Source organism: Somniosus microcephalus, unplaced genomic scaffold, assembly GCF_052327205.1.
Source record: "Somniosus microcephalus isolate GS21.2 unplaced genomic scaffold, FLI_Smic_1.0 unresolved_chr1, whole genome shotgun sequence".
NCBI lineage: Eukaryota > Metazoa > Chordata > Chondrichthyes > Squaliformes > Somniosidae > Somniosus > Somniosus microcephalus.
The window spans coordinates 3,445,096-3,517,184 of record NW_028225179.1 but is presented as its reverse complement, the minus strand read 5'-3'; the positions used below and the strand labels follow the sequence as shown (position 1 = coordinate 3,517,184).

The window sequence follows — 72,089 nt, the reverse complement described above, 5'->3', positions numbered from 1 at the left end:
ATAGCCGGGGCTGATGCTAGCCCAAATACCAGTCGGTTGTACTGGTAAAGACCTTTGTGAGTGTTTATCGTGAGGTATTTCCTAGATGCTTCTTCCACCTCCATTTGTAGATACGCTTGGGCCAGATCAATCTTCGTAAAGCATTTCCCTCCAGATAGTGAGGTGAAAATATCTTCTTTCCGTGGAAGTGGATATTGTACTGTGTGCAGGACTGGGTTCACAGTTACCTTGAAGTCCCCACAGATGCGAACCTTCTTCGGCTCCCCAGGCGCGCTGCTTAATGATTTCTTCATTACAGGAATGATGGGTGTGGCCCACTCGCTCCAGTCCACCTTGGACAGCACACCCGAACGCTCCAGACTCTCCAGCTCTGCTTCAACGGTTGGGCGGATCGCGTACGGTACCGGTCTGGCCTTAAAAAATTTTGGGTTTGCGTTATCTTCGATTTTTATCATTGCCGTTACTCCTTTTAGAGTCCCAAGTCCTTGTTGGAACACCTCTTTCGCGTCAGTTAGAATTTTTGACAGTCGTCCAGGTGTGACGTCATCATCCTTTTTGTCAGTCACGGTTAGCGCCTGAATGGAATGCCAATCCAATTGTATTTTTCGGATCCATTCACGTCCCAATAATGGTGGTCCTCCATCTTGTAGTATATATATATAGTTTCTGTGTTTCCTTGCCGTTGTATTTAACTGGCACCCTTATTTTTCCTCTGGGGTAGACTTTTTGCCCCGTGTATGTCTTCAATACAATGGACGTGTCCTTCAAGGGTATGTGTGAGAATAGCCGCTCATAGTCTCGTTGATTCATGACAGTTAGGGTTGATCCTGTGTCCAATTCCATCTTTACTTGGGACCCTGCTATCATGAGGGTGACCCAAATGGTTCGGTGATCCTCCTTTGCGATCACGTTGTGTAACTTTAGACAACTTAGTCTCCTGCTCCCGGAGTCATTATCACTCTCCTGACCTTCTGAACTACTGTCTGTCATTTTTTTTACTTTCTTGTACTTTTCCTTAGTAGTTCTTTTAGTGTTGGTTTTCTTTCCCGACCTGCAGACTCTTGCTATGTGTCCCATTTTCCCACATTGCCTGCATACTTTGTCCTTAAACCAGCAGTCCTTCTGATCATGGGTTGTTCTGCCGCAGCGATAGCACTTTTCTGCTCCATACACCATTTCGTTAGCGCTGTATTCTTGTTGTTTCTGTTGTATTTCCGCAGCTCCCCGTGCTGCTGCTTCGTAGGATACTGCCACGTTGAAAGCCTGTTCTAGCGTCAGGTCCTTTTCCGAAAGTAGTCATTTCTGGGTTCCTTCACTCTGGAGCCCGCAGACAAACTTATCCCTTAAGGTGTCTGCCAGTCCTGCTCCGAACTGGCAGTGCTTCGATAACTTGCGTAGTTCCATAAGATAGTCAGCATTGCTCTCATCTTTGTGCTGGTTTCTTTTATGGAACTTGAATCTTTCTGCTATCAGAAGTGGTGTAGGGTTTAGGTGTTCCTGTAAGATATTAACAATCTCTTCAAAACCTTTCTCCATTGGTTTAGCTGGGGTAATTAAATTCCGTAATAGGCCGTACGTTCTCGCGCCCATCAAATTTAATAATACCGACGCCTTCTTTCCATCGGCCACCTCATTTGCCTTGCAGTACACTTCAATTCTTTCCACATACGTGGTCCAGTCTTCTACCTCGTTGTCGAAAGCAGTGATACTGCCACGCTTTGGCATCTTGGGTGGTTTAAAATGGCACCTCCCGCGCTTTTTCTTCTTCCCCAATGGAATAAAATGGTGCCTCCCGCGCTTTTCCTTCTTCCCCTTGCTGCCACGCTACTCCTAGCATTCTACAGGGTAATGGCGGCGACCCGCGGCTTCGGCGCGTCTCACTTTTCCTTCCCCTCGTTTTATTTTCTCTACGCTGCCCGGTTCTTGTGCGCGCCACCCTCTCTCTCTTTTCCTCCCGACGACGCTGCACGGCCCCTTTGCAGAGCCGCTCGATCGAGCTCGAGCCCGCCGCAGTCCGGAAGGGTCAGCACACTACCTGCTACCAGCACGGTTTGCTGGATCACCTTGACTGGGGAGCCAAGCCCAGCTCTCCACAGCCTCCCCTGTAATTCTCCGAACTCCGATGGATCCCTGGGCGGTTGCCCGCGGTCGACGCCCGTTGCTCTGACTTCGACCTCCAAGAAGCTTCTTTTCAGGGAAAGATCCCCGTGAGGTGATGCAGTACTGCAGGTGAGTTCGAACCTGCTCGTCGCCAGTGTAGTGTCCGCATATCAATAATACACGACTGCAGGAGAACAATAATAACAGGTATTTACTGAACAGAGGGTAAGCTTAAACTGAAAGTACAGAAGCCTGCTATGGCTTTATATACAGGTGTGGTCACTGCCGGTACTACAGTATAAAAAGTCAGTTCTCTCTTAAAGGTACATACACAACTTCCTTAACAATGGATTGCAGCATTTTCCCGATGACTGATGTAGCTTTCAAAAGCTCTTATAATAATGTGTCCATGACTACACAAACCACTCTGGGTCCAGGTATAGTGTGTATCAGTAAAACAGGTTTATTAAGCATTAAACATCCGGTACAAAGAAGTAGTACTTAACAAGAAGATAGTCACAGTCTGTTCGTTCAAACCCCGGCATTCCTTCCGAGTGTCCGCGGCGCAAGTCTCCTGATGTATCTTGCTGTGTTCTGTTGACCGAAGCTCCTATCAATCTCTGGTTACACAGTGCGTGCTTTCGATGTTCAAAACCTGTATCTTTATACCCATTTCCCTCTCGTTTTGCCGACATGGCAGTAATTAACCCTCTAACATCTGGTAAAAAGTCTTGTTCCCCTCTTTACCCATCTTATGACCTTGTTTGATCCTTCTGACTTTTTCTCCATGCATAACAAAGTACCCTTATCTCAGATGTTCACTTTTCACAGAACACTCCCCAGAATGTTGACAAAACAGTCGGTCCATCCAATAGCTGGACCAATGAAGGACGTCTCCAACTCTTATCTACCTCTCTAGTTTTATCTCTTTAAGCATAATATTGCTGAATTCCTCGTCTCCGTAAAGTTAACACAACATTCCATTACTTCAGTAATTTTAAACAGAGCTTTTTAGTCAGGTTGGCATAATCCCATCCTGCTTTGCTCTCAGCCATTCTCCATTTTATACAGGCTTTTAGGCTCTTAACATACAATTTCACATATTATAGTTATATTAGAATGGTTATCGAATCTTAATAATGTTTACTAAATCCTACAGGTGCACCCTATCCTACACTGATGTCACGCTAACTGGCCTGTAGTTCCCTGTTTTTCCTCTCCCTCCTTTCTTGAATAGCGGTGTTACATTTGCGACCTTCCAATCCGCTGGAACCATTCTACCGCTATAGGGGGGGAGGAGCTAAACACGATCAAAATCACTAAGGAAGTGGTACTCTGTAAAATAATGGGACTCAAGGTGGATAAATCACCTGGACCTGATGGCTTACATCCTAGGGTCTTGAGGGAAGTGGTGGTAGGGATTGTGGATGAATTGGTAATAATTTTCCAAAACTCCCTGGACTCAGCAAAGGTCCCGGCAGACTGGAAAACTGCTAATGTAACACCCTTATTTAAAAAGGGCAGTAGACAGAAGGCTGGAAACTATAGACCGGTTAGCCTAACATCTGTGGTAGGTAAAATTTTGGAGTCCATTATTAAGGAGACAGTAACAGGACATTTGGATAACCATAATTTAATAGGACAAAGTCAGCATGGTTTTATGAACGGGAAGTCATGTTTGACAAATTTGCTGGAGTTCTTTGAGGAAGTAACATATAGGGTGGATAAAGGGGAACCAGTGGACGTAGTGTATTTAGACTTCCAAAAGGCATTTGACAAGGTGCCACACAAAAGATTATTGCTTAAGATAAAAAATCACGGGATTGGGGGTAATATTCTGGCATGGATAGAGGATTGGCTATCTAACAGAAGGCAGAGAGTTGGGATAAATGGTTCATTCTCAGACTGGCAATCAGTAACTAGTGGTGTTCCGCAGGGGTCAGTGCTGGGTCCCCAACTCTTTACAATCTATATTAACGATTTGGAGGAGGGGACCGAGTGTAACATATCAAAGTTTGCAGATGATACTAAGATGGCAGGGAAAGTACTGAGTGAGGAGGACATAAAAAACCTGCAAGGGGACATAGACAGTAAGTGGGCAGAGATTTGGCAGATGGAATACAATACTGGAAAGTGTGAGGTTATGCACTTTGGCAGGAAAAATCGTAGAGCAAGTTATTATCTTAATGGCAAGAAACTGGAAAGTACTGAAGTACAAAGGGATCTGGGGGTCCTGGTGCATGAAACTCAAAAGGTTAGTATGCAGGTGCAGCAAGTGATTAAGAAGGCCAATGGAATGTTGGCTTTCATTGCTAGGGGGATAGAATATAAACATAGGGAGGTATTGCTTCAGTTGTACAAGGTATTGGTGAGACCGCACCTGGAATACTGCGTACAGTTTTGGTGTCCATACTTAAGAAAGGACATACTTGCTCTCGAGTCAGTACAGAGAAGGTTCACTCGGTTAATCCCGGGGATGAGGGGATGGACATATGAGGAGAGGTTGAGTAGATTGGGACTCTACTCATTGGAGTTCAGAAGAATGAGAGGCGATCTTATTGAAACATATAGGATTGTGAAGGGGTTGGATCGGGTGGATGCGGGAGGATGTTCCCGATGATGGGTGAAACTAGAACTAGGGGGCATAGTCTTAGAATAAGGGGCTGCTCTTTCAAAACTGAGATGAGGAGGAACTACTTCACTCAGAGGGTGGGAGATACATGGAATATGCTGCCCCAAAAGCTGTAGAAGCTACATCATTACATAAATTTAAAACAGAAATAGACAGTTTCCTAGAAGTAAAGGGAATTAAGGGTTACGGGGAGCGGGCAGGAATTTGGACATGAGTCTAGGTTCGGATCGGTCATGGCCCTGTGGGTGGCGGAGCGGGCCCAGGGGCCGTGTAGCCTGATCCTGCTCCTATTTAGTGTGTCTAATTCTGTTCGATTCAGGAGATGGTTCTATGATAGTAGATTGGCGGTTAGGATCAGGTCAGCCATGATCTTATTGAATGGCGGGGCAGGCTCGAGGGGCCGATTGGCCTACTCCTGCTCCTATTTCTTATGTTCTTATGTTCTTACAATCTAGGGAATTTTGGAAGATCAAAACCAATGCATCCACTATCTCTTCAGCCACCTCTTTTACAACCCTAGGATGTAGGCCGCCAGGTCCAGGGGATTTGTCGGCTTTTAGTCCCATTAGTTTTCCGAGTACCTTTTCTCTACTTATATTAATGACGTTAAGTTCCTCACCCTCATTACACCCTTGGTTCCCCACCATTGTTGCTGTGCTTTTTGTGTCTTCTACTGTGAAGACATTTTTTTAATGTTTCTGCTATTTTCTTATTCCCCATAATAATTTCTGCTGCCTCAGCCTCTAACATAGAAACATAGAAGATAGGAGGAGGAGTAGGCCATTTGGCCCCTCGAGCCTGCTCCGCCATTCAATGAGATCATGGCTGATCATCCAAACTCAGTACCCTGTCCCTATAGAAACATAGGCTAAACCTATTACAACACAGTCCAAGCAGAATCTATTACCTGTGAACCAACAGCTTCAAATATCTGATTAATCATTCCAGTAAAATATTTGAATTCACAGCGGAAGATAAGCTGTTTTACCTCTACGATAAATGGGTTCATGTTCCGGAATATGCAGAGCCAGTATACACACGCCTGCCTTGTACTGAAGGGTCTGCAATGTTAAAAACAATGTTTGGCAGGTTTTCTCAATTACAAAAATGAATCTGACCAGCACAAGTCAAATGAGGAATATCCGGGGGCAGTAGATGACACACGGTCCAACCACCCAGTCCCCAGGTTTGACACATACCGTACACTACTCTGCCCATCTTACCTTCAGCCGCCTGTTCAGCCATTCATTACACACCACATTCAGTGTTCTCGCAGCTCTGTACATGTGTACGTATGTTGGAAAGTACAGGGGCTGCACTGTGGTACAAAGCAGTAACATAGTGAGGGATTGAGATGACAACACAAAAAAACAGGTTTTAGCTGTTTATTGATATCTTCTCAACCCTGAGATAAGACAGATCCTGACTACACACTCCAGCCTGTTGGTCTTACTATTACATACAGGACTTACATGGGCAGCTTTATTCCTTTTCATCAGCATCGTGACATACAACTCAAAGTACAGTGAGATAAGGTAGTGGCTGGTGTGAATGGGGGGCTAGAGGGAGGACAATGATGATGAGGAGGAGATAGGTTCTTGTGACCAATTCCCCACATGGTCAGCTCTCAATCATACAGAGGCCAGCTGCTTCCCTGCATTTATATAGTGCCTTTCACGACCACCGGACTTCTCAAAGCACTTTACAGCCAATTAAGTGCTTTTTTTTGAAGTGGAGTCACTGTTGCAATGTAGGAAAGGGACCAACGTTTACTTTTGCTACTCTTTTCCTTTTTACATACTTGTAGAAACTCTTACAATCTGCTTTTATATTTCTTACTAGTTTTCTCTCATTCTATTTTTTCCCTTTTTATCAATTTTTTGGTCAACCTTTACTGGTTTCTGAAACTCTCCCAATCCTCAGGCTTACTATTATTCTTTGCAACATTATAAGCTTCTTCTTTCAATCTAATGCTATCCTTAACTTCTTTAGTTCGCCACGGTTGGATCACTTTTCCTGTGGAGTTTTTGTTTCTCAATGGAATGTATTTTTGTTGAGAATTATGAAATATTTCTTTAAATGCTAGCCACTGCTTATCTACCGCCATATCTTTTAATCTATTTTTCCAATCTACCTTAGCCAACTCGCCCCTCATACCTGTGCAATAGGCCTTATTTAAGTTTAAGACTCTAGTTTTGGACTGAGGCAAGTGCCTCTCAAAATTAACGTAAAATTCTATCATATTATGATCACTCTGCCCCAGAGGATCCTTTACTATGAGATTGCTAATTAACCCTGTCTCATTACACAACACATGATCTAAAATAGCCTGTTCCCTGGTTGGTTCCATGACATATTGTTTTAGGAAACTGTCCCAAATGCATCCCATGAACTCATCCTCCAGACTACCTTTGCCAATTTGATTTGTCCATTCTATATGAAGATTAAAGTCCCCCAAGATTATTGCATTATTTTTGTTGCAAGCTCCTGCTATTTCTTGATTAATATTCTGTCCAACGGTTTAGCTATGGTTAGGGGGCCTATATACTCCTACCAGTGTTTTCTGCCCCTTGTTATTCCTTAGCTCCTTATTCTACTTCCTGATCTTCCGAGTCGAGGTCCTTTCTCCCGTTTTTCAAAATGACGGCCACGGGATCTTTTACGCCCCCGAGATGGCAGAGGGGGCCTTGGTTTAACGTCGTATCCGAAAGATGTCACCGCTGACAGAGCAGCTTTCCCTCAGTACTGCCCTGGAGTGTCTCAAGTCTCCAGAGTGGGACTCAAACCCATGACCTTCTGACTCTAGAGGTGAGAGTGTCACCCACTGAGCTGAGGCTGACCCCTCTTAAACTCCAGCCTAGTTACTGGGGTTATTATCAGCATCTTCAAACCGCCCCCCACCCCCCCAACCCCGTAATTGCCATTATTAACACAGAACAGTCCGTCATGTGATTAACAGCAGAATGGGACCAGTACGCTCAGGTGTGAACTCGCTGGTGTCTCACCAGGTCAGATGAACTGGTGAATTCCTTTTCACACACTGAGCAGGGGAACGGCCTCTCCCCGGTGTGCAGTCGCTGGTGTCTCACCAGGTGCGATGACTGACCAAACCTCTTCCCGCAGTGAGAGCAGCTGAATGGCCTCTCCCCAGTGTGGATGCGTCGATGCTTCTTCAGGCCCTTGGAGCATTTGAAACTCTTGTCGCAGTCGGAACATTTAAACGGCCTCTCGTCAGTGTGAACCCGCTGGTGTTCCCGCAGAGAGGTGAGACGAGTGTATCCTTTCCCGCACTCGGAGCAGATGAACGGCCTCTCGTCAGTGTGAACCAGCTGGTGCTCCCGCAGAGAGGCGAGACGAGTGAATCCTTTCCCGCACTCGGAGCAGGAGAACGGCCTCTCGTCAATGTGAACCAGTTGGTGTTTCCACAGAGTGGAGGGACGATTGAATCTTTTCCCGCACTCTGAGCAGATGAACGGCCTTTTGTCAGTGTGAACTCGCTGGTGCAGCCGCAGAGAGGAGGGACGAGTGTATCCTTTCCCGCACTCGGAGCAGGAGAACGGCCTCTCGTCAGTGTGAACTCGCTGGTGCAGCCGCAGAGAGGAGCGACAATTGAATCCTTTCCCGCACTCGGAGCAGGAGAACAGCCACTCGTCAGTGTGAACCAGCTGGTGTATCAGCAGGGTGGAGGAGAGAGTGAATCCCTTCCCACACACGGAACAGGTGAACGGCCTCTCCCCAGTGTGAACACGCTCGTGTATCAACAGTTGGTAAGACTGGTTAAACCTCTTCTCACAGTGAGAGCAGGCAAACGGCTTCTCCCCGGTGTGAACTCGCCGGTGTCTCAGCAGATCGGATTGTGTAGTGAATCCCTTCCCGCACACTGAGCAGGTGAACGGCCTCTCCCCGGTGTGAACTCGCCGGTGTCTCAGCAGAGGGGATTGTGCAGTGAATCCCTTCCCGCACACAGAGCAGGTGAAAGGCCATTTCACAGAGTGACTGCGTTGATGAGTCTCCAGCTTGGAAAGGCAACTGAATCCTATCCCGCATTCCCGACATTTGCAAGGATTCTCCTCGCTTTGGTTACACTTGTGCCTCCCCAGGCTGCACCTTCGGTTGAATCCACGTCCACACACAAGACACGTGTGCAGTTTGCCCGCATTCTGATTACTGCTTTCCGCTTCCATATGTCGATGATTTTCAGGTCCTGATGAATCAAGTGACTCCGTCAGATCTTCGTGTGAAGTTTGCGTTAAGCTGCCCGTCTGTAATTCCTCCCCTTGTAAGAGACAGTAAAAGAGGTTTATATAAGTAATTAATGTAAATACAGGAGAGAAAATAAAGAAAGACTGGCATTTATACAGCACCTCTCACGATCAACAGTTTTACAGTCAATGAAGTACTTTTTTAAGTGCAGTCGCTGTTGTAATGTGGGAAACACTGCAGCCAATTTGCATGATAAATAATGGCCAGGACACCGGGGATAACTTTCATGCCCTTCTTTGAAATAATAGAATCTTTTATGTCCACCTGAACGTGTCTTCCGAAAGACGGCCCTCTGACAGTGCGGCGCTCCCTCAGTGCTGCCCCTCCGACAGTGCAGCACTCCTTCAGTACAGCCCCTCCGACAGTACAGTGCTCCCTCAGTACTGCCCCTCCGACAGTGTGGCGCTCCCTCAGTACTGCCCCTCCGACAGTGCGTCGCTCCCTCAGCACTGCCCCTCCGACAGTGCGGCGCTCCCTTAGCACTGCCCCTCCGACAGTGCGGCGCTCCCTGAGTACCGCCCCTCCGACAGTGCAGCACTCCCTCAGCACTGCCCCTCCGACAGTGCGCCGCTCCCTCAGCACCGCACTGGAGTGTCAGCCTCGCTTTATATGCGCAAGTCCCTGGAGCGGGACTTGAACCCACAACCTTCTGACTCTGCTATCCACTGAGCCACAGCTGACTCCAGTCTTTTACACAGTTTCATCATAACTTCCTTGCTTTTGCACTCTACGCCTCTTCTAAAGCAGGGGAGTTATGATGAATTGTTAAACAGTTTTTCTTGCAGAGTGACCCAGGCTGTCTGTAGGAAACAATTTTGCATTTGAAAGAAGCTTGTGCCCCTTTGCCAGGCCCGCTGCCTGCGGCCCCTCTCCCAGATTCCAGCCCCAGCTCTGTGCTGCCTGCGGCCCCTCTCCCAGATTCCAGCCCCAGCTCTGTGCTGCCTGCGGCCCCTCTCCCAGATTCCAGCCCCAGCTCTGTGCTGCCTGCGGCCCCTCTCCCAGATTCCAGCCCCAGCTCTGTGCTGCCTGCGGCCCCTCTCCCAGATTCCAGCCCCAGCTCTGTGCTGACTGCGGCCCCTCTCCCAGATTCAAGCCCCAGCTCTGTGCTGACTGCGGCCCCTCTCCCAGATTCAAGCCCCAGCTCTGTGCTGCCTGCGGCCCCTCTCCCAGATTCCAGCCCCAGCTCTGTGCTGCCTGCGGCCCCGCTCCCAGATTCCAGCCCCAGCTCTGTGCTGCCTGCGGCCCCTCTCCCAGATTCCAGCCCCAGCTCTGTGCTGACTGAGCTGCTCTCACCTGGGGACCGCGCGTCACAATCGGACCCAACGCACCCGAGCTGGAGAGGAGGCCCCGCCCCCTTGCCGCGCCGTCATTGGTTGGCGGACCCGGGCCCGCCCTCGTCCTATTGGTGAAATCTCCCGTCAGTCACAGGCCCGAGCGGGACTCCATCAACCTGAATGGTCTCTTCCTGTGATGACGTCACAATCGAGCCCCAGCCTCAGCGCCAAGGGAGGGAAGGTCCCGCCCCCTAGCCGCGCCGCCATTGGTTGGAGGACCAGGCCGCCCAGTTCAGTCCTCCCCGCTCAGCCCTCTTCCTATTGGTCCGAGCTTCCGTGTGCTCGCCGGAGGACCCGCGCAGGCGCACTGGCAGCCTGGTTTTGTGATGGGGCCGAATGAGCATGCGCGGCCCCGCCTCTCCACATTTAAAGGGACACCCACCCCCTCCACATTTAAAGGGACACCCACCCCCTCCACATTTAAAGGGACTCCCTCCCGCCCTCTCATGTCCTCTACTGTGGAGGAGGAATTCCTGTAGTGTTTACGGGATGGTTTCCTGGACCAATATGTCGAGGAACCACCAGAGATCAGGCCATCTAAGACTGGGTATTATGTAACGAGAAAGGATTCATTAGCAATCTTGTTGTAAGAGGCCCCTCGGGTCGGAGTGATCATAATATGATCGAATTCTTCATTAAGATCGAGAATGAAGTTGTTGACTCAGAGACTAGGGTCCTAAATTTAAATAAAGGAAACTACGATGGTCTGAGGAGCGAGTTGGGTAGGATTGATTGGGGAATGTCACTCAAAGGGTTGACGGTGGATAGGCAATGGCAAACATTCAAAGACCGCATGGATGAACTACAGAATTTGTTCATCCCAGTTTGGCATAAAAATAAAACAAAAAAGGTGACTCAACCGTGGCTAACAAGGGAAATTAGGGATAGCATAAGATCCAAGGAGAGGACATATAAATTGGCCAGAAAAAGCAGTAAACCTGAGGATTGGGAGCAGTTTAGGATTCAACAAAGGAGGACAAAGGGATTAATTAAGAAGGGGAAAATAGAATATGAGAGTAAGCTTTCAGGGAACATAAAAACTGACTGCAAAAGCTTTTATAGATATGTGAAGAGAAAAAGAACATAAGAACGTAAGAAGTAGGAGCAGGAGCAGGCCATATGGCATCTCGGGCCTGCTCCGCCATTCAATAGGATCATGGCTGATCCGAACCTAGACTCACGTCCACTTCCCCGCCCGCTCCCCATAACCCCTAATTCCCTTATCAGTTAGGAAACTGTCTATCTCCGTTTTAAATGTATTTAATGTCGCAGCTTCCACAGCTCTCTGGGGTAGCAAATTCCATAGATTTACCACCCACTGAGTGAAGAAGTTTCTCCTCATCTCAGTTTTGAAACAGCAGCCCCTTATTCTAAGATTATGCCCCCTAGTTCTAGTCTCACCCATCAGTGGAAACATCCTCCCCGCATCCACCCGATCAAGCCCCCTCATAATCTTATATGTTTCGATAAGATCGCCTCTCATTCTTCTGAACTCCAATGAGTAGAGGCCCAACCTACTCAACCTTTCCTCATAAGTTAACCCACTCATCTCCAGAATCAACCGAGTGAACCTTCTCTGAACTGCCTCGAGAGCAAGTATATCTTTTCTTAAATATGGAAACCAAAACTGTACGCAGTATTCCAGGTGTGGCCTCACCAGTACCCTGTATAACTGAAGCAAGATTTCCCTGCTTTTATACTCCATCCCCCTTGCAATAAAAGCCAAGATTCCATTGGCCTTCCTGATCACCTGCTGTACCTGCATACTAACCTTCTACGTTTTATGCACCAGGACACCCAGATCCCTTTGTACTGTAGCACTTTGCAGTTTCTCTCCATTTAGATAATAAGTTGCTCTTTGATTTTTTCTGCCAAAGTGCATAACCTCACACTTTCCAACATTATATTCCATCTGCCAAATTTCTGCCCACTCACTTAGCCTGTCTATGTCCTTTTACAGGTTTTTTATGTCCTCCTCACTCACTGCTTTCCCTCCCATCTTTGTATCGTCAGCAAACTTGGATATGTTGCACTCGGTCCCCTCCTCCAAATCGTTAATATAGATTGTAAAGAGTTGGGGTCCCAGCACTGACCCCTGCGGAAAACCACTAGTTACTGATTGCCAACCCGAGAATGAACCATTTATCCCAACTCTCTGTTTTCTGTTAGATAGCCAATCTTCCACCCATGCCAGTATATTACCCCCAATCCCGTGATTTTTTATCTTGTGCAGTAATCTTTTGTGTGGCACCTTGTCAAATGCCTTTTGGAAGTCCAAATACACCACATCCACTGGTTCCCCTTTATCCACCCTGTTTGTTACAACCTCAAAGAATTCGAACAAATTTGTCAAACATGACTTCCCCTTTATAAAACCATGCTGACTGTCCGATTAAATTATGCTTATCCAAATGTCCTGTTACTGCTTCCTTAATAATGGACTCCAACATTTTACCAACCACAGATGTTAGGCTAACTGGTCTATAGTTTCCAGCCTTTTGTCTACCTCCCTTTTTAAATAAGGGCATTACAATAGCAGTTTTCCAATCTACTGGGACCTTGCCTGAATCCAGGGAGTTTTGGAAAATTACCACTAATGCATCCGCAATCCCCACCGCTACCTCTCTCAAGACCCTAGGATGTAAGCCATCAGGTCCAGGATATTTATCCGCCTTAAGTCCCATTATCTTACCGAGTACCATCTCCTTAGTGATTTTAATTGTGTTTTGCTCCTCCCCCCTTATAGCCCCCTGTTTGTCCAGTGTTGGGATATTTTTAGTGTCCTCTACTGTAAAGACTGATACAAAATATTTGTTCAGCGTTTTTGCCATCTCCATGTTCCCCACTACTAATTTCCCGGTCTCGTCCTCTAAGGGACCAACATTCACTTTAGCCACCCTTTTTCTTTTTATATAACTGTAGAAACTCTTGCTATCTGTTTTTATATTTTTTGCTAGTTTACTTTCATAATCTATCTTCCCTTTCTTAATTAATCTTTTAGTTATTCTTTGCTGGCTTTTAAATGCTTCCCAATCTTCTATCCTCCCACTAGATTTGGCTACTTTATATGCCCTTGTTTTCAGTCGGATACTATCCTTTATTACTTTACTTAGCCACGGATGGCTGTCTTTTCTTTTACGCCCCTTTTTCCTCAGTGGAATATATTTTTCTTGAAAGTTGTGAAATATCTCCTTGAATGTACACCACTGCTCATGTACCGTCTTACACCTTAATCTATTTTCCCAGTCCACTTTAGTCAACTCCGCTCTCATACCTTCATAGTCTCCTTTATTTAAACTTAGTACGCTGGTTTGAGATCCAACTCTCTCATCCTCCAACTGAATTTGGAATTCAACCATGTTATGGTCACTCATTCCAAGGGGATCCTTTACTAGGACATTTTTTATTAATCCTGTCTCATTACACAGGACCAGATCTAAGATTGCCTGCCCCCTGGTTGGTTCAGTAACCTACTGCTCAAGGAACCTGTCCCTAATGCACTCTATGAACTCTTCCTCAAGGCTGCCCTGCCCAATTTGATTTGTCCAGTCAATGTGAAAGTTAAAATCTCCCATGATTATAGCTGTTCCCTTATTACAAGCCCCAACTATTTCCTGATTTATACTCCGACCAATAGAGTTGCAACTGTTAGGAGGCCTATAGACTACGCCCACTAGTGACTTTTTCCCCTTATTATTCCTTATTTCCACCCAAACCGTTTCAATATCCTGATCCTTTGACCCAATATCATTTTTCACTATTGCAGTGATTCCATCCTTTTTAAAACAGCCACCCCACCTCCTTTTCCTTCCTGTCTGTCCTTCCTAATAGTCAAATACCCTTGTATGTTTAGTTCCCAGTCATGATTATCTTGCAGCCATGTTTCCGTAATGGCCACCAGATCATACCCATGTGTAGTTATTTGTACCGTCAACTCGTCAATTTTGTTACGAATGCTGCGTGCATTCAGATAAAGAACTTTCAAATATGTTTTCTGACAATTTATTCCTGCTTTTACCCCATTTACTACTTTACCTTTATCTTTATATATTCTGTCCCTTCCTGACACACTCTGGTTTTTAATTCCCCCACTGCTACCTTGCTCTATTGCCTTCTCTGCTGACATTTTTATTTTTCGCTCTCTTGAAACCTCCCCCCAGTAATTAGTTTAAAGCCCTCTCTACAGCCTAGTTATTCGATTCGCCAGGATTCTAGTCCCAGCACTGGCCAAGTGAAGTCCGTCCCAACGGAACAGCTCTCTCCTGTCCCAGTACTGGTGCCAGTGTCCCAGGAAGCAAAACCTATTTCTCCCACTCCAGTCTTTGAGCCACGCATTTAACTCTCTGATTTTATTTACCCTACCCAAATTTGCTCTTGAGGGCAAGTACAGCACGGGTTAGATACAGAGTAAAGCTCCCTCTACACTGTCCCATCAAACACCCCCAGGGCAGGTACAGCACGAGTTAGATACAGAGTAAAGCTCCCTCTACACTGTCCCATCAAACACTCCCAGGGCAGGGACAGCATGGGTTAGATACAGAGTAAAGCTCCCTCTACACTGTCCCGTCAAACACTCCCAGGGCAGGTACAGCAAGGGGTGAGATACAGAGTAAAGCTCCCTCTACACTGTCCCATCAAACACTCCCAGGGCACGTACAGCACGGGTTAGATACAGAGTAAATCTCCCCCTACACTGTCCCATCAAACACTCCCAGGGCAGGTACAGCACGGGTTAGATACAGAGTAAAGCTCCCTCTACACTGTCCCATCAAACACTCCCAGGGCAGGTACAGCACGGGTTAGATACAGAGTAACGCTCCCTCTACACTGTCCCATCAAACACTCCCAGGGCAGGTACAGCACAGGTTAGATACAGAGTAAAGCTCACTCTACACTGTCCCATCAAACACTCCCAGGGCAGGTACAGCACGGGTTAGATACAGAGTAAAGCTCCCTCTACATTGTCCCATCAAACACTCCCAGGGCAGGTACAGCACGGGTTAGATACAGAGTAAAGCACCCTCTACACTGTCCCATCAAACACTCCCAGGGCAGGTACAGCACAGGGTTAGATACAGAGTAAAGTTCCCTCTACACTGTCCCATCAAACACTCCCAAGGCTGGTACAGCACGGGTTAGATACAGAGTAAAGCTCCCTCTACACTGTCCCATCAAACACACCCAGGGCAGGTACAGCACGGGTTAGATACAGAGTAAAGCACCCTCTACACTGTCCCATCAAACACTCCCAGGGCAGGTACAGCACGGGTTAGATACAGAGTAAAGCTCCCTCTACACTGTCCCATCAAACACTCCCAGGGCAGGTACAGCACAGGTTAGATACAGAGTAAAGCTCCCTCTACACTGTCCCATCAAACACTCCCAGGGCAGGTACAGCATGGGTTAGATACAGAGTAAAGCTCCCTCTACACTGTCCCATCAAACACTCCCAGGGCAGGTACAGCATGGGTTAGATACAGAGTAAAGCTCCCTCTACACTGTCCCATCAAACACTCCCAGGGCAGGTATAGCACGGGTTAGATACAGAGTAATGCTCCCTCTACACTGTCCCATCAAACACTCCCAGGGCAGGTACAGCACGGGTTAGATATAGAGTAAAGCTTCCTGTACACTGTCCCATCAAACACTCCCAGGGCAGGTACAGCACGGGTTAGATACAGAGTAAAGCTCCCTCTGCACTGTCCCATCAAACACTCCCAGGGCAGGTACAGCACGGGTTAGATACAGAGTAAAGCTCCCTCTACACTGTCCCATCAAACACTCCCAGGGGAGGTAGAGCACGGGTTAGGTACAGAGTAAAGCTCCCTCTACACTGTCCCATCAAACACTCCCAGGGCAGGTACAGCACGGGTTAGATACAGAGTAAAGCTCCCTCTACACTGTCCCATCAAACACTCCCAGGGCAGGTACAGCACGGGTTAGATACAGAGTAAAGCTCTCTCTACACTGTCCCATCAAACACTCCCAGGGCAGGTACAGCACGGGTTAGATACAGAGTAAAGCTCCCTCTACACTGTCCCATCAAACACTCCCAGGGCAGGTACAGCACGGGTTAGATACAGAGTAAAGCTCCCTCTACACTGCCCCATCAAACACTCCCAGGGCAGGTACAGCACGGGTTAGATACAAAGTAACGCTCCCTCTACAGTGTCCCATCAAACACTCCCAGGGTAGGTACAGCACGGGTTAGATACAGAGTAACGCTCCCTCGACACTGTCCCATCAAACACTCCCAGGGCAGGTTCAGCATGGGTTAGATACAGAGTAAAGCTCCCTCTGCACTGTCCCATCAAACATTCCCAGGGCAGGTACAGCACGGGTTAGATACAGAGTAAAGCTCCCTCTACACTGTCCCATCAACCACTCCCAGGGCAGGTACAGCACGGGTTAGATACAGAGTAAAGCTCCCTCTACACTGTCCCATCAAACACTTCCAGGGCAGGTATAGCACGGGTTAGATACAGAGTAAAGCTCACTCTACACTGTCCCATCAAACACTCCCAGGGCAGGTACAGCACGGGTTAGATACAGAGTAATTCTCCCTCTACACTGTCCCATCAAACACTCCAAGGGCAGGTACAGCCCGGGTTAGATACAGAGTAAAGCTCCCTCTACACTGTCCATCAAACACTCCCAGGGCAGGTACAGCACGGGTTAGATACAGAGTAAAGCTCCCTCTACACTGTCCCATCAAATACTCCCAGGGCAGGTAGAGCACGGGTTAGATACAGAGTAAAGCTCCCTCTACACTGTCCCATCAAACACTCCCAGGGTAGGTACAGCACGGGTTAGATACAGAGTAAATGCTGGAAATACTCAGCTGGTCCGGCAGCCTTTCTGTGGAGAGAGAAACAGAGTTAACGGTTCAGGTCTGGGACCCTTGGTCAGAACTGGAAAAAGCTGGAGATGGAACAGGTTTTTAAGCAGGGGCTGGGCAATAAATGCTGGCCTTTGCCAACGACACCCAGATCCCATAAACCAATAAAGTGCTGGGGCAGGGAAAGCGGGGAGGGGAGGAAAGGACAAAAGGGAAGGTCTGTGATCGGATGGAAGGCAGGAGAGATTAGGAGATGGTGCGAGGCTAAAGGAGATGGTAATGGGACAAGTTAAACAAAAGATGGCTCTCGATGAAGTGTAAATGGCTCTCCCATTACCATCAATCAATTCTCTCTCTCTATTATTTTTTTAGTCATCCTTTGCCAGTCTCTGAAAAATGTCCTAATTTTCTGGCCTACCACTAATCTTCACAACATTGTATGCCTTTTCTTTCAATTTGATACCCTCCTTAACTTCCTCAGTTCATCCTTCTCAGAGTCTTTCTCACTGTAGTATATATTTGCTGAGAGTTATGAAATATCTCCTTAAATGTCTGCCACTGCTTATCTACCGTCTTACCTTTTAATCTATTTTCCCAGTCCACTTTCGCCAACTCTGTCTTCATACCCTTGTAATTGCCTTTATTTAAGTTTAAGACACTAGTTTCAGACCCAAGTTTCTCACAATCAAACTGAATGTGAAATTCGATCATGTTATGAGCAGGTTCCCTAGAGGCGGTTAAGAAGGCAAATGGTATGTTGGCCTTTGTAGCGAGAGGGTTCGAGTACAGGAACAAGGATGTCTTGCTGCAGTTGTACAGGGCCTTGGTGAGACCACACCTTGAGTATTGTGTGCAGTTTTGGTCGCCTTATCTGAGGAAGGATGTTCTTGCCATGGAGGGAGTGCAGCGAAGATTCACCAGGCTGATACCTGGGATGGCAGGAATGACGTATGAGGAGAGATTGGGTCGATTGGGCTTATACTCGCTGGAGTTTTGAAGAATGAGAGGGGATCTCATTGAAACTTATAAAATTCTAACAGGACTAGACAGACTAGATGCTGGAAGGATGTTCCCGATGGCGGGGGAGTCCAGAACCAGGGGTCACAGTCTAAGGATAAGGGGTAAGCCATTTAGGACTGAGATGAGGAGGAATTTCTTCACCCAGAGAGTGGTGAACCTGTGGAATTCTCTACCACAGAAGGCGGTGGAGGCCAGTTCATTAAATATATTCAAGAAGGAGTTGGATATATTTCTTAAGGCTAAAGGGATCAAGGGATATGGGGAGAAGGCAGGGACAGGGTACTGAATTTGGATGATCAGCCATGATCTCATTGAATGGCGGAGCAGGCTCGAGGGGCCGAATGGCCTACTCCTGCTCCTATCTTCTATGTTTCTAAGTTTCTATGTAATTTTACATTAATTTTGAGAGTGATGTAGTCCAATCTGAAACTAAGGTCTTCAATCTAAACAGAGGAAACTACAAGTGTATGAGGGACAAGTTGGTCATGGTAGATTGGGAAACTACACTAAAAAGGTATGAAGGTGGACATACAATGGCTAACATGCAAGGAAATAATGCATAAATTGCAAGAAACATATATTCCTCTAGGGCATAAAAACCCAAAAGGAAAAGTGATCCAACCATGGCTAAAAGAAATTAAAGTGAGTATTAAGTCAAAGGAGGAAGCTTATAAAGTTGCCAGAAAAAGCGGTCAGCCTGAGGATTGGGATCTTTTTAGAAATCAGCAAAAGGGCAACCAAGAAATTGATAAAAAGGGAAAATGGAATAGGAGCACAAACTAGCGAAAATATAAAAACGGATTGTAAAAGCTTCTATGGGTATGTGAAAAGGTAAAGACTGGCGAAGGTAAATGTGGGTCCTTTACAGTCAGAGACGGGAGAATTTATAATGGGGAATGAGGAAATGGCAGAGAAGTTAAATAAATACTTTGTTTCTGTCTTTATGGAGGAAGACACAAAAAACCTCCCAGAAATACGAGAAAACCAAGGGTGTGGCGAGAATGAGGAACTTAAAGAAATTATTATTTGTAATAAAACAGTACTAGCAAAATTAACGGGACTAAAAGTCAATAAATCCCAAGGACCAGATGACCTACATCCTAGGGATTTGAAAGAGGTGGCCATTGGAATAGTGGACGCATTGGCTGTCATCTTCCAAAATTCTGTAGCTTCTGGAACGGTTCCTGCAGATTGGAGGATAACAAATGTAACCCCGCTATTTAAGAAAGGAGGGAGAGGGGGAACTTCAGACCTGTCAGCCTCACATCAGTAGTTGGGAAAATGCTGGAATCTATTATAAAGGATGCAATAACTGGGCACTTAGAAACTAATAGTAAGATTGGGCAGAGTCAACCTGGATTTATGAAAGGGAAATCCTGTTTGACAAACCTATTGGAGTTCTTTGAGGATGTAACTAGTGGAATAGACAAAGGGGAACCGGTAGATGTGGTGTATTTGGATTTTCAGAAGGCCTTCGATAAGGTCCCACATAAGAGGTTGGTGAACAAAATTAGGGCACATGGAATTGGGGGTAATATACTAGCATGGATTGAGAATTGGTTAACAGACAGAAAACAAAGAGTAGGGATAAACGGGCCTTTTTCAGGATGGCAGGCTGTGACTAGTGGGGTACCGTAAGGATCGGTGCTTGGGCCCCAGCTATTCACAATCTAGATCAATGATTTGGATGAGGGGACTAAATGTAACATTTCCAAATTTGCTGATGACACAAAGCTAGGTGGCAGTGTCAGTTGTGAAAAGGATGTGAAGAGGCTTCAAGGGAATCTCGACAGGCTCAGTGAGTGGGCGAGACCATGGCAGATGGAATATAATGCGGATAAATGTGAAGTTATCCACTTTGGTAGAAAAAACAGAAAGGCAGAGTATTTCCTAAATGGTGAAAGATTGGGGAATGCAGATGCTTAATAGGGACTTGGGTGTCCTTGTACATGAGTCACTGAAAGTGAATGTGCAGGTGCAGCAAGCCATTAGGAAGGGAAATGGTATGCTGGCCTTCATTACAAGAGGATTTGAGTACAGGAGTAAAGAAGTCTTACTCCAATTATATAGGGCCTTGGTGAGACCACACCTGGAGTACTGTGTACAATTTTGGTCTCCTTACCTAAGGAAGGATATACTTGCCATAGAGGGAGTGCAACGAAGGTTCACGAGATCGATTCCTGGGATGGCGGGACTGTCGCATGAGAAGAGATTGAGTAAACTAGGCCTGTATTCTCTTGAATTCAGAAGAATGAGAGGGGATCTCATTGAAGCATACAAAATTATTACAGGGCTTGATAGGATGGATGCTGGGAGAATGTTTCCCTTGGCTGGGGAGTCGAGAACCAGGGGCCACAGCCTCAGGGTAAAATTCTCTACCCCAGAGGGCTGTGGAGGCTCAGTCATTGGGTATATTCAAAACAGAAGTCGATAGGTTTCTGACCAGTAAGGGCATCAAGGGATATGGCGATAGGGCCAGTGAATGGAGTTGAGGCAGAAGCTCAGCCATGATCTCATTGAATGGCGGCGCAGGCTCGAAGGGCCAAATGGCCGACTCCTGCTCCTGTTTCTTATGTTCTTAAACCTTTATAAATCACTGGTTAGGCACCAGCTGGAGTATTGTGTCCAATTCTGGGAACCACACTTTAGGAAGGATGTCAAGGCCTTGGAGAGGGTGCAGAGGAGATTTACCAGGATGGTTCCAGGGATGAGGGACTTCAGTTATGTGGTGAGACTGGAGAAGCTGGGGTTGTTATCCTTAGAGCAGAAGGTTAAGGAGAGATTTAATAGAGGCGTTCAAAATCATGAAGGGTTTGGATAGAGTAAATAAAGAGAAACTGTTTCCAGCGGCAGGAGGGTCGGTAACCAGAGGACACAGATTGAAGATAATCGGTAAAAGAACCAGAGGTGACATGAGGAAACATTGTTTTACACAGCGAGTTGTTGTGATCTGGAATGCGCTGCCTGAAAGGGCGGTGGAAGCAGATTCAATAGTAACTTTCAAAAGAGAATTGGATCGATACTTTAAGGGGAAAAATTTGCAGGGATATGAGGGGAGTGGGATTAATTGGAGAGCTCCTTCAAAGACTTCAAGGGTTAAGTTATGAGGAGAGATTACACAAACTAGGGTTGTATTCCCTAGACTTTAGAAGGTTAAGGGGTGATCTGATGGAGGTTTTCAAGATATTGAGGGGAAATAGAGAGGGCGATAGAGAGAAACTATTTCCGCTGGTTAGGGATTCTAGGACTGGGGGCATAGTCTAAAAATTAGAGCCAGACCTTTCAGGAGTGAAATTAGGAAACACTTCTACACACAAAGGGTGGTAGAGGTTTCGAACTCTCTTCCGCAAACGGCAATTGATGCTGGATCAATCGTTCATTTTAAAATCGGAGACTGATAGATTTTTGTTAACCAAAGGTATTAAGGGATATGGGCCAAAGGCAGGTATATGGAGTGAGGCTGCAGACCAGCCACGATCTCATTGAATGGTGGAGCAGGCTCGAGGGACTGAATGGCCTCCTCCTGCACTGTATAGAAACATAGAATATAGGAGCAGGAGTAGGCCATTCGGCCCCTCGAGCCTGCTCCACCATTCAATGAGATCATGGCTGATCATCCAAACTCAGTACCCGGTCCCTGCCTTCTCCTCATATCCCTTGATCCCTTTAGCCTTAAGAAATATATCTAACTCCTTCTTGAATATATTTAATGAATTGGCCTCCACTGCCTTCTGTGGTAGAGAATTCCACAGGTTCACCACTCTCTGGGTGAAGAAATTCCTCCTCATCTTTGTCCTAAATGGCTTACCCCTTATCCTTAGACTGTGACCCCTGGTTCTGGACTCTCCCACCATCGGGAACATCCTTCCTGCATCTAGTCTGTCTAGTCCTGTTAGAATTTTATAAGTTTCAATGAGATTCCCTCTCATTCTTCTAAACTCCAGCAAGTATAAGCCCAATCGACCCAATCTCTCCTCATACGTCATTCCTGCCATCCCAGGTATCAGCCTGGTGAATCTTTGCTGCACTCCCTCCATGGCAAGAACATCCTTCCTCAGATAAGGCGACCAAAACTGCACACAATACTCAAGGTGTGGTCTCACCAAGGCCCTGTACAACTGCAGCAAGACATCCTTGTTGTTGTACTCGAACCCTCTCGCTACGAAGGCCAACATACCATTTGCCTTCTTAACCACCTGCATGCTTACCTTCAGCGACTGGTGCACAAGGACACCCAGGTCTCGTTGCACTTCCCCTTCTCCCAATCTATTGCCATTCAGATAATAATCCGCCTTCCTGTTTTTGCCACCAAAGTGGATAACCTCGCATTTATCCACGTTATATTGCATCTGCCATGCTTCTGCCCAATCGCCCAACCTGTCCAAATCACACTGGAGTTTCTCGGCATCCTCCTCACAGCACACACGCCCACCCAGCTTTGTGTCGTTTGCAAACTTGGAGATATTACATCTGGTTCCCTCGTCCAGATCATTAATATATATTGTGAATAGCTGGGGTCCAAGGACCGATCCTCCCGGTATCGCTCTATAATTCTTTAAAATAGGCTTTGCTGACTCGGCAAACCTTATTTGCTTTGCTGTTTTTCGGCTGACTAAATAAAAGTTTTTTTTTGGCTGCATGCAGGTATTTAATTGCGTTAGTTCCTGCTTGCTGTCAGTCCTGGCCCTGGTCCCGCCCCTTCCTGCACCTCATTGGCTGACACCGCTGTCAATCGACACCACGAGGGGGAAGGGAGGGTGATTGACAGGTGACGATTGATAGAAGCGCCTTCCCGCGCTGTGATTGGTGCAGGGGAAGGCAAGTGGGCGTGTCCGGGCGCGGCACACGTGGGAGTCAAAGGCTGTCTGGAGCGCATGCGCAGTCCGCCTCGCACCGTTGGGAAGCTTTTTAAATTTTATTTATTTCCGAAACAAATTCAAAACACACATTAATTGCCCCAATCTCCTCCGCTCTAAAGCCTCATTTGTGTGGGGTGTCTTTTTTTTTTACCTTGCGGTGGCGTGTGCCGATCCAACCAACCCCTGGGCGTTGCGTGCTGGCGTCAGCGGGTAAGCGGAGGGAGGGGGGGGTGATTGACGCGAAGCGCCCGCCAATCAGTAGCGCGGAAAACGCTGGAAGGACCTGGCGGGCTGACGGTCCTCCAACCAATGGCGGCGCGGGAGGGAGGGAGGGGGGCGGGACCTCGGTGGGCTGCGTGCGCCGCTTTCCTGCTTTCATTGTCTGCAGGAGCTGTTAAAGGGAAGGGGAGGAGAAGGAGGTGGAAAAAAAACAAGCGTGTGAGTGTTTATTCCTTTGCATTACCTTTATTGCAAGGCTGTTCATCAACTGTATTCATTTAAAAATAAGTGAACCTTTTCTCTTGACTTTTATCCAGAACAAAGCCCTGGTGCTGTGAACATTTTGGTGGGCAGCCACTTTTAAAGGGACAAAGACCAGCATTCTTCCTCCCCTCTCTCTCTCTCTCTCTCTTGTGAGTATTTGTGGGTGGGTGGGTGGGTGGGTCAAAGGGGACTGCGGCCCCTTTTCAACACAAAAAATTGCTTGGCCATTTAAAGGGGAATGGGTGCCCCCCAGGTATTTAAAGGGGCAGTGCCTCTTTCTTTCTGTATCATGTAAGAGCAGGGAGGTTCTGCTTGAACTGTACAAAAACACTAGTTAGGCCACCGGCTAGTGTGCTGCATGCAGTTCTGCTCGCCCCATTGCAGGAAAGATGTGACTGTGCTCGAGACGGGAGATTTACGAGGATGTTGCCAGGACTACAGAATTTCAGCTGCAAGGAAAGATTGAATACATAAGAACATAAGAAATAGGAGCAGGAGTAGGCCAATCGGCCCCTCGAGCCTGCTCCACCATTCAATAAGATCATGGCTGATCTGATCCTAACTGCCAATCCACTATCACAGAACCATCTCCTGCATCTTAACAGAATTAGACACACGAAATAGGAGCAGGATCAGGCTATACGGCCCCTGGGCCCGCTCCGCTACCCACAGGGCCATGACCGATCCGAACCTAGACTCATGTTCAAATTCCTGCCCGCTCCCCGTAACCCTTAATTCCCTTTACTTCTAGGAAACTGTCTATTTCTGTTTTAAATTTATGTAATGATGGAGCTTCTACAGCTTTTTGGGGCAGCATATTCCATGGACCTACCACCCTCTGAGTGAAGTAGTTCCTCCTCATCTCAGTTTTGAAAGAGCAGCCCCTTATTCTAAGACTATGCCCCCTAGTTCTAGTTTCACCCACCATCAGGAACATCTTCCCTGCATCCACCCGATCCAACCCCTTCACAATCTTGTATGTTTCAATAAGATCGCCTCTCATTCTTCTGAACTCCAATGAGTAGAGTCCCAATCTACTCAACCTCTCCTCATATGTCCATCCCCTCATCCCCGGGATTAACCGAGTGAACCTTCTTTGTACTGACTCGAGAGCAAGTATGTCCTTTCTTAAGTATGGACACCAAAACTGTACGCAGTATTACATAGAAACATAGAAGATAATCTACATCCTAGGGTACTTAAGGAAGTGGCCCTAGAAATAGTAGATGCATTGCTGGTCATCTTCCAAAATTCGATAGACTCTGGAACAGTTCCCATGGATTGGAGGGTAGCTAATGTTACCCCACTGTTCAAAAAAGGTGGTAGAGAGAAAATGGGGAATTACAGACCGGTAGGCTTGACATCGCTAGTGGGGAAAATGCTAGAGTCCATTATAAAAGATGTAATAGCAGAGCACTTGGAAAACAGTGACAGGATCGGACAAAGTCAACATGGATTTACAAAGGGTAAATTGTGCTTGACTAATCCAATGTAATTTTTTGAGGATGTAACTGTTAAAATAGATAAGGGAGAACCAGTGGATGTGGTGTATTTGGACTTTCAGAAGGCTTTCGATAAGGTCCCACGTAAGAGATTAGCGTGTAAAGTTAAGGCACATGGGATTGGGGGCAAGGTATTGACTTGGATAGAGAACTGGTTGGCAGACAGGAAGCAAAGAGTTGGAATAAACGGCTCTTTTTCTGAGTGGCAAGCAGTGACTAGTGGGGTACCGCAGGGATCGGTCCTTGGACCCCAGCTATTCACAATATATATTAATGATCTGGACGAGGGAACTAGATGTAATATCTCCAAGTTTGCAGACGACACAAAGCTGGGTGGGCGTGTGTGCTGTGAGGAGGATGCCGAGAAATTCAACCACGCGCTCCGCCAAACTGAAGAAGCTCCGCTCGGGGTCCGGATCCACGGACTCTCAGGTTTGGATTCCCCTTTATTCTCTCCCCTCCTCTGATGTCAATCGGATCTGGGGGAAAACTCACTTTCCCTCACTGATTGCGGCTCTTCACCAACACCGACTTTACAAAGAAAGCCCCGCGTGGCAGCCTGTAGCTCAGGGGCCCAGCGCGCAGGCACGGGGGAGGATGATTGACAGGGGCCCAGGGTGTGTGCTGAGCATGCGCGGTGCGGGCCGGGTGCCTGTGGAGCAGGAGAGGGCGGGGCCATGGGGCACATGCGCGGGGTCAGCCACAACTCAGCCCGGCGGCCGGAGCTGATGAGAGACATAAGAACATAAGACGTAGGAGCAGGAGTAGGTCATTTGGCCCCTCGAGCCTGCTCCGCCATTCATTAAGATCATGGCTGATCTGATCTTGGCCTCAACTCCATTTCCCTGCCCGCTCCCCATAACCCTTGACTCCCTTATCATTCAAAAATCTGTCTATCTCCACCTTAAACACACTCAATGACCCAGCCTCCACAGCTCTCTGGGGAAGAGAATTCCAAAGGTCAGAGGCTGGGTATTCTGCGGTAAGTGTCTCACCTCCTGACTCCCCAAAGTCTTTCCACCATTTACAAGGCACAAGTAAAGAGTGTAATGGAATACTCTCCACTTGCCTGGATGAGTGCAGCTCCAACAACACTCAAGAAGCTCGACACCATCCAGGACAAAGCAGCCCACTTGATTGGCACCCCATCCACCACCTTAAATATTCACTCGCTGCACCACCGGCGCACCGTGGCTGCAGTGTGTACCACCTACAAGATGCACTGCAACAACTCGCCAACACTTCTTCAGCAGCACCTCCCAAACCCACGACCTCTTCCACTTAGAAGGACAAGGGCAGCAGGTGCATGGGAACACCACCACCTGCAAGTTCCCCTCCAAGTCACACACCATCCTGACTTGGAAATATATCGCCGATCCTTCATCGTCACTGGATCAAAATCCTGGAACTTCTTCCCTAACAGCACTGTGGGAGTACCTTCACCACAGCATATCAATTTAATCTCATCTTCTAACGCTTTCTAAAATTATGCTAGTTGCCCATTGTCTCAGCCAGCGGAGACAATGGCGGTGGTTGTTACCCAGAATGCTCAGCGAGGAAGAATAGGCCCTATCAATGCTGCAGGGGCCTGGTGCGCAGGCGCGGGGTGGGGGAGGGGCGGGTCCCGCGCATGCGCAGTCTGTGCCGCCAGTTGGGTGATGAAGGCGGAGAGAAGATTCCGGAGCGGGGGGGCGCAGGGGAGCAATGGAACTGGCGGGGAGGCTTTATAAACACCCGGTGTAGGCCTCAAGCCCCCGAATAAGAACCTACGGGTCCTGCGTTTGCCCCAAGCGGGTCAGCGGCGGCGGGGCTTTCTCCCGGTGACAGGCCCGGCCTAATGGCCGCCATCTTGAGAGGCTGAGTGTGCAGCGGCCCCCTTGGGCCAGGGAGCAGGAGGAGAGAATGTTGTCAATTTCTGTCCTGGACTCTCAGTGATGGCTTTTGGAAACTCCTTTCACAGGCTGTGAGAAGGGCAGGATTGACAGACGGGGAAACTCAAACCAAACTTCACATCAAGATCTCAGAGAGTCACTCCATTCATCAGGACCTGAAATTCATCGGCCTTCTGAGTGCGGAAGGAGAAATGTTTGGGCGGTAAGTAGCACCGAGTCCAGTTCTACGGAGTACAGCTTCTACAGAGTACGTAACTCGGGAATTGGGTGAGTGAGGGAATTCGATGAGGTGGGGGTAAGAGGTGCTGCTTGATATGTAAAAAATATAAACAACTGGGGTTAAATTAGGACTGTGGGCTAAGTTACAGTAAAGACCTAAAGCATATAACTAAATTGAATAAATTAAACAAAGGTTATTACCTAGATTAAAAACTATTAATAGAGAATTGGGTATTTCAAAACTTGAAAACCTAATTAGTTAAATAAAATACAATAGAGATGGCCGGGCAGGTGATGTGTTGCAGCTGTAGCATGTGGGAGCTGGTGGACCCCAGTGTGATCCACAGCAACCACACAGAGTCATAGAGGCACAGAAGGAGGCCATTCGGCCCATCGAGTCCGTGCCAGCTCTCCTGTAGAGCAATCCAGTCAGTCCCATTCCCCCGCTCTATCCCCGTAGTCCTGCAAGTTTATTTCCCTCAAGTGCCTATCCAGTCTCCCCTTGAAAACATTGAGTGTCTCCGCTTCCACCACTTCCGTCGGCAGCGAGTTCCAGGTCATCACCACTCGCTGTGTAAAAAAGGTTTTCCTCACATCCCCCCTGTATCTCTTGCCCAAAACCTTAAATCTGTGTCCCCTAGTCCTTGTACCGTCAACTAGTGGGAACAGCCTTTCCCCGTCCAGCCTATCCAAACCCGTCATAATCTTGTACACTTCTATCAAATCATCCCTCAACCTCCTTTGCCCTAATGAAAACAAATCCAGCTTCTCCAACCTGGCCTTGTAGCTAAGATTCCCCATTCCCAGAACCATTCTGGTAAATCTCCTCTGCACCCTCTCAAGGGCCTTCACATCCTTCCTAAAGCATGGCGACCAGAAGTGTCTGCAACTCGAGGAACTTGGGCTCAGAGTTGATGAGCTGGAGTCCGAGCTTCGGACACTGCGATACATCAGGGAGGGAGAAAGTTACCTGGACTCTTTGATCCAGGAGGCAGTCACACCCCTTCGGTTAAATCCTTCAGATTTGGTCCGTGGTCAGGGCCAGGAGGGTGTGACTACGAGTGAGGCAGGTATGGGGATCCAGAAGGTAGCATTGGAGGAGCCTCTGCCCTTGCACTTGTCCAACAGGTACGAGGTTCTTGCAGCCTGGGTGGGCGAGAGCAGGGACCGCAGGGAGGAGGAGCAAACTGACCACAGCACCGTGGTACAGGGGGCCATTCAAGTTGGGGGAGTAAAAAGGAATGTAATAGTAGTAGGGGACAGTATAGTTAGGATGATAGATACTGTTCTCTGTAGCCGAGAGCTATGTTGCCTGCCCAGTGCCAGGGTTAAGGACATCTCCTCTGGGCTGGAGAGGAACTTGGAGTGGGAGGGAAAGGATCCAGTTGTCGTGGTCCACACAGGTACCAAGGACATAGGTAGGACTAATAAAGAGGTTCTACTGAGGGAGTATGAGCAGCTAGGGGCTAAATTAAAAAGCAGAACCACAAAGGTAATAATTTCTGGATTACTACCTGAGCCACGAGCAAATTGACATCGGGTCAATAAGGTCAGGGAGTTGAATGTGTGGCTCAGGGATTGGTGTGGGAGAAATGGGCTTCAATTCATGGGGTACTGGCACCAGTACTGGGGAAAGAGGGAGCTGTTCCGTTGGGACGGGCTTCACTTGAAGTGTGCAGGGACCAGTGTCCTGGCGAATCGAATAACTAGGGCTGTAGATAGGGCTTTAAACTAAATAGTGGGGGGGGGGGGAGGGTTCAGGTGAGGGGAAACCTAGAAAGCTAAAGAGAAAGGACAAGGCAATAGTTGATATACCTATCAATTCGTCCAATAAAAAGCGACGAGTTAGGAACGTAACTAAAGGTTTTTATTAACTAAATAACAGAGCCCACCCTCGTGGGTGATCGGGTCCAACAAGGAGGAATACCAGCCAGTCGACTACCTTTATACCTGGGCAGGTAGGTGGAGCCATGGGCGGAGTCGGAGGTGGTCAGCCCAGGTATAACAGCGCGACAAGAGGCGACCTCGTATCGTGATACAACAGTGATAACGGTGATAACAATACAACAGTGATAACTATAGTGTAACGACAAAAGTGGTTTACCACATTCACCCCTTGTTTAGATTTGAGTCCGGCGGGGTGAAGTGTACTACCAGTTCTGGTATGTCAGTCTGTCCGGAGGCCTCGTAAGCCTCTCCGATCATCGCAGCGGCGGTGCTGCATTATCCGGTGTTACTGCTGGTGTCTGCGTGGTCGGCGAAGGCTCGTGGGGTTCCGGCATGCCGTCTACCTGGGCTGGAATTGGGGGGGTGGTGGGGGGGGGTAAAGGTGGTGTCTCCGGAGTGCCCGAGGGTGCGAGGTCTCGTAAGGAGACAGTGTCCTCCCGCCCGTCTGGGTAAGCCACGTAGGCGTACTGGGGGTTGGCGTGCAGGAGGTTCACCCTCTCGACCAGGGGGTCTGTTTTATGGGCCCTCCCGTGCTTTCGCAGCAAGACGGGCCCCGGAGAGGTCAGCCAGGTTGGTAGAGTGGTTCCCGTAGTCGACTTCCTGGGGAAAACAAACATTCGTTCATGGGGGGTGGCGTTAACGGCAGTGCAAAGTAGTGACCGGATGGAGTGCAGCGCTGTCGGGAGGACTTCCTGCCAGCGGGAGGTTGGGAGGCCCTTAGACTTTAAGGCTAAGAGGACGGCCTTCCATACCGTTGCGTTCTCTCTTTCCACCTGGCCGTTCCCTCGGGGGTTGTAGCTGGTGGTCCTACTTGCTGCAATACCTGTCGCTAGTAGGAACTGACGGAGTTCCTCGCTCATGAAAGAGGAGCCCCGGTCACTATGTATATAGTTTGGGAACCCGAACAAGGCGAAGAGGTCGTTCAGGCATTTAATGACCGTGGTACTGGTCATGTCTGGGCAGGGGAAGGCAAAGGGGAAACAGGAGTACTCATCAACAATGTTGAGGAAGTACACATTACGGTCAGAGGACGGGAGGGGCCCCTTAAAGTCGATGCTCAGGCGCTCGAAGGGGCGGGTGGCCTTGATCAGGCTTGCTCTGTCCGGCCTAAAGAAGTGCGGTTTGCACTCGGCACAGGTCTGGCAGTTCCTGGTCATGGTCCTGACCTCCTCGATGGAGTAGGGCAGGTTGCGGGCCTTAATGAAGTGGTAAAGTCTGGTGACCCCGGGGTGGCAGAGGTCGTTGTGGAGGGTCTGAAGTCTATCACTTTGCGCGCTGGCGCATGTAATTCGTGACAGAGCATCGGGGGGTTCGTTCAGCTTACCTGGCCGGTACAAGATATCATAATCGTAGGTGGAGAGCTCGATTCTCCACCTCAAGATCTTGTCATTCTTGATTTTGCCCCTCAGCTTGTTATTAAACATAAAAGCGACCGAACGTTGGTCGGTAAGGAGGGTAAATCGTTTGCCTGCCAGGTAGTGCCTCCAGCGTCGTACCGCCTCCACAATCGCCTGGGCCTCCTTCTCGACCGACGAGTGTCGGATCTCAGGGCCCTGTAGGGTCCTTGAGAAGAAGGCCACCGGTCTCCCCTCCTGGTTAAGGGTGGCGGCTAGGGCGAAGTCGGATGCATCGCTCTCGACTTGGAAGGGGATGGACTCATCCACTGCGTGCATAGTGGCCTTGGCAATGTCTCCCTTAATGAGGGAGAAGGCTGCGCACGCTTCCTCCGTAAGGGGGAAGGATGTGGACTTCATGAGGGGTCTGGCTTTGTCCGCATCATTGGGCACCCATTGGGCATAGTAGGCGAAGAGCCCCAGGGTTCTCTTAAGTGCCTTAGGGCAGTGGGGGAGGGGTAGCTCCATGAGGGGGCGCATTCTTTCGGGGTCGGGGCCGATGAGTCCGTTCTCTACTACACAGCCAAGGATGGCAAGGCGCGAGGTGTTAAACACACATTTCTCCTTATTGTAGGTGAGGTTCAGCCGTTGGGCTGTACGGAGGAATTTCTCCAGGTTCACGTCGTGGTCCTGCCGGTCGCGGCCGCAGATGGTGACGTTATCTAGGTAGGGGAATGTGGCCTGCAGTCCGTTCTGGTCAACCATCCGGTCCATCTCCCTTTGGAAGACCGAGACCCCGTTGGTGACACCGAAGGGGACCCTAAGGAAGTGGTATAGGCGCCCATTCGCCTCGAAGGCGGTGTACTGGCGGTCCTCGGGGTGGATAGGGAGTTGGTGGTAGGCCGACTTAAGGTCGATGGTCGAGAATACGCGGTATTGTGCAATCTGATTGACCATGTCAGATATGCGGGGAAGGGGGTATGCGTCCAGCTGGGTGTATCTGTTTATGGTCTGGCTGTAGTCGATGACCAGGCGATTTTTATCGCCGGTCTTAACGACCACGACCTGGGCACGCCAGGGGCTGTTGCTCCCCTCGATGATGCCCTCCTTCAGGAGACGCTGCACCTCAGAGCTAATGAAAGCTCTGTCCCCAGCGCTGTACCGCCTGCTCTTGGTAGCGACGGGTTTGCAGTCGGGGGTGAGGTTAGCGAACAGGGAAGGTGGCGGCACCTTGAGGGTGGATAGGCTGCAGGTGTTACGCGGTGGGCGGTTTAACCTTCGCTGGTTGTCGACTGTGAGTGGGGGGAGGGGTCCACCGTATGCTAGGGTTACACTTTGGAGGTGGGATTGGAAGTCCAGCCCTAGTAGGACGGCAGCGCAGAGCTGGGGGAGGACGAGGAGTTTAAAGTTTTTATACTCTGTACCCTTAACCGACAAGGTCACAGCACAGTAGCCGCTAATGTCCGTGGCGTGGGACCTCGATGCCATCGAGATTCGGTTGCGCGTTGGCAGGACAGGGAGGGAGTAGTGGCTCACCGTGTCTGGGTGGATGAAGCTCTCCGTGCTTCCGCTGTCGAACAGGCAGGTCGTGGCGTGGCCGTTTACTTTGATGTCCATCATCGCTCTGTTATTTAGTTAATAAAATTGATATACCTATCAATTCGTCCAATAAAAAGCGACGAGTTAGGAACGTAACTAAAGGTTTTTATTAACTAAATAACAGAGCCCACCCTCGTGGGTGATCGGGTCCAACAAGGAGGAATACCAGCCAGTCGACTACCTTTATACCTGGGCAGGTAGGTGGAGCCATGGGCGGAGTCGGAGGTGGTCAGCCCAGGTATAACAGCGCGACAAGAGGCGACCTCGTATCGTGATACAACAGTGATAACGGTGATAACAATACAACAGTGATAACTATAGTGTAACGACAAAAGTGGTTTACCACAATAGTGCAGGGTAGCGATAGGGGTAATGATAACCAGAGTGTGACAGGAAGGGACAGAGCGTACAAGCATAAGAGTGTACCAGCAAATAAGGCCAGAGTAGGGAAAAATGGTAAAAAGACAAAATTAAAGGCTCTTTATCTGAATGCACGCAGCATTCATAACAAGATAGATGAGTTGATGGCACAAATAGAAATAAATGGTTATGATCTGATCGCCATTACAAAGACGTGGTTACAGGGTGACCAAGGCTGGGAACTGAATATTCAGGAGTATTTGACATTTTGGAAGGATAGGCAGGAAGTAAAAGGAGGTGGGGTAGCTCTGTTAATAAAGGATGAGATCAGTACAGTGGTGAGAAATGATCTTGGCTCGGAAGATCAAGATGTAGAATCAGCTTGGGTGGAGATAAGAAATAATAAGGGAAAGAAGTCACTGGTGGGAGTGGTCTGTAGACCCCCTAGCAGTAGCTGCACTGTGGGACAGAGTATAAATCAAGAAATAATGGGGGCTTGTAAGAAAGGTCCTGCAATAATCGTGGGCGATTTTAATCTTCATATAGATTGGACAAATCAAATTGTCAAAGGTAGCCTTGAGGACGAGTTCATAGAGTGTATTCAGGACAGATTCTTGGAACAATATGTTGTGGAACCCACCAGGGAACAGGCTATTTTAGATCTGGTGATGTGTAATGAGACAGGATTAATTAATGATCTCATAGTAAAGGATCCTCTCGGGAACCTGCTCATAACATGATAGAATTTCACATTCATTCAGTTTGAGGGTGAGAAACTTGGGTCTGAAACTAGTGTCTTAAACTTAAATAAAGGCAATTACAAGGGTATGAAGACAGAGTTGGCGAAAGTGGACTGGGAAAATAGATTTAAAGGTAAGACGGTCGATAAGCAGTGGCAGACATTTAAGGAGATATTTCATAACTCTCAACAGAGATATATTCCAGCGAGAAAGACTCTGAGAAGGATGAACTAAGGAAGTTAAGGAGGGTATCAAATTGAAAGAAAAGGCGTACAATGTTGTGAAGATTAGTGGTAGGGCAGAAGATTGGGAGATTTTTAGAAACTTGCAAAGGATGACTAAAAAAATAATAGAGAGAGAATAATAGAGGGAGAAAATTGATTGAGAGTAAACTAGCAAGAAACATTAAAACAGGCAGTAAGAGCTTCTACAAGTATATAAAAAGGAAGAGAGTAGCTAAAGTAAACGTTGGTCCCTTAGAGCATGAGACTGGGGAATTAATAATGGGAAACAAGGAAATGGCAGAGACTTTGAACAAATATTTTGTATCTGTCTTCATGGGAGAAGAAACTAAAAGCATCCCAATAATAGCGGAAAATCAAGGGGCAAAAGGGAGGGAGGAACTTAAAACAGTCACTATCACTGGAGAAAAAGTACTAGGCAAACTAATGGGACTACAGGCTGACAAGTCCCCTGGACCTGATGGCCTGCATCCTGGGGTCTTAAAAGAAGTGGCTGCAGAGATAGTGGATACATTGGTTGCAATCTTCCAAAATTCCCTAGACACTGGAAAGGTTCCAGCAGATTGGAAAACTGCAAATGTAATGCCCATATTCAAGAAAGGAGGGAGACAGATAGCAGGAAACTATAGGCCAGTTAGCCTAACATCTGTCATTGGGAAGATGCTGGAATCCATTATTCAGGAAGTAGTAGCAGGACATTTAGAATATCATAATACAATCAAGCAGAGTCAACATGGTTTTATGAAAGGGAAATCGTGTTTGACAAATTTATTAGAGTTCTTTGAGGATGTAACGAGCAGGGTGGATAAAGGGGAACCAGTAGATGTCGTGCAGTCCGTTCTATTTCCCTCACTTCTGCTCTCACCTCTTCCCCTCCCTCCCAGAACCTCGACAGGGTTCCCCTTGTGCTCACCTTTCACCCCACCAGCCTCCACATTCAACGGATCATCCTCCGCCATTTCCACCACCTCCAGCGTGATCCCACCACCAAACACATCTTCCCCTCGCCTCCCCTTTCAGCATTCCAAAGGGACTGCTCCCTCCGCGACACCCTGAACAACTCCTCTATCAGCCCCAACACCCCTTCCCCTTCGCCCGGCGCCTTCACGTGCAAGCGCAGGAGATGCAACACCTGCCCTTTCACCACCTCCCTTCCCACTGTCCAGGGCCCCAAACACTCCTTCCAGGTGAAACAGCGATTTACTTGTACTTCTTGCAATTTAGTAAACTGTATTCACTGCTCACGATGCAGTCTCATAGAGTCATAACGGCACAGAAGGAGGCCATTCGGCCCATCGAGTCCGTGCCGGCTCTCTGTAGAGCAATCCAGTCAGTCCCATTCCCCGCTCTATCCCTGTAGCCCTGCAAGTTTATTTCCCTCAGGTGCCTATCCAGTCTCCCCTTGAAAACATTGAGTGTCTCCGTTTCCACCACTTCCGTCGGCAGCGAGCTCCAGGTCCTCACCACTCGCTGCGTAAAAAAGTTTTTCCTCGCATCCCCCCTGTATCTCTTGCTCAAAACCTTAAATCTGTGTCCCCTAGTCCTTGTACCATCAACTAGTGGGAACAGCCTTTCCCCGTCCAGCCTATCCAAACCCGCCATAATCTTGTACACCTCTGTCAAATCACCCCTCAACCTCCTTTGCTGTAATAAAAACAAATCCAGCTTCTCCAACCTGTTCTTGTAGCTAAGATCCCCCATCCCTGGAACCATTCTGGTAAATCTCCTCTGCACCCTCTCAAGGGCCTTCACATCCTTCCTAAAGTGTGGTGACCAGAACTGGACGCAATACTCCAGTTGTGGCCTAACCAGTGCTTTATAAAGGTTCAGCATAACTTCTCTACTTTTGTACTCAATACCTCTATTTATGAAGCCCAAGATCCCATATGCTTTGTTAACCACTCTCTCAATATGTCCCACCACCTTCAGGGACCTATGCACATTAACTCCCAGGTCCCTCTGTCCCTGCAGACTCTTTAAAACTGTGCCATTAAGTGTATATTGCCTCTCCTTGTTCCTTCTGCTAAAATGCATCAGCTCACACTTCACTGCATTAAATTCCATCTGCCACTTGTCTGCCCATTCTGCTCGCCTTTCTATGTCCTGTTGGTCGATTGGTATCATCCTCACTGTTTGCCACACCCCCAAGTTTGGTGTCATCGGCAAATTTAGAAATTCTACTCTGTATTCCAATATCCAGGTCATTTTTATATATATACCAAAAAAAGCATTGGCCCCAGCACTGACCCTTGGGGAACACCACTGTCTACAATCCTCCAGTTTGAAAAACAGCCATTTACCACAACTCGCTGTTTTCTGTCCTTAAGCCAATTCCTTATCCAAGCTGCCACTGACCCACCTATTCCATGAGCCTCAATTTTGTTAACCAGCCTTCGATGTGGTACTTTGTCAAACGCCTTCCAAAAATCCATGTGGACAACATCCATTGCATTCCCTTCATCAATCCTCCCTGTTACTTCATCAAAAAATTCAATTAGATTAGTCTGTCACTTTAATTCTCCTCGACATTGGGGAGACCAAACGCAGATTGGGTGACCGCTTTGTGGAACACCTCCATTCAGTCTGTAAGGGTGACCCCGAGCTTCCGGTCGCCTGTCAGTTTAATTCACCGCTCCACTCCCACTCTGACCTCACTGTCCTCGGCCTCTTACATTGTTCCAATGGAGCTCAACGTAAGCTCGAGGAACAGCACCTCATCTTTCGATTAGGCACTCTACAGCCTTCCGGACTCAACATCGTGTTCAACAATTTCAGACTATAACCTCTGTCCCGATCTCTCTCTTTCATTTTTGTCTCTCTCTCACATGGCAGCTGCCATTTCCGTTTACACTTCATTTAGTGTCATCTTTTGTTTCTGAACTTGTCCCATTAAGGAAGTGATAGCAGGGCATTTAGAAAATCATAATATAGTCAAGCAGAGTCAGCATGGTTTTAGGAAAGGGAAATCATGTTTGACAAATTTGCTGGAGTTCATTGAGGATGTAACGAGCAGGGTGGATAAAGGGGAACCAGTAGATGTGGTGTATTTGGATTTCCAGAAGGCATTCGATAAGGTGCCACATAAAAGGTTACTGCACAAGATAAGAGCTCATGGGGTTGGGGGTAATATATTAGCATGGATAGAGGATTGGCTAACGAACCGAAAACAGAGAGTCGGGATAAATGGGTCATTTTCAGGTTGGCAAACTGTAACTAGTGGGGTGCCACAGGGATCAACTATTTACAATCTATATTAATGACTTGAATGAAGGGACCGAGTGTACTGTTGCCAAATTTGCTGACGATACAAAGATAGGATGATCAGCCATCATTCTGCCTAATCCTCTCCGCCTCGCTACCTCTCTTTCCTCCTTTAAGACGCTCTTTAAAACCTGCCTCTTTGACCAGGTTTTTGGTCACCTGCCCTCATTTCTTGTTATGTGACTCGGTGTCATTTTTTTTGCCTTATAATACCCCTGTGAAACACCTTGGGACATTTTACTACATTAAAGGCGCTATATAAATACAAGTTGTTGTTGTTGTTTCATTTTTAAACATTTAACCGTTCTTGCAGTGACTGATGGCGGCTTTGCCTGGCTGAAGTTCGGGAGAGTCCAGAACCAGGGGTCACAGTCTCAGAATAAGGGGTGGGCCATTTAAGACTGAGGTGAGGAGGAGTTTCTTCACTCAGAGGGCGGTGAATCTTTGGAATTCTCTGCCCGAGGGCTGTGGAGGCTCAGTCGATGAGTATAATCAAGGCGGAGATCGAAAGGTGTTTGGGCTCTCGGGGAATCGAGGGATATGGGGATCGGGCGGGAAAGTGGAGTTGGGGTCGATGATCTTATTCAATGGTGGAGCAGGCTCGAGGGGCCGAATGGCCCACTCCTGCTCCTATAGAATCAGAATGGTTACAGCACAGAAGGAGGCCATTCAGCCTGTCGAGCCCGTGCTGACTCTCAGCTAGTCCCACTCCCCCGCCCTTTCCCTGTAGCCCTGCACATTTTTTTACTTCAGGCACTTATCCAATTCCCTTTTGAAAGCGGTGATTGAATCTGCCTCCACCACCCTTTCAGGCAGTGCATTCCAGATCCTAACCACTCGCTGCGTAAAAAAGTTTTTCCTCATGTCGTCTTTGGTTCTTCTGCCAATCACCTTAAATCTGTGTCCTCTGGTTCTCGACCCCTCTGTCAATGGGATCAGTTTCTCTCTATCTACTCTGTCCAGACCCCTCATGATTTTGAACACCTCAATCAAATCTCCTCTCAACCTTCTCTGTTCTAAGGAGAACAACCCCAGCTTCTCCAGTCTCTCCACATCACTGAAGTCCCTCATCCCTGGTACCATTCTGGTCATTCTCCCCTTAACCTTTTCTGTTCTAAGGAGAACAAATCCAGCTTCTCCAGTCTCTCCACGTAACTGAAGTCCCTCATCCCTGGAACCATTCTGGTCAATCTTTTCTGCACCCTCTCTAAAGCCGTCACATCCTTCCTGAAGTGCGGTGCCCAGAATTGGACACAATACTGCAGTTGAAGCCGAACCAGTGTTTCATAAACGTTCATCATAACCTCCTTGCTTTTGGACTCTCTGCCTCTATTCATGAAGCCCAGGATCCCGTATGCTTTTTTAACCGCTTTCTCAACCTGCCCTGCCACCTTCACCGATTTGTGCACACATACCCCCAGGTCTCTCTGTTCATGCACCCACTTTAGAATTGTACCATTTAGTTTATATTGCCTCTCCTTGTTCTTCCCACCAAAATGTATCACTTTGCACTTTTCTGCGTTAAATTTCATCTGTCACGTGTCCGCCCATTCCATTAAACATAGAAGATAGGAGCAGGAGTCGGCCATTCGGCCCCTCGAGCCTGCTCCGCCATTCAATGAGATCATGGCTGATCATCCAAACTCAGTACCCTGTCCCTGCCTTCTCCCCAGATCCCTTGATCCCTTTAGCCTTAAGAAATATATCTAACTCCTTCTTGAATATATTTAATGAACTGGCCTCCACTGCCTTCTGTGGTAGAGAATTCCACAGGTTCATCACTCTCTGGGTGAAGAAATTCCTCCTCATCTCTGTCCTAAATGGCTTACCCCTTATCCTTAGACTGTGACCCCTGGTTCTGGACTCCCCGGCCATCGGGAACATCCTTCCTGCATCTAGTCTGTCTAGTCCTGTTAGAAATTTATAAGTTTCAATGAGATCCCCTCTCATTCTTCTAAACTCCAGCGAGTACAAGCCCAATCGACCCAATCTCTCCTCATACGTCATTCCTGCCATCCCAGGTATATCCTGGTGAATATTCGCTGCACTCCCTCCATGGCAAGAACATCCTTCCTCTGATAAGACGACCAAAACTGCACACAATACTCAAGGTGTGGTCTCACCAAGGCCCTGTACAACTGCAGCAAGACATCCTTGTTCCTCTACTCAAACCCTCTCGCTACGAAGGCCAACATACCATTTACCTTCTTAACCGCCTGCTGCACCTGCATGCTTACCTTCAGCGACTGGTGCACAAGGACACCCAGGTCTCATTGCACTTCCCCTTCTCCCAATCTACAGGAAACTTTGTGCTATTCGGAGGTTGTATGTCCGGAAACTTCGAGCTAACGGCAGAAATCAGCAGCCATTTCTGTTAGGTTTTTTTTCTTCCCCTAACATCTTTTTTAACAGCCAGGCTCTGGAAAGCGTCTCTGTAGCTTAGCAACAGCTTCAGAGAGGCTTCCAAGGCACGGGCCAAGTGTTGACAAGCTGTTGCTAAGCAACAGTCTTTGTTGTCAGATACGGAGATGAAACCTCCGTATCTGATAACATTAACGCTGGTCTATCCGGATGTTTTGAGGGAACGGCAGCTGCTTGGTCCTGTCGGTGCCGGATAGCACAAAGTTTCCTGTATTGCCATTCAGATAATAATCTGCCTTCCTGTTTTCGCCACCAAAGTGGATAACCTCGCATTTACCCACATTATACTGCATCTGCCATGCTTCTGCCCAATCACCCAATCTGTCCAAATCATCCTGGAGTTTCTCGGCATCCTCCTCACAGCACACACGCCCACCCAGCTTTGTGTTGTCTGCAAACTTGGAGATATTACATCTAGTTCCCTCGTCTAGATCGTTAATATATATTGTGAATAGCTGGGGTCCAAGGACCGATCCCTGAGGTATCCCACTAGTCACTGCCTGCCGCTCGGAAAAAGACCCATTTATTCCAACTCTTTGCTTCTTGTCTGCCAATCAGTTCTTTATCCAAGTCAGTACATTGCCCCCAGTCCCATGTGCCTTAACTTTACATGCTAATCTCTTATGCGGGACCTTATCGAAAGCCTTCTGAAAGTCCAAATACACCACATCCACTGGTTCTCCCTTATCTATTCTACCAGTTACATCCTCAAAAATTCCAGTAGATTAGTCAAGCACGATTTACCTTTTGTAAATTCATGTTGACTTTGTCCGATCCTGTCACTGTTTTCCAAGTGCTCTGCTATTACATCTTTTATAATGGACTCTAGCATTTTCCCCACTACCGATGTCAGGCTTACCGGTCTCTAATTGCCCGTTTTCTCTCTACCACCTTTTTTGAATAGTGGGGTAACATTAGCTACCCTCCAATCCATGGGAACTGTTCCAGAGTCTATCGAATTTTGGAAGATGACCAGCAATTCTGTCCCTCTAGTGCTACTTGTCTCTCCCAGTCCTCTCTGCACCTTGTTTCTCCTCTCTAATGTTTCATCCTGGTGCCCATCCCCCTGTCAAATTAATTTAAACACTCCCCCACAGCACTAGTTAACCGTCCCATGAGGACATTGGTCCCAGCTCTGTTGAGGTGCAACCTGTCCACCTTGGACAGGTCCCTCCTGCCCCAGAACTGGTCCCTCCTGCCCCAGGAATCTGAAGTCCTGCAATATTTCTCTTTCAGGTACTTATCCAATTCCCTTTTGAAAGCGGTGATTGAATCTGCCTCCACCACCCTTTCAGGCAGTGCATTCCAGATCCTAACCACTCGCTGCGTAAAAAAGTTTTTCCTCATATCGCCTTTGGATCTTCTGCCAATCACCTTAAATCTGTGTCCTCTGGTTCTCGACCCCTCTGCCAATTGGAAGAGTTTCTCTCTATCTACTCTGTCCAGACCCCTCTTGATTTTGAACACCTCTATCAAATCTCCTCTCAATCTTCTCTGCTCTAAGGAGAACAACCCCAGCTTCTCCAGTCTATCAATGTAACTGAAGCCCCTCATCCCTGGAATCATTCCCGTAAATCTTTTCTGCACCCTCTCTAAGGCCTTCACGTCCTTCCTAAAGTGCGGTGCCCAGAATTGGACACAATACTCCAGTTGAGGCTAAAGCAGTGTTTTATACAGTTTCTTCATAATTTCCACACTTTTGTACTCTATGCCTCTATTCATGAAGCCCAGGTTTCCATCAGCTTTTTTAACTGCTTTCTCAACCTGCCCTGCCACCTTCAATGATTTGTGCACATATACCCCCAGGTCTCTCTGTTCGTGCACCCACTTTAGGATTGTACCCTTTAGTTTAGATTTCCTCTCCTCATTCTTTCTACCAAAATGTATCACTTCACATTTTTCTGCATTAAATTTCATCTGCCACGTGTCCGTCCATTCCACCAGCCTGTCTATGTCCTCTTGAAGTCTATCACTATCTTCCTCACTGTTCACTATACTTCCAAGTTTTGTGTCATCTGCAAATTTTGAAATTGTGCCTTGTACACCCACATCCAAGTCATTAATATATATCAAGAAAAGCAGTGGCCCTAGTACCGACCCCTGGGAATCACCAGTGTACCTTCCTCCAGTCCGAAAAACAACCGTTCACCACTACTCTCTGTTTCCTGTCACTTAGCCAATTCCTTATCCATGCAGCCACTGTCCCTTTTATTCCATGGGCTTCAACTTTGCTGGTAAGCCTATTATGTGGCACTTTGTCCAACGCCTTTTGGAAATCCATGCACACCACGTCAACCGCATTGCCCTCATCAACCCTCTCTGTTACCTCATCAAAAAACTCCATCAAGTTGGTTAAACACTATTTACATTTAACAAATCTGTGCTGGCTTTCCTTAATTAATCCACACTTGTCCGAGTGATGTTTCTAAAAGTTTCCCCACTACCGAGGTTAAACTGACTGGCCTGTAGTTGCTGGGTTTTGTATCTGTCTTCACAGTAGAAGACACACAAACGTACCAAAAATGGTGGGGATCCAAGGGCCTAATGAGGGTGAGGAACATAAGAAGTAGGAGCAGGAGTAGGTCATACGGCCCCTCGGGCCTGCTCCGCCATTCAATAGGATCATGGCTGATCCGAACCGAGACTCACGTCCACTTCCCTGCCCGCTCCCCGTAACCCCTAATTCCCTTATCAGCTAGGAAACTGTCTATCTCTGTTTTAAATGTATTTAATGTCGCAGCTTCCACAGCTCTCTGAGGTAGCAAATTCCATAGATTTACTATCCTCTGAGTGAAGAAGTTTCTCCTCATCTCAGTTTTGAAAGGGCAGCCCCTTATTCTAAGATTATGTCCCCTAGTTCTAGTCTCACCCATCAGTGGAAACATCCTCCCCGCATCCACCCGATCATCCACCCGATCAAGCCCCCTCACAATCTTATATGTTTCGATAAGATCGCCTCTCATTCTTCTGAATTCCAATTCCAACCTACTCAATTTTTCCTCCTATGTCAACCCCCTCATCTCCGGAATCAACCGAGTGAACCTTCTCTGAACTGCCTCGAGAGCAAGTATATCTTTTCTTAAATATGGAAACCAAAACTGTACGCAGTATTCCAGGTGTGGCCTCACCAGTACCCTATATAACTGAAGTAAGACTTCCCTGTTTTTATACTCCATCCCCCTTGCAATAAAAGCCAAGATTCCATTGGCCTTCCTGATCACCAGCTGTACCTGCATACTAACCTTCTGTGTTTCATGCACCAGGACCCCCAGATCCCTTTGTACTGTAGCACTTTGCAGTTTCTCTCCATTTAGATAATAACTTGCTCTTTGATTTTTTCTGCCAAAGTGCATAACCTCACACTTTCCAACATTATATTGCATCTGCCAAATTTCTGCCCACTCACTTAGCCTGTCTATGTCCTTTTGCAGGTTTTTTATGTCCTCCTCACTCACTGCTTTCCCTCCCATCTTTGTATCGTCGGCAAACTTGGATATGTTGCACTTGGTCCCCTCCTCCAAATCGTTAATATAGATTGTAAAGAGTTGGGGTCCCAGCACTGACCCCTGCGGAACACCACTAGTTACTGATTGCCAACCCGAAAATGAACCATTTATCCCAACTCTCTGTTTTCTGTTAGATAGCCAATCTTCCACCCATGCCAGTGAATTACCCCCAATCCCGTGATTTTTTATCTTGTGCAGTAATCTTTTGTGTGGCGCCTTGTCAAATGCCTTTTGGAAGTCCAAATACACCACATCCACTGGTTCCCCTTTATCCACCCTGTTTGTTACATCCTCAAAGAATTCGAGCAAATTTATCAAACATGACTTCCCCTTTATCAAACCATGCTGACTCTGTCCGATTAAATTATGTTTATCCAAATGTCCTGTTACTGCTTCCTTAATAATGGACTCCAACATTTTACCAACCACAGATGTTAGGCTAACTGGTCTATAGTTTCCAGCCTTTTGTCTACCTCCCTTTTTAAGTAACGGCATTACATTAGCAGTTTTCCAATCTGCTGGGACCTTTCCTGAATCCAGGGAGTTTTGGAAAATTACCACCAATGCATCCGCAATCCCTACCGCTGCTTCTCTCAAGACCCGAGAATGTAAGCCATCAGGTCATGGGGATTTGTCCGCCTTAAGTCTCATTATCTTACCGAGTACCATTTCCTTAGTGATTTTAATCGTGTTTAGCCCCTCCCCCCCCATAGCCCCGTTTGTCCAGTGTTGGGATATTTTTAGTGTCCTCTACTGTAAAGACTGTAAGGCACTCTGCAGCCTTCCGGACTCAATATCGAGTTCAACAATTTCAGATCATAACCTCGGCCCCTATTACACATTTTTTCTTGTAATTTTTCCACTCCTTTCCCCCCCCCCCCACTTTCCTTTTGTTTCTCTCTCACACCTGGCAGCTATCTCTTGCCCTGCCAGTACACTTCACACCTAATCTCAGCCTATTACCATCTCGTCTAGCTCTTTTGTTTCTTTTACTTCTTTTGTCTGATCACAGCCCAGCCTTCGATCTAATTTCTTTTCTTTCCAGTTCTGAAGAAGGGTTCGACCCGAAACATCAACTCAAATTTCTCTCCACGGATGTTGCCTGACCTGCTGAGTTTTTCCAGCATTTTCTGTTGTTATTTCAGATTTCCAACATCTGCAGAATTTTGCTATTTTGCTATCGATACAAAATATTTGTTCAGCGTTTCTGCCATCTCCATGTTCCCCACCACTAATTTCCCGGTCTCATCCTCTAAGGGACCAACATTCACTTTAGCCACCCTTTTTCTTTTGATATAACTGTAGAAACTCTTGCTATCTGTTTTTATATTTTTTGCTAGTTTACTTTCATAATCTATCTTCCCTTTCTTAATTAATCTTTTAGTTATTCTTTGCTGGCTTTTAAATGCTTCCCAATCTTCTATCCTGCCACTAGATTTGGCTACTTTATATGCCCTTGTTTTCAGTCGGATACTATCCTTTATTACTTTACTTAGCCATGGATGGCTGTCTTCTTTTACGCCCCTTTTTCCTCAGTGGAATTTATTTTTCTTGGAAGTTGTGAAATATCTCCTTGAATGTACACCACTGCTCATGTACCGTCTTACACTTTAATCTATTTTCCCAGTCCACTTTAGTCAACTCTGCTCTCATACCTTCATAGTCTCCTTTATTTAAGCTTAGTATGCTGGTTTGAGATCCAACTCTCTCACCCACCAACTGAATTTGGAATTCAACCATCTTATAGTCACTCATTCGAAGGGGATCCTTTATTAGGACATTTTTTATTAATCCTGTCTCATTACACAGGACCAGATCTAAGATTGCCTGCCCCCTGGTTGGTTCAGTAACATAGGGAATTGGATGTAATATCTCCAAATTTGCAGATGACACAAAGCTGGGTGGGAGGGTATGCTGTGAGGAGGATGTCGTGAAACTCCACTACGATTTGGACAGGTTGGGTGATTGGGCAGAAACATGGCAAATGCAGTATAATGTGGATAAATGTGAGGTTATCCACTTTGGTGGCAAAAACAGGAAGGCAGATTATTATTTGAATGGCAATAGATTGGGAGAAGGGGAGGTGCAAAGAGACCTGGGTGTTCTTGTGCACCAGTCGCTGAAGGTAAGCATGCAGGTGCAGCAGGCGGTTAAGAAGGCAAATGGTATGTTGGCCTTCGTAGCAAGAGGGTTCGAGTACAGGAACAAGGATGTCTTGCTACAGTTGTACAGGGCCTTGGTGAGACCGCACCTTGAGTATTGTGTGCAGTTTTGGTCGCCTTACCTGAGGAAGGACATTCTTGCCATGGAAGGAGTGCAGCGAAGATTTACCAGGCTGATACCTGGGATGGCAGGAATGAAGTATGAGGAGAGATTGGGTCGATTGGGCTTATACTCACTGGAGTTTAGAAGATTGAGAGGGGATCTCATCGAAACCTATAAAATTCTGTCAGGCCTGGACAGACTAGATGCAGGAAGGATGTTTCTGATGGCCGGGGAGTCCAGAACCAGGGGTCATAGTCTAAGGATAAGGGGTAAGCCATTTAGGACTGAAATGAGGAGGAATTTCTTCACCCAGAGAGTGGTGAACCTGTGGAATTCTCTGCCACAGAAGGCGGTGGAGGCCAGTTCATTAAATATATTCAAGAAAGAGTTGGATATATTTCTTGAGGCTAAAGGGATCAAGGGATCTGGGGAGAAGGCAGGGACAGGGTACTGAATTTGGATGATCAGCCATGATATCATTGAATGGCGGAGCAGGCTCGAAGGGCCGAATGGCCTACTCCTGCTCCGATCTTCTATGTTTCTATACTGCTCAAGGAACCCATCCCTAATGCACTCTATGAACTCTTCCTCAAGGCTGCCCTGCCCAATTTGATTTGTCCAGTCAATATGAAAGTTAAAATCCCCCATGATTGTAGCTGTTCCCTTATTACAAGCCCCAACTATTTCCTGATTTATACTCCAACCAACAGAGTTGCAACTGTTAGGAGGCCTATAGACTACGCCCACTAGTGACTTTTTCCCCTTATTATTCCTTATCTCTACCCAAACTGTTTCACTATCCTGATCCTTTGACCCAATATCATTTCTCACTATTGCAGTGATTCCATCCTTTATTAACATAGCCACCCCACCTCCCTTTCCTTCCTGTCTGTCCTTCCTAATTGTCAAATACCCCTGGATGTTTAGTTCCCAGTCATGGTCACCTTGCAGCCATGTTTTTGTAATGGCCACCAGATCATACCCATGTGTAATTATTTGTACCGTCAACTCGTCTATTTTGTTACGAATGCTGCGTGCATTCAGATAAAGAAGTTTTAAATATGTTTTGTGACAATTTATTCCTGCTTTTACCCCTTTACTACTTTACCTTTATCTTTATGCATTCTGTCCCTTCCTGACACGCTCTGGTTTTTAATTCCCCCACTGCTACTTTGCTCTATTGCCTTCTCCGCTGACATTTTTATTTTTTGCTCTCTTGAAACCTCCCCCCCACTAATTAGTTTAAAGCCCTCTCTACAGCCCTAGTTATTCGATTCGCCAGGATTCTAGTCCCAGCACTGGCCAAGTGAAGTCCGTCCCAACGGAACAGCTCTCTCCTGTCCCAGTACTGGTGCCAGTGTCCCAAGAAGCAAAACCCATTTCTCCCACACCAGTCTTTGAGCCACGCATTTAACTCTCTGATTTTATTTACCCTAGCCAAATTTGCTCGTAGCTCAGGTAGTAATCCAGAGATTATTATCCTAGTGGTTCTGTTTTTTAATTTGACCCCTAGCTGCTCATACCCCCTCAGCAGAACCTCTTTCCTTGCCCTAGCTATGTCGTTGGTACCAACATGGACCACGGCAACTGGATCCTCCCCCTCCCCCTCCCACTCCCAGCCCAGAGGAGATGTCCTTAACCCTGGCACCGGGCAGGCAACACAGCCTTCGGGACTCTCGCTCTCGGCTGCAAAGAACCCTATCTATCCCCCTACCACTACAGCATTTCTTTTAACTCCCCCCACTTGAATGGCCCCCCATTCCACGGTGCTGTGGCCAGGTTGCTCATCCTCCCTGCAGTCCCCGCTCCCGTCCCCACAGGGAGTAAGAGCCTCGAACCTGTTGGACAAGAGCAAGGGCTGCGGCTCCTCCAACACTACCTCCTGGATCCCCGTACCTGCCTCACTCATAGTCACACCTCCCTGTCCCTGACCACGGACTACTTCTGAATTAGTCAATCTAATTGGTGTGACTACTTCCTGGAACACAGAGTCCAGGTAACTCTCCCCCTCCCTGATGTGTCGCAGTGTTTGAAGCTCGGACTCCAGCTCATCAACACGGAGCCGGAGTTCCTCGAGCAGCCAACACTTACTGCAAATGTGATCACTGTGAACATCAATGGTGTCCACCAGCTCCCACATATTGCAGCAGTAACACATCACCTGCTCTGTCATTCTATGTAATTAATTAAATTTATTATTATTATTTTTAAATGATATATTTAAGGGCCCTGGTTTACAAACTGTCCCACTACACCACAGAGACCTTAAAAATTATAAACCACAGAGTTAAAGTTTTAAAAAAGAGAGAAAAACTCCCAACCAATCACTTACCTGCTTTGTGGTGACGTCACACCTCTATTACTTTTTACTTCTCTCCCTCGGGCTCACCTTTTATAGGTCGCTGTCGCTCGGACTGCTCCCGCCGCTCTGAGGCCTACCCGCGCTCGGGCTCACCTTTTATAGGTCGCTGTCGCTCGAACTGCTCCCGCCGCCGCTCTGAGACCTACCCACGCCTCGGGCTCACCTTTTATAGGTCGCTGTCGCTCGAACTGCTCCCGCCGCCGCTCTGAGGCCTACCCACGCTCGGGCTCACCTTTTATAGGTCGCTGTCGCTCGAACTGCTCCTGCCGCCGCTCTGAGACCTACCCACGCCTCGGGCTCACCTTTTATAGGTCGCTGTCGCTCGAACTGCTCCCGCCGCCGCTCTGAGGCCTACCCACGCTCGGGCTTACCTTTTATAGGTCACTGTCGCTCGGACTGCTCCCGCCGCCGCTCTGAGGCCTACCCACGCTCGGGCTCACCTTTTATAGGTCGCTGCCGCTCGAGCTGCTCCCGCCGCCGCTCTGAGGCCTACCCACGCTCGGGCTCACCTTTTATAGGTCGCTGCCGCTCGAGTTCCCGCCGCCGCTCTGAGGCCTACCCACGCTCGGGCTCACCTTTTATAGGTCGCTGCCGCTCGAGCTGCTCCCGCCGCCGCTCTGAGGCCTACCCACGCTCGGGCTCACCTTTTATAGGTCGCTGCCGCTCGAGTTCCCGCCGCCGCTCTGAGGCCTACCCACACTCAGGCTTACCTTTTATAGGTCACTGTCGCTCGAACTGCTCCCGCCGCTCTGAGGCCTACCCACGTTCAGGCTTACCTTTTATAGGTCACTGTCGCTCGAGTTCCCGCCGCCGCTCTGAGGCCTACCCACGCCTCGGGCTTACCTTTTATAGGTCGCTGTCGCTCGGACTGCTCCCGCCGCTGCTCTGAGGCCTACCCACGCCTCGGGCTCACCTTTTATAGGTCGCTGCCGCTCGAGTTCCCGCCGCCGCTCTGAGGCCTACCCGCGCCTCGGGCTTACCTTTTATAGGTCGCTGCCGCTCGAGTTCCCGCCGCCGCTCTGAGGCCTACCCGCGCCTCGGGCTTACCTTTTATAGGTCACTGCCGCTCGAGTTCCCTCCGCTGCCGCTCTGAGGCCTACCCACACTCGGGCTTACCTTTTATAGGTCACTGCCGCTCGAGTTCCCGCCGCTCTGAGGCCTACCCACACTCGGGCTTACCTTTTATAGGTCGCTGCCGCTCGAGTTCCCGCCGCTGCCGCACTCATCTCTCTCCTGAATGGCTTACCCCTTATCCTTAGACTTAAAGATGAGGAGGAATTACTTCACCCAGAGAGTGGTGAACCTGTGGAATTCTCTACCATAGAAGGCAGTTGAGGCCAATTCATTAAATATATTCAAGAAGGAGTTAGATATATTTCTTAAGGCTAAAGGGATCAAGGGATATGGGGAGAAAGCAGGGACAGGGTACTGAATTTGGATGATCAGCCATGATCTCATTGAATGGCGGAGCAGGCTCGAGGGGCCGAATGGCCGACTCCTGTTCCTATCTTCTATGTTTCTTCTTTGTTTAATCTGAAGAACGCATGAGAGGGGGGGAGGGAGTCCCTTTAAATGTGGAGGAGGTGGGTGTCCCTTTAAATGTGGCGAGGGTGGGTGTCCCTTTAAATGTGGAGGGGGTGGGTGTCCCTTTAAATGTGGAGGGGGTGGGTGTCCCTTTAAATGTGGAGGGGGTGGGTGTCCCTTTAAATGTGGCGAGGGTGGGTGTCCCTTTAAATGTGGAGGGGTTGGGTGTCCCTTTAAATGTGGAGGGGGTGGGTGTCCATTTAAATGTGGAGAGGCGGGGCCACGCATGTTCATTCGGCCCCCTCACCACAACACGAGGCTACCAGAGCGCCTGTGCGGGGCCTCCGGGGAGCAGACGGAAGGCCGGGCCCGGGGAAGAGGCGGAATCAGCGGCCGGGGTAAAGTAAAGCGTTCGGGGAATCGATTTAAATCGAGGTGAGGGGGGGTGGGGGGAGCGGAGAGCGGAGAGCGAGATTATAAAGTAAAATAAGAGAAAAGCCAAACCTGAGTCGGGCGGGATCTCCGCGGATGCCGAACGGAGCGGATTGAGCCGCGCAGGGGGCGGAGTGAGCCGGAGCAATGTGATCCTGACTGACTGGAGCGCTGACCAATAGGAAGAGCGTTGAGCTGGGAGGACTGAACTGAGCGGCCTGGTCCTCCAACCAGTGGCGGCGCGGCTAGGGGGCGGGACCTTCCTCCCTGACGCTGAGGCTGGGGCCCGATTGTGACGTCATCACAAGAAGAGGCCATTCAGGGATGGAGGCTGACCCGGCCTGTGACTGACGGGAGCTCTGACCAATAGGATGAGGGCTGAGGTGGGAGGACTGAACTGGGCGGCCTGGTCCTCCAACCAATGGCGTCGTGGCAAGGGGGCGGAGCCTCCTCTCCAGCTCAGGTGCGCTGGGGCCGATTGTGACGCGCTGTCCCCAGGTGAGAGCAGCTCAGTCAGCACAGAGCTGGGGCTGGAATCTGGGAGCGGGGCCGCAGGCAGCACAGAGCTGGGGCTGGAATCTGGGAGAGGGGCCGCAGGCAGCACAGAGCTGGGGCTGGAATCTGGGAGAGGGGCCGCAGGCAGCACAGAGCTGGGGCTGGAATCTGGGAGAGGGGCCGCAGGCAGCACAGAGCTGGGGCTGGAATCTGGGAGAGGGGCCGCAGGCAGCACAGAGCTGGGGCTGGAATCTGGGAGAGGGGCCGCAGGCAGCGGGCCTGGCAAAGGGGCACAAGCTTCACAATACAAGCTTCTTTCAAATGCAAAATTGTTTCCTACAGACAGCCTGGGTCACTCTGCAAAAAAAACTGTTTAACAATTCATCATAACTCCCCTGCTTTAGGAGAGGCGTAGAGTGCAAAAGCAAGGAAGTTATGATGAAACTGTGTAAAAGACTGGAGTCAGCTGTGGCTCAGTGGATAGCAGAGTCAGAAGGTTGTGGGTTCAAATCCCGCTCCAGGGACTTGAGCATATAAAGCGAGGCTGACACACTAGTGCGGTGCTGAGGGAGTGCCGCACTGTCGGAGGGGCAGTGCTGAGGGAGCGCCGCACCGTCGGAGGGTCAGTACTGAGGGAGCGCCGCACTGTCGGAGGGGCAGTACTGAGGGAGTGCCGCACTGTCGGAGGGGCAGTGCTGAGGGAGCACCGCACTGTCGGAGGGGCAGTACTGAGGGAGTGCCGCACTGTCGGAGGGTCAGTACTGAGGGAGCGCTGCACTGTCGGAGGGGCAGTACTGAGGGAGCGCTGCACTGTCGGAGGGGCAGTACTGAGGGAGCGCCGCACTGTCGGAGGGGCAGTACTGAGGGAGCGCCGCACGGTCGGCGGGGCAGTAATGAAGGAGCGCTGCAGTGTCGGAGGTGCGGTCTTACTGATGAGACGTTAAACCGAGGCCCCCGTCTGCCCCCTCAGGTGGAGGTAAAAGATCCCGTGGTGCTATTTCGAAGAAGTTATCCCCGGTGTTTTGAGCCCAATATTTATCCCTCAATCAACATGACGATAAAACATTATCTGGTCATTATCACATTGCTGTTTGTGGGAGCTTGCTGTGTGCAAATTGGCTGCCGCGTTTCCCACATTACAACAGTGACTACACTTCAAAATACTTAATTGGCTGTAAAGCACTTTGGGACGTCCGGTGGTCGTGAAAGGCAGTTAAGAAGGCAAATGGAATGCTGGCCTTCATTACAAGAGGATTTGAGTACAGGAGTGAAGAAGTCTTACTCCAATTATATCTTCTTCTTAGGCAGTCCCTCGGAACCGAGGATGACTTGCTTCCACATTAAAAATGAGTTCTCAGGTGTAAGGGTAAACCGGGAGAGCTTCTTCTCCCCGAGATGGACCCTCTGATATAAAGGGTCGACTGGATCCATGTTTATCTGTAATTTAAACAGAGGTCTGGTCGTGTTCCGAGCTCTTTCCCCTAGAGGAGAGGGTAGAATGGGGGTCTTTAGTGTTAAATGGTTTCACCTGGGTCCATTGCTTCCATCGCATACCCATCGGTTCCTGTAGACAAACACACGTATCACTTGTCATTAATACATTACATGGCCCCATCCAACGGGCCCCATTCCCTTTCTTCCAATAACTTGCGTCATTACTTGTTGACCTATTCTGGGCATCTCGTCTGGTTTAAGTCCAGCATTCTGCCTTTCTAGATCTTTAATCTGTTGTTGGTTCCTTACTTCTTTATTTAGTGCTTGTACCTCCTGATTTAGTTGTACTAAGTATCGCCTTAATCTATCTTGCACTGGTCCTGGTCTTAAATACATACTTTGGTTCTGTCTTCACAAAGGAGGACACAAATAACCTCCCAAAGATGTCAGGGATCATAGGGTCTAATGAGAGGGAGGAACTGAAAGAAATCAGTATTTGTAGGGAAATGGTGTTAGGGAAATTGATGGGATTGAAGGCCGATAAATCCCCAGGGCCTGATAATCTACATCCTAGGTGATGCGCTATCAATTACTCATAAAAGGCGGAGAGTTAGGAGAGTAACTAAAAGGCTTTTATTAACAAAGAACAGAGCATGCCTCTCGTGGTTGACTGGTTTCCAAGAAAGCAGGGGGCTGCAGAGCAGCCACCTTTATACCTGGGCATGTGGGTGGAGCCAGGGGCGGAGCCAGCTGAGGCATGCATAGGTACAACAGTGTGCAACAACAACGGTGTACAACAATAACAGTGGTTTACCACACTAGGGTACTTAAGGAAGTGGCCCTAGAAATAGTAGATGCATTGCTGATCACCTTCCAAAATTCGATAGACTCTGGAACAGTTCCCAGGGATTGGACGGTAGCTAATGTTACCCCACTATTCAAAAAAGGTGGTAGAGAGAAAACGGCGAATTACAGACCGGTAAGCCTGACATCGGTAGTGGGGAATATGCTAGAGTCCATTATAAAAGATGTAATAGCAGAGCACTTGGAAAACAGTGACAGGATCGGACAAAGTCAACATGGATTTACAAAAGGTAAATCGTGCTTGACTAATCTACTGGAATTTTTTGAGGATGTAACCGGTAAAATAGATAAGGGAGAACCAGTGGATGTGGTGTATCTGGACTTTCAGAAGGCCTTCGATAAGGTCCCGCATAAGAGATTAGCATGTAAAGTTAAGGCACATGGGATTGGGGGCAAGGTATTGACTTGGATAGAGAACTGGTTGGCAGACAGAAAGCAAAGAGTTGGAATAAACGGCTCTTTTTCCGAGTGGCAGGCAGTGACTAGTGGGGTACCGCAGGGATCGGTCCTTGGACCCCAGCTATTCACAATATTTATTAATGATCTAGAGAAGGGAACTAGATGTAATATCTCCAAATTTGCAGATGACACAAAGCTGGGTGGGCGTGTGTGCTGTGAGGAGGATGTCGAGAAACTCCAGGATGATTTGGACATGTTGGGTAATTGGGCAGAAACATGGCAGATGCAATATAACGTGGATAACTGTGAGGTTGTCCACTTTGGTGGCAAAAACAGGAAGGCAGATTATTATCTAAATGGCAATAGATTGGGAGAAGGGGAAGTGCAATGAGACTTGCGTGTCCTTATGCACCAGTCGCTGAAGGTAAGCATGCAGGTGCAGCAGGCGGTTAAGAAGGCAAATGGTGTGTTGGCCTTCGTAGCGAGAGGAGTACAGGAACAAGGATGTCTTGCTGCAGTTGTACAGGGCCTTGGTGAGACCACATCTGGAGTATTGTGTGCAGTTTTGGTCGCCTTATCTGAGGAAGGATGTTCATGCCATGGAGGGAGTGCGGCGAAGATTCACCAGGCTGATACCTGGGATGGCAGGAATGACGTATGAGGAGAGATTGGGTCGATTGGGCTTGTACTCGCTGGAGTTTAAAAAAATGAGAGGTGATCTCATTGAAACTTATAAAATTTTGACAGGACTGGACAGACTAGATGCAGGAAGGATGTTCCCGATGATCGGGGAGTCCAGAACCAGGGGTCACAGTCTAAGGATAAGGGGTAAGCCATTTAGGACAGAAATGAGGAGGAATTTCTTCACCCAGCGAGTGGTGAACCTGTGGAACTCTCTACCACACAAGGCAGTGGAGGCCAGTTCATTAAATATATTCAAGAAGGAGTTGGATATATTTCTTAAGGCTAAAGGGATCAAGGGGTATGGGGAGAAAGCAGGGATCGGGTACTGAATTTGGATGATCAGCCATGATCGAATTGAATGGCGGAGCGGGCTCGAGGGGCCGAATGGCCTACTCCTGCTCCTATCTTCTATGTTTCTATGTATAGCCTGCTCTCTGGTTTGCTCCAGAACATGCTTTTCAAAGAAACTATCCCGAAACATTCTATGAACTCCTCATCTAGGCTACCTTTGCCCATCTGATTTTTCCAGTCTATATGTAGATTAAAATCCCCAATGATTATAGCCATACCTTTCTGACAAGCTCCCATTATTTCTTCCTTTATACTCCATCCTACCGTGTGGTTACTGTCAGGGGGCCTGTACACCACTCCCACAAGTGACTTCTTGCCTTTGTCATTTCTCATCTTAACACGCAGGTGCAGCAAGCAATTAGGAAAACAAATGGTACGTTATACTTCAATCCTCTTGTAATAAAGACTAAGAGTGAAGAAGTCTTACCGCAATTACATAGGGCCTTGGTGAGACCACACCTGGAGTACTGTGTACAGTTTTGGTCTCCTTACCTAAGGAAGGATATACTTGCCTTAGAGGGAGTGCAACAAAGGTTCACCAGACTGATTCCTGGGATGGGGGGATTGTCCTATGAGGAGAGATTGAGGTTAACTCTGTTTCTGCTCCTATCTCGGTAAGTGTCCTTTTCTCACTGTTTTTCACAAGTCAATTCAAAGGCAGAAATTCAGTGACTGTATTTCCCGCTGTTCCTCGTTCATTGACTGATAATTTTTTGCAATTTTAAGTTTCTTTAAACCCCATAAAAACTGCAGATTATTTTCTGCATTTAATGTCTTTCCAATGATTCCGTTTTAATTGAGACCTCGTGCAATGTGTGATTCCATGGAATATTTTAATTCCATTGATTCCATGCCCGGCCAGATTTTGTCTCCTCCACTTTTTCCGGCTACATTCGTTAATATCTGAGAAGGACAATATCTGACTGAACATTCACTGTGTTGTAAAATGCTCCAGTTTCTCCCCCTCTGACTCCCACTGGGGACTGATCCACTGACGGCCGCTCCTGGATATATACCTGGGAATCCGGACAGTCAGGACTGGGATTTGTTCAGTCTCATTAATCAGAATCTCCCCGCTCTTCTCGGTCTGTTTCCAGCAAAGTGCTGGATATTGTTCCTGGTGATCACAATCCATGCCGAGGCTGGGTTTGTGCTCCATGCAGAGACACAGACTCTCCCCCTGGTCTTCTCCCCTGACCGGTCACCAGCCTGTTCTCAGACTCCTCTTCACCCACCAGGCGGGCATTGTGCTGCCTTCAGCCGGTGGGGGGCAGCTCATTCCTGTCACATCCCTTCCAGCAGCTCAGACCGGGAATCCAATGCACTGAGAGTGCGATTGAAACAAAGCAGCGGCGCTCTGTGAAACTGTCCTGGGTTTGTCCCCATTTGAAAAATCCGTTTCAGCTTCCATCACCCGCATTTTACCCAGAGCACCGATCAGAAGCCGGGTTCTGCTCCCTTTATACAAAGCGGACACTTTTATTGTTCAGATCATACACTTGCATGTTGATATAACACCGGCTGAACTCTCAGCCAGCCTGTCCGCCCGGTCCAACCGCTGCTCGCTACCAAGTTATATTTAGTTCCCTTCTGATCCTTACAGTTAGAAGATATTTGTAAAGACAGTTAACCAGCCTGTCCCGATATCCCTTCATCTCCTCTTCCTCCATCCACCTATCCACTCTACCCTGAAACTGAGCATAGCTTCTGCCTCAACCACTAACCCTGGAACTGAACTCCACCGCCTCCCAACTCTCTTTGTAAAGATGTTTCTCCCACTCCCTTTTCCAATGTTCCGAATGTCTTCTGTTCAATCTTGTATCTATGACACCTCGTTCTTGACCCCATCATTTGCTGGAATCAATCTGCTTCTATCTACCTTCTCCCATCCTTGCAACATTTTAAACAGTTTGATCATATCGCCCTGTAATCTGTGTCTGTGTTACATTCCTCTAGCTCAGATTCGTAGTTTAGTGTGACTGAGCCCTGGGTATGAAACCGGTGTATTTTAACTCCTACATTACAAGGAATCAAATTCTCCCCTTCAGCTGGGAAACTGAAATCTCACATTCAGTGGAATGAGTTCCCAACACCCGCTGCTACTAAAAGTTCCAGGTTGCTTTTTGAACAAATGTGATCGGCATCAAACTCCAATATTTCTACTATTGGTTTTAAAACTCTGCCAGGTCTGTTTAAAGATGTTACTCAGTAAGGACATAGTGAAGTGAGTTGTCTCACTGTCCCACTGACTCTCACAAATCTCAGGGACAATGCAGCCTAATGCTCCCATTGGAAGCTTCGCTCCTGTATTAATAAGTCTTTCTCTGAATATTACAGCTCACAGGGTCCATTGTGGCTCGGTGTCCTGCACCAAGAGTCCCCATCATTTCTCAGAGATAAATAAAGTGGAATGTATTGTATATCTGTTTGCCATGTTCCCGTTCTACAAGCGGTATTTGGTGTTCCCGCTAACTGATTCTGAACTTACTGACTTTGTGAATCAGGGTTTATGTGTGTCACTGGTCTTTGTGCATGTCCGATATCTTTTCTGTTCCTTCTGAAGAATTTGTTTTGCTTTTTCCAAATCAATGTCAGAATTTAATTGAATATCACATCCTCCCTGTCCGCCATCTTCCTTGAGTGATATATTCATTGAGATCATAATGCACTTATAATGTCCAGCAAAAGCTCCAATTGTTATCTTCATTCAATGTCCTGTCAGCGGGTGTAATTTTAACTGTAAATACCGTCAGCACACGATGCAATGGAATGTTGGTCCCCATATTCTCAAGTTGAAATACAGTGTCAGTTATTTCCCTGCTTCAGATAAGGTTTCACACAGAAATTATTAACAAAGGTGAGATTGCACAGTATTGGAGGTAACCTTGTGAGACGGGTTGGTAGTTTCTTGCGAGGAAGGAGACAAAAAGTAGGGATAAATGTTGATGGGATTTTGTTTTTTTCACAAGGGTGTTTAAAATCGAAAGTGAGCAAGTGATGCTTCAGTTAAATCGAACCTTGGTCAGACCCCATCTGGAGCACGAGTTCAGTTTTGGGCACCGCATCGCCGGAAACATGTATTAGTCTTGGAGGGAGTTCAGCGCAGGTTCACCAGAATTACACTGGGGCTAAAAGGGTTAAATTATGAGGACAGATTGCATAAACTTAGTTTGTATTCCTTGTGTTTAGAATGTTGAGGGGTGTTATATTCGAGTTATTTAAAATGATAAAGAGATTCGATAATGTACATGCAGAGAAACTGTTTCCTTGGTGGAGATTGGAGAACGAGGGGACATGATCTTAAAATGAGAGTTATGCCATTTAGGAGGTAAATCAGGAAACACTTTCTCACACAAAGGGCAGTGTTTTCTGGAACTCGTTTTCCCAAAAGCCCGTCAATGCTCGGTCAATTGAAATTTTAAGACTGTGATGGATATAACTTTTTATGGTATGAGTATCAAGGGATATGGAACCAAGACAGGTAAATGGAGTTAAGGTGCAGATCAGCCAGGGTCTAATGTGATGTTGGAAAAGGCTTGTGGGGCTGAATAACCTCCTCCTGTGTCCCTGTGTAACTGTGCATCAAGCTCCCAAGTCATCAGCATTTCTGCAATGGGAGTTCCATTAATCGCGTGTCCATTTCCAGTGTAACTGGTATAAGTGATTTCTGAAGTTATCCTTGTCGCCCGTGGAGTTCCCGGTGAGCCATTGTTACCGGTTATTGATTGTATAAGTCCGTGTCTCTTTGTATTACTGCTCTCCTTGCGGGTCTGCTCAGTTGCTGTGTTTGTCCGGAGGTGATTATTCTACAGATTACGGGTCAGTTTCAGAAATTCTGGGAATATCACGCCCTAACTGTCCTCCCTCTTCCTTTTGCGATATGCTTATTGATATGATAATGTTCTGTGCTTTAATGGTTATATTCGGGACATTGCACGGAGAGTGAGCCCGGAGACTGAAGGAACGGAGAGCTGGGGAAATAGAAACATTACGGCACAGCAGTAAAGATATTTTTATTTTTAATTGACAACATTGGTGTTTGGATTCTCAGAGTGGTGGATATTCTTTTCTTCATATTCCGTCATTGCACTTGGAAATAGAAACAAGTGTAATTGAGGGCAATCATTGTGTAACCAAATCATTTGTTATTTAAGTGTCACCACTGTTTAAAGTGTGACTCTAAGTAAGGCGGGACTATAATTAATAAACCATTGAAACACTGATCCAATTGTTGAATCAATTAATGGTTAGTGCATGATAAATGTGGTGAATAATTTTAGCAATTTTGTATAATGCTGCATATTTTAGATAAATAAATTACTGAAATGGTATGACTCATTACAAAGTATTGGTAACATTGGGAAAAAATTATCCCGTCACATTTAGTGCATAGTAATTGTGTCCAAACCTTAGAAGTGCCGCCCTAACAGCCCTGTGGGAGCAACTTCACCACATGGACTGCAGCTGTTCAAGCAGAAGGTCCACCTCAACCTGCTCAGTGTCACTGGACAGCACCTCACATCTCTTATCTCTGATTCGGGGGGAGTACCTTTACAATATATTTCTGTATCCATGGAGATCCCGCCAGCTGCTTAACTATTTAAAAATTATACACGCCTAAAATCATGTCATATCATTTCCACCTAAGTGTCTCTTGGCTAAAGTCGGTTCTGCAGGAAGACAGTGAATTATTTCTACTTCACCTACCTTATCTTGCAAAGGCTGTTCCTTCTGCACAGAGTTGTCTCTGATATATATAGTTCTCGTTTTTCTCTCTCTCTGTCTCTGTCTCTCAATCTCAATTTTTCTTTCTCCCTCTCTCTCCCCTCTCCCTTTCACTGACTCTCTCTTTCAGTCTCTCCCTATCTCGTTCTATCCGTCCCTCATTCTCTCTCTCTCCCACACACTCTTTCTCTCTCTTATTCTGTACCAATTAACCCATGACACTTCTTTCCATGTCAAGCTGACAACCTGCCATTCGACACATTATCCTGAGTGAAACTCTGATATTGTTGATTGTTTATTCCGAATGTTCAGTTTTATATATTTCCCATGTCTGCTAGGATGTAATTTTGGAAAATCTTACAGACCAGGGTGACAGATTCTCAATATTGCTCGTGTGTCGGATTAATTTTACAGATGGATTCGTCCAATTCAGAGGTACGACCTTCCCACTCAAACTTTCTGAAGCTGAATCTCGGCAGGTACTTTGTTGTCATGGGTTGGACAGCAGCAGCTATTGTCACTTGCACTGGTCTTTGCTGCAAATCGGGATCGCCGCCATTACCTCCCTCTGAAGTTTCATCCATTATCAGAGATGACAAAAGCGAGGTCGGGAGTGTGCTCCGTCTTACATCATGTACTTTGGAAGGTTCAATTATTCCTGGATCACAGAACAAGGTCAGCTTGTTTGTTGCTGCTCACATCTGACCTACTCCCCCTTGCGGTGATTGTTGGAGTTTGCCCACATGATGTTGAACTGTTCAAGGCACCGATGTCAGGACCTGGGGTTTCCAGCGAGGGGAAGTCGGTTGATCAGGTGAACTGTCCATCTGACTTTTTCCTGTTCTAACGAAGGGTCATCGACCTGAGACGTTAAATGTGTTTCTCTCTCTGCAGATGCTGCCTGACCTGCTGAGTATTTCCAGCATTTTCTGTTTTAATTTCAGATTTCCAGCATCCGCAGTATTTTGCTTTTGTTGAAATGTCCATCTGGTGGTTTGTAAACAGAAACTGGTCGAGTTGACCCAAAACAAGTCGCTTTGTAACATGGTGTTTGACATTTGTCTTTTCAACAGTTTTTAGTCATGCCCCCCAGTCTGAGAATCCAACCTGACAAATACGAGGATGTTCTGACCCCCGCGTGGTATCTGCTCCCCTCTCCTGCCCACGGATCCGAACCCCCCAATGATCTCACCATCGGTGCTCCCCGTTTAGCATTTACCACATTTCGGGCCGGCATCATTCTCACTGCTCCTCACCCATCATTTATCTCCCAATTTATAACTGACCATTCAGTACTTATTTTCAATCACTTTTCTTTCATTTTGTTTTCATTCGTTCTTCCGTCAATGAACTGCTACTTGTTGCTATTAATTATAACTCATTATCTGGCTGTCCATTTGCTCGTACAATTTAACGTCCGGTAATTTACTCAGAACTCGTCGGGATTCCTTGCACTTCTGATGAAGCTGTGATGGTGGAAGAGGAGCAGCTCTGAGGAAATTCCCAGAGAAACCCTTTTGTTCATGTTTTAATCTTTGCTGGAGGCGTTTATTTTCACTTATTTACTCCAGACTCTCTTATACTGAACATTGCAATTTTATGTTAAAATTGTTATCAACTGCCCAATCCTAGCAGCGGTAACGAGTTCAGTTCCCATTCCCAGATCCTGCAGTAAAGTACATTTCACACCAACTCCTGTGAAACTGGCTCCCTTGCTGTAATCTGAAGGCTGATTCCCTGTTTCTGTCTGTTTCCCATTTACAGCGAACGTGATGACGATTGTGATCCTGTCCCGGGGAAAGTGCGGTCTCTCCAGGTGTATCACCCGCTACCTGGTGGCCATGGCGGCGGCGGATCTACTGGTCATTATCACTGACGTGATATTGCTTCGGATTAATGATTATTATTTCCCGACTAACTTCCTGTTCCTCACACCTGTGTGTTCTTTCCACATTATCCTGGTTCATGTAGTCACAGATATTTCTGTCTGGTTAACAGTCGCTTTTACTTTTGATCGTTTTATTACCATTTGTTGCCAGAAGCTGAGGACTAAATATTGCACCGAGAAAACTGCAGCCGTGGTTATAGGAACCGTGTGTCTGCTGTTCTGTTTGAAAAACATTCCCTGGTACTTTGCAGTTGAACCCCGGTATACAATCGACAACGTACCCTGGGGCTGTAATACAAAACTAGAGTTTTACACTGTAACTGCGTGGGTAGCATTTAGCTGGATTCAGCGCTGTTTCACCCCACTGCTCCCAATATTCCTGATGCTGCTGCTCAATGCTCTGACCGTAGGACACATTTTGGCGGCCAGTAGAGTCCGCAGGAGGCTGAGGAGCAGCAAGAATGATGCGAATCACAATGATCCGGAGATGGAGAACCGAAGGAAATCCATTATCTTACTCTTCACCATATCCGGCAACTTCCTGCTGCTCTGGATGACGTACGTGATATATTTCTTATTAATGCGAATTACAAACCGTTATTATTCAACAGGTTTCAATGACCCGATGCTTATCGCAGATTGGACCAGCTTTATGCTCCTGCTATTGAGCTGCTGCACAAACACGTGTATTTATGCAGTAACACAGACTAAATTCAGAGAGGAGCTGAAGATTGGGATGAAATATCCACTGAGAATAATATTTAAATTAGTTAAGCAACGAAAAGTTCGGAGGAATTCCCAGCATTAGACCTGCATTGCATCTCATATCCCATCCTGTGTTCTTGCATCTTTTACCGGAACCCCAACAGGCTCCATCTCTGCCCCAGGCTTCTCCAGATATAACGCTGGCCTCTATCTGACAAGGCCCGCGTGTTCCCATGTAAGAGTCAGTGAGCAAGGTAGAAGAGCTAGCATTATGTGGATGGTAAGGTTATAAAAGCGATAGGTGTTTAATTGGATTAAATCAAACTCTGGACACAAAGAAATACAAGACCCAGCATTGAGGTTTAGGCTGATGTGAGAATGGGATGTTGATTGCTGGATGAGCGTCAGAACACGTGGGTTACACCAGTTGAGTGTGAAAGGAGAATAAGCCCGTCTGTAATTAATATTTAAATAATATAAGGACATGAACAATAACTGTGGTGGCTTATGTGTGTGGATTGCCTGGAGAACAATAAACAGATCATTAAAACAATCAGCCTGTGTTGCCTTTGGACTTTTATTTTCTCTAGCTCGTGCACAGCTCCTCCATCACCCACGGGACTGTGGGATTTATTGGAACTAAAGCAATGTTGTTTCCTATAGTGAGACTCCTGGACTTGTGCCGAAGAACAGTGGTGAACTCCGTTCCCAGCCATTGACTCCATCCCTCTCCCTAACATCTGTCTGAGGCTGACCCGCACTGTCCACAACCTTGGAGTCATATTTGACCCTGGAATGAGCTTCCGAGTATCCGCAGCATAATGAAGACTGCCTATTTCCACCTCAGTAACATCGCCCGTCTCCACATTTGCCTCAGCTCATCCACTGCTGAAACTCTCATCCATGCCTTTTTTACCTCTAGACTTCACTATTCCATCACACACCTAGCTGGCCTCCCACATTCCACACTACATATACTTGAGGTTATCCAAAATTCAGCTGCCTGTATCCTTACTCGCACCAAGTCCCGTTCACAAATCACCCCTGTGCTCGTTGACCTACATTGGCTCTGGCTTAAAGCCTTGATTTCAAAATTCCCACCATAATATTCAAATCCCACCATGGCATCGCCTCTTCCTATCTCTGTAAACTCCTCCAGCCCCACAACGCCCGAGTTATCTGCGCTCCTCTAATTCTGCCCTCTTGAGCATCGCTGATTATAATCATTCAACCATTGGTGGCCGTGCCTTCTGTTGCCTCGGCCCTAAGCTCTGGAATTCCCTCCCTAACCCTCTCCGCCTCTCTACCTCTCTTTCCTCCATTAAGACACTCCTTAAAACCTACCTCTATGGCCAAGCGTTTATTCACCTGCCCGAATTTCTCCTTATGCATCTCTGTGTCGTTTTTTGTCTTTTTATGCACCTGCGCAGTGCCTTGTGACGATTTACTACTTTAAAGGTGCTATGTAAATAAAAGTTGCTGTTATTGTTGTTGCTTCCAGCATCGAGTTCCCCTGCACTTGTGTCTATGAACAAGGATGCTTCCAATAGTGAGTCCCCTGTCCCGGTGTCTATGAACAGTGGTGTTTCCAGTAGTGAGTCCCCTGTCCCGGTGTCCATGAACAGTGGTGTTTCCAGTAGTGAGTCCCCCCCCCGCTGAATTCCGCCTCCCCCCGCTGAATTGTAAAACTGACTGTAAAAGCATCTATCGATATGTGAAGAGAAAAAGATTGGCGAAGTCAAGCGTAGGTCTCTTGCAGTCAGAATAAGGGGAATTTATAATGGGGAACAAGGACATGGCTGACAAATTTAACACATACTTTGTTTCTGTCTTCACAAAGGAGGACACAAATATACTTCCAGAGATTTCGGGAACATAGGATCTAATGAGAGGGAGGAAATGAATGAAATCAGTATTTGTAGGGAAATGGTATTAGGGACATTGATGGGATTGAAGGCCGATAAATCCCCAGGGCCTGATAATCTACACCTTGGTTACTTAAGGAAGTGGCCCTAGAAATAGTAGATGCATTGCTGGTCATCTTCCAAAATTCTATAGACTCTGGAACAGTTCCCATGGATTGGAGGGTAGCTAATGTAACCCCACTATTTAAAAAAGGTGGTAGAGAGAAAACGGGGAATTACAGACTGGTAAGCCTGACATCGGTAGTGGGGAAAATGCTAGAGTCCATTATAAAAGATGTAACAGCAGAGCACTTGGAAAACAGTGACAGGATCGGACAAAGTCAACATGGATTTACAAAAGGTAAATCGTGCTTGACTAATCTACTGGAATTTTTTGAGGATGTAACTGATAAAATAGATAAGGGACGTGGTGTATTTGGACTTTTAGAAGGCTTTTGATAAGGTCCCGCATAAGAGATTAGCGTGTAAAGTTAAAGCCCATAGGTTTGGTAGTAAGGTACTGACTTGGATAGAGAACTGGTTGGCAGACAGGAAGCAAAGAGTTGGACTAAACGGGTCTTTCTCTGAGTGGCAGGCAGTGACTAGTGGGGTACCGCAGGGATCGGTGCTAGGACACCAGTTATTCACAATTTAAATGATCTAGACGAGGGAACTAGATGTAATATCTCCAAGTTTGCAGATGACACAAAGCTGGGTGGGCATGTGTGCTGTGAGGAGGATGCTGAGAAACTCCAGTATGATTTGAACAGGTTGGGTGATTGGGCAGATGCATGGCAGATGCAGTATAATGTGGATAAATGCGAGGTTATCCACTTTGGTGGCAAAAACAGGAAGGCAGATTATTATCTGAACGGCAATAGATTGGGAGAAGGGGAAGTGCAACGAGACCTGGGTGTCCTTATGCACCAGTCGCTGAAGGTAAGCATGTAGGTGCAGCAAGCTGTTAAGAAGGCAAATGGTATGTTGGCCTTCGTAGCGAGAGTATTCGAGTTCAGGAGCAAGGATGTCTTGCTGCAGTTGTACAGTGCCTTGGCGAGACCACACCTTGAGTATTGTGTGCAGTTTTGGTCGCCTTATCTGAGGAAGGATGTTCTTGCCATGGAGGGAGTGCAGCGAAGATTCACCAGATTGATACCTGGGATGGCAGGAATGACGTATGAGGAGAGATTGGGTCGATTGGGCTTATATTCGCTGGAGTTTACAAGAATGAGAGGGGATCGCATTGAAACTTACTAAATTCTAACAGGACTAGACAGACTAGATGCAGGAAGGATGTTCCTGATGGTCGGGGAGTCCAGAACCAGGGGTCACAGTCTAAGGATAAGGGATAAGCCATTTAGGACAGAGATGAGGAGGAATTTCTTCGCCCAGAGAGTGGCGAACCTGTGGAATTCTCTACCACAGAAGACAGTTGAGGCCAATTCATTAAATATATTCAAGAAGGAGTTAGATATATTTCTTAAGGTTAAAGGGATATGGAGCGAAGGCAGGGACAGGGTACTGAATTTGGATGATCAGCCAGGATCTCATTAAATGGCGGAGCAGGCTCGAGGGCACGAATGGCCTACTCCTGCTCCTACCTTCTATGTTTCTATGGCCAGTGTCCAGGGGGTGGGGCCAGTGTCCAGGGGTGGGGCCAGTGTCCAAGGGGCGGGACCTGTGTCCAGGGGCGGGGCCAGTGGGGTCCTGGGTCCAGGGGGGCAGGGCCTGGGTCCAGTGGGGCGGGACCGGTGTCCAGGGGGCAGGGCCTGTGTCCAGGGGTGGGACAAGTGTCCAGGGGGCGGGACCTGTGTCCAGGGGCAGGGATGTAACTGGTAGAATAGATAAGGGAGAACCAGTGGATGTGGTGTATTTGGACTTTCAGAAGGCTTTCGATAAAGGTCCCGCATTAGAGACTAGTGAAGTGAAGCAGCGGCGCCCTTCATGAATTAAGGGGTTAACAATGCAGCTTGCACACTAGACACAGTTGAGACAGTGACCGGCAGAGATCAGATATATTGACCACAAGGTTTCGATGCTTTTGCAAGATCAGATGAAGTTAGCTCCGAAGCACCAACCACAAACTATGGAAGTAAAACCACACGGGGCACAGCAAGACAGAAATGCAGTCATGTGGTTTTACTAAAGGTTATCAACAGGTGAGATCATAAAGATCATGTGACAATAAAATATAGGCGAAAGATTGTGTGACGCGAGATAGGGAATTAGCCAGACAGCAACTGTGCACGCGGGCCTTAAGCCAATTAAAACAGTGTAACGGAATATGCACGAGGATACCACGACTTTTGAACGTATAAATATGTAACGCTTACTGTGTAATTTCGGAGAAGTCCTTACTGGTGCGCCAGTTAAAGATTGTCTCCCCACCGGTGTATTAAAGACCATTTGAATAATGATCTAATACACTTGTGTCGAGTGCTGGTTTAAAATACTCCACAACAGTGCGCTCACTCCTGAGGAAAGCCAAGATGCCGATAGGTTTGAGGATTTTCACTGGAAAATGGCCACAAGTAATGCAGCATTATAATGTACATTTCATCCAAGAGTGCTATTTATTACTGGGACTGGCCAACGACACACATCTCTACAGCCCTCTTTCTCTCTCTTTTGCTCTCTCACGCTCTCACTTTCTCTCTCTCTCTCTGCCCCCTTTCTCTACATAGGATATACAGCACAGAAACAGGCCATTCGACCCAACCAGTCGTGCTGTCATTTATGCTGCACTCGAGCCTCCCGCTTTTCCTCATCTAACTCTATCAACATTACCTTCTATTCCCTTCTCCCTCCTGGACTTATCTACCCTGCGCTTAAATACACCGATACTATTCGCTTCAACCACTCCCTGTAGTAGCGAGTTCCACATTCTCACCACTCTTTTTATCTCTCACTGTCTCACTTTCTCTCTTCCTGTCCCCTCTCTCTGTGTCTCCATTTCTGTCACTCTGCCCCATCTCTCTCACCCACTCTTTCTTTCTCTGTCCTCTATCTCTGTCTTTTTGCCTGTGTTTCGCTTTCTGTCTCCCCCTAATCTTCGTCTCTCTCTGTCGCTATCCCGCTGTCCTTCCATCTTGCCTATTCTTCTCTCCCTCTTGTCTCTGTCTGTCTCTCTTGCTGTGTTTCTATCTATGTCTATTTTTCACCCCGTCAGTCTCTCGCTTTCTCCTGTCTTTCTTTCTGTATCCCTCCCTGCATTTCTCTCTGCTGTGTGATTCTCCCTGTTCCTCTCGCTCTGTTTCTCTCTCTCTCTGTTCTCTCTGTCTCACTCCCCTTCTCTCTCTTTTCTCTCACTGTCTCTCTATATCGCATTCTGTCTTTCTCTCTCTTTATATTTCCCTCACACTCTCATTCTCTGTCCCTCTGCTTTACTCTCTGTTCTTTCCCTCAGTCTCACTTTCTCTCTCTGTCTTTCTCTCCCCCTTTCTGTCTCTCCCATCTCTCTATATTTTCCTCTCACTCGCATTCCTTCTCTGTCTCTCTGTTTTTCTCTAACTGTCACTTTTTGTCTCACTTGATCTCTTTCTTTCTGTCTTTCTGCCCATCTCTCTCTCTCTCCCATCTCACTCTGCCCTCTCTCTGTTCCTCTCTGTATCTGTCTCTCTCCCTCTCTCCCTTCCTCTTGTCTCTGTTTCTCTTTCACTATCCTTCTGTCCCTCGGTCCCACCATCTTGTCTCTGTCTTTCTCACTATCCCTATGTCCCTCTGTCCCTTTATCTTGTCTATCTTTCTCTCCCTCTGTCTCCCCTTCTTCTCTTTCCTTCTGTATCTCCCCCTGTCATTATCTCTCTGTCTTTATTTTGTTCTCACCCTGTCTATCAATGTCTGTCTTTACCACCCTCTGTCGCTCTGTCTAAGTCTCTGCCACTATCTCTCCCTCTTCTCTCTCAGCTCTCTGATTCTATCTCTATGCCAACTCTTTGTTTCTCTTCCCTTATGTCACTCTGTCTCGCTCTCTGTCTCTCACACTCTCTTGATTTCTTTCTTTCTGACACACTATCTCCCTCCCTCCCTCCCTCCCTCCATCCCTCTTTTTCTATCACTCCTGGTCAGCAGTGCTCCTTGCTGGAAGGTGCTGATACTGAGTGTCTGGGCTGACATAGGAGATCAGATCCTTGGGGGGAGAAACATAGAAGATAGGAGCAGGAGTAGGCCATTCCGCCCCTCGAGCCTGCTCCGCCATTCAATGAGATCATGGCTGGCCATCCAATTTCAGTACCCTGTCCCTACCTTCTCCCCATATCCCTTGATCCCCTTAGCTTTAAGTAATATATCCAACTCCTTCTTGAATATATTGAATGAATTGGCTTCTACTGCCTTCTGTGGTAGTGAATTCCACAGGTTCATCACTCTCTGGGTGAAGAAATTCCCCCTCATTTCTGTCATAAATGGCTTACCCCTTATCCTTAGACTGTGACCCCTGGTTCTGGACTCCCCGACCATCGGGAACATCCTTCCTGCATCTAGTCTGTCCAATCCTGTCAGAATTTTATAAGTTTCAAAGAGATCCCCTCTCATTCTTCTAAACTCCAGTGAGTACAAGCCCAATCGACCCAATCTCTCCTCATACGTCATTCCTGCCTTCCCAGGTATCAGTCTGGTGAATCTTCGCTGCACTCCCTCCATGGCAAGAACATCCTTCTCCAGATAAGGCGACCAACACTGCACACAATACTCAAGGTGTGGTCTCACCAAGGCCCTGTACAACTGCAGCAAGACATCCTTGTTCCTGTACTCGAATCCTCTCGCTATGAAGGCCAACATAACAATTGCCTTCTTAACCGGCTGCTGCACCTGCATGCTTACCTTCAGCGACTGGTGCTTCGACCTACCTGTGGAGGGTGAGGGGGGCAGAAAGAAAGGAGAGATCAATGTAAATTCATCACTGATATTACCAGAGTTACTGTTCAATGGGGAGGGTCAATTGCATTTCACCAACAGGCCTCTAGGGGGAGAGGGGATGTGTTAGGCAATGGCGCCGCCTCCTGGTAGCAGGGAGTATTACAACTCAATATTCCTGGAATGATACAGCACAGGACGAGGCTATTCGGCCCATCGTGCCTGTGCCCGCTGAAAGAGCTCTCCAATTAGTCCCACTCCCCTGCTATTTCTGCAAAGCCCTGCAAGTTTCTCCGCTTCCAGATAGATATCCAATTCCCTTTTGTAAGTTGCTATTGAATCTACTTCCACAGCCCTTTCAGATAGTGTATTCCAGATCATAATAACCCGCTGTATAAAAAACAATTCTCAGCATCTCCCTGTTATTTGAGGGAGTGAAGATTGAACCCCATTTGAAAGTCATCCTTTCTCTCCTGTTCCCATTGAACCGGTCAGTGTCCCGCGACCTTGAACCTGGGCAGATAAGGAGGAAGAAACACTGGAACAAGTATTTTGAAATGCGATGATATCGATCGATAGGCACATGCTGGTTTAAATGATGGATATGGTGTGTAAATGTGGCAGCTTTCAATTACAAGAAAACTACTTTAAATAGGCACAAACTGTTTTAATAGATCCATGGTTTAAAATTATTCATCCACTGTTTAAAGTTAGACTCGTTTTCTGAAATTTTAGACATGCCATTTCAATATATAGATATGTTGCATTAAATTACACACGCATATATATATATAGTTTCCACTAATGTTAGCTTATAAATAAAATATTGCCGATATACACTATGTTGAGAGATAAGATTACCCAGTTACATTGTACACAGGCTGCCTTTGATTATATACATGTTGCTTGGATTTATATTTCCAATCTTGTGAGTTACAGCGAGACCATTTTGTTCATACTTAATGTTTTAAATTATATAAATACTGATTTGAAGTATACATATAAAGCATTGAATTATATGCTGTGGATACTTAATTCAAAACACTCTCATATTGATATACATATCGATAAACAACAACTTGCCTTTACCTAGCGCCTCTAACGTAGCAAAACATCACAAGGTGCTTCACAGGAGCGATTATCAGATAAAATTTACCACCAAGTCACCTAATGAGATATTAGGACAGGTGACCGAAAGCTTGTTCAAAGAGGTAGGTTTTAAGGAGCATCTTAAACATAAGAACATAAGAAATAGGAGCAGGAGTAGGCCAATCGGCCCCTCGAGCCTGCTCCGCCATTCAATAAGATCATGGCTGATCTGATCCTAACCGCCAATCCACTATCACAGAACCATCTCCTGAATCTAACAGAATTAGACACATGAAATAGGAGCAAGATCAGGCTACCCGGCCCCTGGGCCCACTCCGCTACCCACAGGGCCATGACCGATCCGAACCTAGACTCAAGTCCAAATTCCTGCCCGCTCCCCGTAACCCTTAATTCTCTTTACTTCTAGGAAACTGTCTATTTCTGTCTTAAATTTATGTAATGATGTAGCTTCTACAGCTTTTTGGGGCAGCATATTCCATGGACCTACCATCCTCTGAGTGAAGTAGTTCCTCCTCATCTCAGTTTTGAAAGAGCAGCCCCTTATTCTAAGACTATGCCCCCTAGTTCTAGTTTCACTCATCATCGAGAACATCCTCCCCGCAGCCACCCAATCCAACCCCTTCACAATCTTATATGTTTCAATAAGATCGCCTCTCATTCTTCTGAACTCCAATGAGTAGAGTCCCAATCTACTCAACCTCTCCTCATATGTCCATCCCCTCATCCCCAGGATTAACTGAGTGAACCTTCTTTGTACTGACTCGAGAGCAAGTATGTCCTTTCTTAAGTATGGACACCAAAATTGTACGCAGTATTCCAGGTGCGGTCTCACCAATACCTTGTACAACTGAAGCAATACCTCCCTATTTTTATATTCTATCCCCCTCGCAATGAAAGCCAACATTCCATTGGCCTTCTTAATTACTTGCTGCACCTGCATACTAACCTTTTGAGTTTCGTGCACCAGGACCCCGAGATCCCTTTGTGTTTCAGTACTTTCCAGTTTCTTGCCATTACGATTTTTCCTGCCAAAGTGCATAACCTCACACTTTCCAGTATTGTATTGCATCTGCCAAATCTCTGCCCACTTACTTAGCCTGTCTATGTCCCCTTGCAGGTTTTTTATGTCCTCCTCACTCACTACTTTCCCTCCCATCTTAGTATCATCTGCAAACTTTGATATGTTACACTCGGTCCCCTCCTCCAAATCGTTAATATAGATTGTAAAGAGTTGGGGACCCAGCACTGACCCTTGCGGAACACCATTAGTTACTGATTGCCAGTCTGAGAATGAACCATTTATCCCAACTCTCTGCCTTTTGTTAGATAGCCAATCCTCTATCCATGCCAGAATATTACCCCCAATCCCGTGATTTTTTATCTTAAGCAATAATCTTTTGTGTGGCACCTTGTCAAATGCCTTTTGGAAGTCTAGATACACTACGTTCACTGGTTCACCTTTATCCACCCTATATGTTACTTCCTCAAAGAACTCCAGCAAATTTGTCAAACATGACTTCCCCTTCATAAAACCATGCTGACTTTGTCCTATTAAATTATGATTATCCAAATGTCCTGTTGCTGTCTCCTTAATAATGGACTCCAAAATTTTACCTACCACAGATGTTAGGCTAACCGGTCTATAGTTTCCAGCCTTCTGTCTACTGCCCTTTTTAAATAAGTGTGTTACATTAGCAGTTTTCCAGTCTGCCGGGACCTTTGCTGAGTCCAGGGAGTTTTGGAAAATTATTACCAATGCATCCACAATCACTACCGCCACTTCCCTCAAGACCCTAGGATGTAAGCCATCAGGTCCAGGTGATTTATCCGCCTTGAGTCCCATTATTTTACTGCGTACCACTTCCTTAGTGATTTTGATCGTGTTTAGCTCCTCCCCCCCCCCTTTAGCCCCCTGTTTGTCCAGTGTTGGGATATTCTTAGTGTCTTCTACTGTAAAGACTGATATAAGATATTCATTCAGTTTTTTTGTCATCTCCATATTTCCCACCATTAATTTCCCGGCCTCATCCTCTAAGGGACCAACATTTACTTTAGCCACCCTTTTTCTTTTTATATAACTATAAAAACTCTTACTATCTGTTTTTATATTTTTTGCTAATTTACTTTCATAATCTATCTTCCCTTTCGTAATCAATGTTTTTGTTATTTTTTGCTGTCTTTTAAAGTTTTTCCAATCCTCTATCCTCCCACTAGGTTTGGCTACCTTATATGCCCTTGTTTTTAGTCGAATACTATCCTTAATTTCTTTAATTAGCCACGGATGGCTGTCTTTTCTTTTACACCCTTTTCTTCTCAGTGGAATATTTTTTTTTTGGAAGTTGTAAAATAACTCCTTAAATGTACACCACTGATCATATATCGTCTTACCCTTTAATCTATTTTCCCAATCCACTCTACTCAATTCCGCTCTCATACCTTCATAGTCTCCTTTATTCAAGCTTAGCATGCTTGTCTGAGATCCAACCTTCTCACCCTCTAATTGAATATGGAATTCAACCATGTTATGGTCACTCATTCCAAGGGGATCCTTTACTCGGACATTTTTTATTAATCCTGTCTCGTTACACAGGACCAGATCTAAGGTTGCTTGCCCCCTGGTCGGTTCAGTTACATACTGCTCAAGAAACCCATCCCTAATACACTCAATGAAATCATCCTCAAGGCAGCCCTGCCCAATTTGATTTGTCCAATTAATATGATAGTTAAAATCCCCCATAATTATAGATGTTCCCTTATTACAAGCCTCAACCATTTCCTGATTGATACTCCGTCCTGTTGTGTATGTACCTTTAAGGGAATAACTGGTCTCAGACTGCAGTACCGGCAGTGACCACACCTGTACAAAAGGCGCTAGCAAGCCTCTGTAGTTTCAGTTTCTCGATTGACTCCATTCAGTAAAGACTTGTTTAAATCAACTCCTGCTGTCCGTGTCTCAATTATACATGGACATAATATTGGCGACGAGCAGATACGAAATTACCTACAGTCTGCACCACCTCCTGGGATCCATTCCTGAAGCGAAGTGAGCAGAGGTCGAGGCCAGAAGGAAGAAAGAAGCAGTAGAAATGGGTGTCGACCGTGGGCATCCGCCCCTGAGTCAGCGGAGTTGAAGATTGCTGGAGAAGCTGTCGAGAGCGGGGCCTGGTTCCTGTCGACGGTGCTTCAGCTAATCGGGCTGCGGCGGTCGTGAACTCAAGTGGGTGGCTTGCAATGGGGCCAAGCAGCGTTGTCGGGCAGAGGAGAGAGAGAGAGGGTGGAGCACACAGGGCGCGGCCGGTGCTACGAAGCCGGGCAGCGTACAGACCCGAGAAGAGGGAGGCAAGAGTCCCACAGGGTTGTTCCATGATGGGAAAATAATAACAAAACAAATATTAAATGCGCAGGAAACCGCGAGGAGCTGCAGGTTGCAACGGAAACTGCAGAAAGCAGCACTAGCAACAGCAGGGAAGAAGGCAAAGCGCGGGAGGAACCATCTTAATCAGTGGGGAAGAAGGCAAAGCACGGGAGGTACCATTTTGTT

General features: G+C 47.2%; 2 protein-coding genes across 2 annotated transcripts; one reads left to right on the top strand and one right to left on the bottom strand.

Moving 5' to 3' along the window:
* Positions 1-2,293: 2,293 nt before the first annotated feature.
* LOC147093197 (uncharacterized) lies at positions 2,294-9,005 on the bottom strand. Its single transcript, XM_085974262.1, has one exon. The coding sequence runs from the start codon at positions 8,914-8,916 to the stop codon at positions 7,711-7,713; it is 1,206 nt and encodes a 401-aa protein (XP_085830388.1). The 5' UTR covers positions 8,917-9,005; the 3' UTR covers positions 2,294-7,710.
* A 50,854-nt stretch (positions 9,006-59,859) lies between these two features.
* Positions 59,860-61,026, top strand: LOC147093196 (putative G protein-coupled receptor 139). The gene has a single exon (XM_085973891.1). It carries the CDS (start codon positions 59,860-59,862, stop codon positions 60,781-60,783), a length of 924 nt encoding a protein of 307 aa, XP_085830017.1. The 3' UTR covers positions 60,784-61,026.
* Positions 61,027-72,089: the final 11,063 nt, after the last annotated feature.

Bases quoted from the DNA above. Each gene is read 5' to 3' on its own strand.
- LOC147093196 (XM_085973891.1), top strand. From the start codon at position 59,860: ATGACGATTGTGATCCTGTCCCGGGGAAAGTGCGGTCTCTCCAGGTGT.
- LOC147093197 (XM_085974262.1), bottom strand. From the start codon at position 8,916: ATGGAAGCGGAAAGCAGTAATCAGAATGCGGGCAAACTGCACACGTGT.